Source organism: Excalfactoria chinensis, unplaced genomic scaffold, assembly GCF_039878825.1.
Source record: "Excalfactoria chinensis isolate bCotChi1 unplaced genomic scaffold, bCotChi1.hap2 Scaffold_372, whole genome shotgun sequence".
Taxonomy (NCBI): domain Eukaryota; kingdom Metazoa; phylum Chordata; class Aves; order Galliformes; family Phasianidae; genus Excalfactoria; species Excalfactoria chinensis.
This window is the reverse complement of record NW_027315660.1, coordinates 1-54,211: the sequence shown is the minus strand read 5'-3', so window position 1 is coordinate 54,211 and position 54,211 is coordinate 1. Positions and strand designations below refer to the sequence as shown.

Sequence of the window (54,211 nt, the reverse complement as noted above, 5' to 3'; positions counted from 1 at the left end):
TCAACCCCATATCCAACCCCATATCACAACCCATATCACAACCCCATATCATCCCATCCAACCCCACATCATCCCATCCAACCCCATATCACAACCCCATATCACAACCCCATATCACAACCCCATATCATCCCATCCAACCCATATCACAACCCAAATCATCCCATCCATCCCATCCCATAACATCCCAACCCCACATCTTCCCATCCCATCCCATCCATCCTCATCCCATAATATCCCAACCCCACATCATCCCATCTCATCCCATCCATCCCATCCCAACCCTATATCCCAACCCCACATCATCCCATCCAACCCTGTATCACAACCCCATATCATCATCCCATCCAACCCCATATCCCAACCCACATCATCCCATCCCATCCCATAACATCCCAACCCCATTTAATCCCATCCATCCCATCCCAACCCAATCCACCCCATCCATCTCATCCCATAACATCCCAAACCCATCCATCCCATCCATCCTAACCCTATATCCCAACCCCACATCATCCCATCCATCCCATCCCGTCCCATCCATCCCATCCATCCCATCCCATCCAACCCCATATCCCAACCCCACATCATCCCATCCAACCCCATATCCTAACCCAATCCGATCCATCCCATCCATCCCATCCAACCCTATATCCCAACCCCACATCAACCCATCCCACCCCATCCATCCCATCCCCATTCTATCCATCCATCTCCATCCCATCCCAACCCCATATCCCAACCCCATCCCATCCATCCCATCCCTTCTCCATCCCATCCATCCCATTCCAACCCCATATCCTAACCCCATCCCATCCCATCCATCCCATCCCAACCCCATATCTTCTCATCCCATCCCATCCATCCTCATCCCATAACATCCCAACCCCACATCATCCCATCTCATCCCATCCAACTCCATATCCCAACCCCACATCATCCCATCCCATCCATCCCATCCCAGCCCTATATCCCAACCCACATCATCCCATCCAACCCCATCCATCCCATCCCCATCTCCATCCCATCCCTTCCCCATCCCATCTATAACATCCCAACCCCACATCATCCCATAACATCCCAACCCCACATCATCCCATCCAACCCCACATCATCCCACCCCATCCATCCCATCCCCACCCCATCCCATCCCACCCCCATCCTTATCCGCATCCCATCCATCCCATCCATCCATCCCATCTCCCATATATCCCATCCATCCCATAATATCCCATCCATCTCATCCCATCCCATATATCCCATTTATCCATCTCATCCATCCATCCATCCATCCATCCATCCATCCATCCCATCCCATCCCATTCACATCCATCCATATCCCATCCATCCCATATATCCCATCCATCCCATAATATCCCATCCATCCATCCCATCCATCCATCCCAACCCATATATCCCATCCATCCCATCCCATTCACATCCATCCATATCCCATCCCATCCATCCCATAATATCCCATCCATCCCATATATCCCATTCCATATATCCCATCCCATCCCATATATCCCATCCCATCCATCCCATCCCATCCCATATATCCCATCCCATATATCCCATCCCATATATCCCATCCCATCCATCCCATCCCATATATCCCACCCATCCCATCCCATTCACATCCATCCATATCCCATCCCATCCATCCCATAATATCCCATCCATCCCATCCATCCCATCCCATATATCCCATCCATCCCATCCCATCCATCCCATATATCCCATCCATCCCATCCCATTCGCATCCATCCATCCCATCCATCCATCCATCCCATCCCATATATCCCATCCATCCCATCCCATCCATCCCATATATCCCCCCCACCCCCATCTCCTTTCACCCCAATGAATCACACTGGAGCCGTTCAATTGCAGCACGTTGTTTTGTGGCTTTTTCCATGTTTTTTTATGGGCCTTTTGGGGTATTTTTTGTTTCCAACCCCATTTCTCTCCCCTATTATTTCCCCTATTTCTCCCCCCTATTCCTTCCCCTCCTCTCTGCTCACAGACCATTTCAGACCCCCCCCCAGCACTAACCCCACTTGCTCTCCATCCCTTCCTGCACTTTGGGCTCCACGTGGGTTTGGGGTTTTTATTCCCTTTAAACTGAGCTAAAAAACGAAATCAAAGCAAGAAACGGATCCAATGGGACACCAAAGGGGGCTCCAACCAATGGGGGGGGAAAGGGGCTGCTCTGCAATGAGACCCCCCACCCCCCACCCCAATATGGTGCTGCCCCCCCTCCCCATCATCACATGCACCTCTGCTGCAACATGCAGACACGTGGGGGGCAGCACCTCGTGCTACCATGGATGGGGGAGGGGGGTTGGGGGGGGGATATGGGGCTGGGGGGTGGGGTAGGGGGATATGGGGCTGAAGGGGGGATATGGGGATGAGGGGGGGATATGAGGTGAGGGGATATGGGGCTGGGGGTTGGGGTAGGGGGATATGGGGATGGGGGGGAAGTTGGGGTGAGGGGATATGGGCTGAAGGGGGGATATGGGGCTAAAGGGGGGATATGGGGCTAAAGGGGGGATATGGGGCTGAAGGGGGGGATGTGGGGCTGAATGGGAGGGATATGGGGCTGAGGGGGGGATATGGGGATGGGGGGGGGGATATGGGGCTGAAGGGGGGATATGGGGAGGAGGGGGGGATATGGGGCTGAAGGGGGGGGGGATATGGGGCTGAAGGGGGGATATGGGGCTGAAGAGAAGGGATATGGGGATGGGGGGGGATATGGGGCTAAAGGGGGGATATGGGGCTGAAGGGGGAATATGGGGCTGAAGGGGGGGATATGGGGCTGAAGGGGGGGATATGGGGCTGAAGGGGGGATATGGGGATGAGGGGGGGGGATATGGGGATGGGGGGGGGATATGGGGATGAGGGGGGGATATGGGGCTGAAGGGGGGGGATATGGGGCTGGGGGGAAGTTGGGGTGAGGGGATATGGGCTAAAGGGGGGATATGGGGCTGAAGGGGGGGGATATGGGGATGGGGGGGGATATGGGGATGGGGGGGGATATGGGGATGGGGGGGGGATATGGGGATGGGGGGAAGTTGGGGTGAGGGGATATGGGGCTGAATGGGGATATGGGGATGAGGGGGGGGGGATATGGGGCTGGGGGAGCGTCCTATGGGCTCCTCCACACACAGATCCCATTCGCCCCCCCCCCCAGTGAGTGCTGCAGCCCCAAACTGTGTTGGCAGCAATGGGGGAGCCCCCCCCCCCCCCCCAAATAAAAACAAGGATAAATGGGGGGTGGGTAGGAAGGAATCCCAAAAAGATGCAGCTGGAGCAGGGGGGGGTGAGGGGAGAGGGGGGGGATCCAAAAGGAACCCCATAAAATGAAGGTGCCCATAAAGATGGAGATGGGATCGGGGGGGTCCAAAATGAAGGACCCCATGAAGGATAGATGTAGGGTGGGGGACCCAAAGGGAAGGACCCCAATAGGATGGAGTGGGGGGGGATCCTAAATGAAGGACCCCAAAGAGATGGAGATGGGATGGGGGGGGGATCCAAAGGGAAGGACCCCAATGGGATGCAGGTGGGATGGGGGGGTCCAAAGGGAAGGACCCCAATAGGATGGAGTGGGGGGGGGATCCAAAGGGAAGGACCCTAATAGGATGGAGAGGATCCAAAGGGAAGGACCCCAATGGGATGCAGATGGGATGGGGGGGGATCCAAGGGGAAGGACCCCAATGGGATTGGATGGAGTGGGGGGGGGGATCCGAAGGGAAGGACCCCAATAGGATGGAGATGGGATGGGGGAGGTCCAAAGGGAAGGACCCCAATGGGATGAAGATGGGAGGGGGGAATCCAAAGGGAAGGACCCTAATAGGATGGAGAGGATCCAAAGGGAAGGACCCCAATGGGATGGAGATGGGATGGGAGGGATCCAAAGAGAAGGACCCCAATGGGATGGAAAGGATCCAAAGGGAAGGACCCTAATAGGATGCAGATGGGATGGAGATGGGATGGGGGCATCCAAAGGGAAGGACCCCAATGGGATGGAGTGGGGGAGGGATCCAAAGGGAAGGACCCCAATGGGATGGAGATGGGATGGGGATGCAGGTGGTTCGGGGGGATGGGAGCACTGCCCCCCCTGCTCCCATTTGGGATCCCAGGGCTGCACTGCAGGGGCTGCACCGCCTGGGGGGGGGGGGGGGAGGGGGGGAAAAAGGGGGGGGGTCCGTGCAGCAGAACGTGCTGCAGACACACACTGTGCATGGGGCAGAATGCACTGCAGACACACACTGTGCATGGGGCAGAATGCACTGCAGACACACACTGTGCATGGGGCAGAATGCACTGCAGACACACACTGTGCATGGGGCAGAACGTGCTGCAGACACACACTGTGCATGGGGCAGAATGCACTGCAGACACACACTGTGCATGGGGCAGAATGCACTGCAGACACACACTGTGCATGGGGCAGAATGAGCTGCAGACACACACTGTGCATGGGGCAGAACGTGCTGCAGACACACACTGTGCATGGGGCAGAATGCACTGCAGACACACACTGTGCATGGGGCAGAATGCACTGCAGACACACACTGTGCATGGGGCAGAATGCACTGCAGACACACACTGTGCATGGGGCAGAACGTGCTGCAGACACACACTGTGCATGGGGCAGAATGCACTGCAGACACACACTGTGCATGGGGCAGAATGCACTGCAGACACACACTGTGCATGGGGCAGAATGAGCTGCAGACACACACTGTGCATGGGGCAGAACGTGCTGCAGACACACACTGTGCATGGGGCAGAATGCACTGCAGACACACACTGTGCATGGGGCAGAATGCACTGCAGACACACACTGTGCATGGGGCAGAACGCACTGCAGACACACACTGTGCATGGGGCAGAACGTGCTGCAGACACACACTGTGCATGGGGCAGAATGCACTGCAGACACACACTGTGCATGGGGCAGAATGCACTGCAGACACACACTGTGCATGGGGCAGAATGAGCTGCAGACACACACTGTGCATGGGGCAGAACGCGCTGCAGACACACACTGTGCATGGGGCAGAATGCACTGCAGACACACACTGTGCATGGGGCAGAATGCACTGCAGACACACACTGTGCATGGGGCAGAACACGCTGCAGACACACACTGTGCATGGGGCAGAACGTGCTGCAGACACACACTGTGCATGGTGCAGAATGCACTGCAGACACACACTGTGCATGGGGCTGAATGCGCTGCAGACACACACTGTGCATGGGGCAGAACACACTGCAGACACACACTGTGCATGGGGCAGAACGTGCTGCAGACACACACTGTGCATGGGGCAGGATGCACTGCAGACACACACTGTGCATGGGGCAGAATGCGCTGCAGACACACACTGTGCATGGGGCAGAACGTGCTGCAGACACACACTGTGCATGGGGCAGAACACACTGCAGACACACACTGTGCATGGGGCAGAACGTGCTGCAGACACACACTGTGCATGGGGCAGAATGAGCTGCAGACACACACTGTGCATGGGGCAGAATGCACTGCAGACACACACTGTGCATGGGGCAGAATGTGCTGCAGACACACACTGTGCATGGGGCAGAATGCACTGCAGACACACACTGTGCATGGGGCAGAATGCACTGCAGACACACACTGTGCATGGGGCAGAACGTGCTGCAGACACACACTGTGCATGGGGCAGAATGAGCTGCAGACACACACTGTGCATGGGGCAGAATGCACTGCAGACACACACTGTGCATGGGGCAGAATGTGCTGCAGACACACACTGTGCATGGGGCAGAATGCACTGCAGACACACACTGTGCATGGGGCAGAATGCACTGCAGACACACACTGTGCATGGGGCAGAACGTGCTGCAGACACACGACTGTGCATGGGGCAGAACACTCTGCAGACACACACTGTGCATGGGGCAGAACGTGCTGCAGACACACACTGTGCATGGGGCAGAACGTGCTGCAGACACACACTGTGCATGGGGCAGAATGCACTGCAGACACACACTGTGCATGGGGCAGAATGCACTGCAGACACACACTGTGCATGGGGCAGAACGAGCTGCAGACACACACTGTGCATGGGGCAGAACGCACTGCAGACACACACTGTGCATGGGGCAGAACGTGCTGCAGACACACACTGTGCATGGGGCAGAACGTGCTGCAGACACACACTGTGCATGGGGCAGAATGTGCTGCAGACACACTGTGCATGGGGCAGAATGCACTGCAGACACACACTGTGCATGGGGCAGAATGCACTGCAGACACACACTGTGCATGGGGCAGAACGTGCTGCAGACACACACTGTGCATGGGGCAGAACGTGCTGCAGACACACACTGTGCATGGGGCAGAATGCACTGCAGACACACACTGTGCATGGGGCAGAACGTGCTGCAGACACACACTGTGCATGGGGCAGAATGCACTGCAGACACACACTGTGCATGGGGCAGAACGAGCTGCAGACACACACTGTGCATGGGGCAGAATGCACTGCAGACACACACTGTGCATGGGGCAGACGTGCTGCAGACACACACTGTGCATGGGGCAGAATGCACTGCAGACACACACTGTGCATGGGGCAGAACACACTGCAGACACACACTGTGCATGGGGCTGAATGCACTGCAGACACACACTGTGCATGGGGCAGAATGCACTGCAGACACACACTGTGCATGGGGCAGAACACACTGCAGACACACACTGTGCATGGGGCTGAATGCACTGCAGACACACACTGTGCATGGGGCAGAATGCGCTGCAGACACACACTGTGCATGGGGACACTCGGGGCTGCTCCAACTTCACAACGACAAAATAAAGGGGGGGGGGGAGGAGGGTCTGAAGGGGGGGGGGTCTGTTTGCTATTATCTCTATGTATATATATATATATATATATGTGCAGGTGTGTATATACATATATATATATAGGAACCATAAATTAAAAGAGCCAAGAAGACCAAAGTTGGCGCCTGGCGGACATGCGAGCGGCGCCGCCTCCGGCTGAAAGCTGATCCCTCCCACCCCCCCCAAATCCCACCCCCATCCCCCCCCATATCACCCCACCCCCCCCACATCCCCCCCTCCCCCCCCCCCATCTCCCCAATGATCAATAAATAAATAAATGGGGCCGTCCTGTCGCCGTTAGAGGCTCTTTTTGCGTTGTTCTTGTCCCCCGGGTGCAGGTGCATCGTCCCGTCCGCGTGCAGCGAGTCCCGGCGAGGCGGCATCCGCTCGTTGATGCGATCCAGGCCTCGAGCCTCCTCGAAGCTGCGGATCTTGTGCTGGGGGGAGAAGCCCCGGATGGCTGCGGGGGAAACGGGGGGGGTCAGAGAACCGGGCTGCAAAGGAGCACGAGGTGATCGGGGGGATGCAACACTGTGCTAAGGGATGGGGCAACCTGCAGCACTACGGGCTGCATGGAGGAACCATGGGGGGCTATAGGGATCCATGGGGTGCTATAGGGATCCATGGGGTGCTATAGGGATCCAATAGGGATCCATGGGGTGCTATAGGGACCCATAGGGTGCCTTAAGGATCCATGGGGTGCTATACAGATCCAATAGGGATCCATGGGTGCCTTAAGGATCCATGGGGTGCTATAGGGATCCATGGGGTGCTATAGGGATCCAATAGGGATCCATGGGGTGCAATAGGGATCCAATAGGGATCCATGGGGTGCCACAGGGATCCATGGGGTGCTATAAGGATCCATAGGGTGCCTTAAGGATCCATGGGGTGCTATAGTGACCCATGGGGTGCTACAAGGATCCATAGGGTGCTATAGGGATCCATAGGGTGCCTTAAGGATCCATGGGGTGCTATAGAGATCCATGGGGTGCTACAGGGACCCATAGGGTGCTATAGGGACCCATGGGGTGCTATAGGGATCCATAGGGTGCTACAGGGATCCATGGGGTGCTATAGGGATCCAATAGGGATCCATGGGGTGCTACAGGGATCCATGGGGTGCTACAGGGATCCAACAGGGATCCATGGGGTGCTACAGGGATCCATGGGGTGCTATAGGGATCCAATAGGGATCCATGGGGTGCTATAGGGACCCATGGGGTGCCTTAAGGATCCATAGGGTGCTATAGGAACCCATAGGGTGCTATAGGGATCCATGGGGTGCTATAGGGATCCAATAGGGATCCATGGGGTGCTATAGGGATCCATAGGGTGCCTTAATGATCCATGAGGTGCTATAGGGACCCATAGGGTGCCCTAAGGATCTATAGGGTGTTGTAAGGATCCATAGGGTGCTACAGGGATCCATAGGGTGCTATAGGAACCCATAGGATGCTATAGGGATCCAATAGGGATCCATAGGGTGCTATAGGGACCCATGGGGTGCTATAGGGATCCATGGGGTGCCATAGGAACCCATAGGGTGCTATAGGGATCCATAGGGTGCCTTAAGGATCCATGGGGTGCTATAGTGACCCATGGGGTGCTACAAGGATCCATAGGGTGCTATAGGGATCCATAGGGTGCCTTAAGGATCCATGGGGTGCTATAGAGATCCATGGGGTGCTACAGGGATCCATGGGGTGCTATAGGGATCCAATAGGGATCCATGGGGTGCTACAGGGATCCATGGGGTGCTACAGGGATCCAATAGGGATCCATGGGGTGCTACAGGGATCCATGGGGTGCTATAGGGATCCAATAGGGATCCATGGGGTGCTATAGGGATCCATAGGGTGCTATAGGAACCCATAGGGTGCTATAGGGATCCATGGGGTGCTATAGGGACCCATGGGGTGCTATAGGGATCCAATAGGGATCCATGGGGGTGCTATAGGGATCCATAGGGTGCTATAGGAACCCATAGGGTGCTATAGGGATCCATGGGGTGCTATAGGGACCCATGGGGTGCTATAGGGATCCAATAGGGATCCATGGGGTGCTATAGGGATCCATAGGGTGCCTTAAGGATCCATGAGGTGCTATAGGGACCCATAGGGTGCCCTAAGGATCTATAGGGTGTTGTAAGGATCCATAGGGTGCTACAGGGATCCATAGGGTGCTATAGGAACCCATAGGATGCCTATAGGGATCCAATAGGGATCCATAGGGTGCTATAGGGACCCATGGGGTGCTATAGGGATCCATGGGGTGCCATAGGAACCCATAGGGTGCTATAGGGATCCATAGGGTGCTATAGGGATCCATGGGGTGCCTTAAGGATCCATAGGGAGCTATAGGGACCCACAGGGTGCCTTAAGGATCCATAGGGTGCTACAGGGATCCATAGGGTGTTTTAAGGATCCACAGGGTGCCATAGGGACCCATAGGGTGTCGTAAGCTCCCCCAGCCTTTCCCCATAGCAGAGCTGCTATCTCAGTGCCCATCTCAGTGCCCTCCACAACAGCTCCACATCTTTGCTGTGCTGGGAGCCCCAGGCCTGGGCTCAGCCCTGCAGATGGGACCCCACAGAGCTGCACAGAGGGGGACAATCCCCTCCCTGTCCCTGCTGGTCCCTATTAAGGACCCCCCAAGTCCTTCCCCACAGGGCTGCTCTCAAGACCTTCCCCTTCCTATGAACAGCTGGGATCATCCCGACCCAAAAGCAGCACTTGGCCTCACTGAGCCCCATTGGGTTCCTATAGACCCATTTCTGCAGCCCGGATTTGCTCAGGGCCATCCAGCAGCGTGGATGGAGATGCTGGATGTGTGTGTGGGGCTGGGGGGGGGATGCAGGCAGGGATGGGCTCCGCTGTGCTGTATGGATGGGAGGAGGAACCCAAAGGTCTGTGGGCAGCAGGGGGGGATCCATGCAGCCCCACAGCTGCTCCCCATGGCTGCAGCAGGTCACATCCCCGCAGCTTTTGGTGCTGACAAAACCCCACGGCAACAAAGCAGCACTGAGAGCAACAAAGCAGCATTGAAGAGGCAATAAAGCAGCATTGAGAGCAATAAAGCAGCATTGAGAGCAACAAAGCAGCACTGAGAGCAACAAAGCAGCACTGAGAGCAACAAAGCAGCATTGAGAGCAATAAAGCAGCATTGAGAGCAATAAAGCAGCATTGAGAGCAATAAAGCAGCAATGAGAGCAATAAAGCAGCATCGAGAGCAACAAAGCAGCATTGAGAGCAACAAAGCAGCATTGAGAGCAACAAAGCAGCATTGAGAGCAACAAAGCAGCACTGAGAGCAATAAAGCAGCACTGAGAGCAATAAAGCAGCATTGAGAGCAACAAAGCAGCATTGAGAGCAACAAAGCAGCACTGAGAGCAACAAAGCAGCACTGAGAGCAACAAAGCAGCACTGAGAGCAACAAAGCAGCATTGAGAGCAATAAAGCAGCACTGAGGGCAATAAAGCAGCATTGAGGGCAACAAAGCAGCATTGAGAGCAATAAAGCAGCATTGAGAGCAACAAAGCAGCACTGAGAGCAATAAAGCAGCATTGAGAGCAATAAAGCAGCACTGAGAGCAACAAAGCAGCATTGAGAGCAATAAAGCAGCATTGAGAGCAACAAAGCAGCATTGAGAGCAATAAAGCAGCACTGAGAGCAACAAAGCAGCATTGAGAGCAATAAAGCAGCACTGAGAGCAACAAAGCAGCACTGAGAGCAACAAAGCAGCATTGAGAGCAATAAAGCAGCACTGAGAGCAACAAAGCAGCACTGAGAGCAACAAAGCAGCATTGAGAGCAATAAAGCAGCAATGAGAGCAACAAAGCAGCAATGAGAGCAATAAAGCAGCATTGAGAGCAACAAAGCAGCACTGAGAGCAACAAAGCAGCATTGAGAGCAACAAAGCAGCATTGAGAGCAACAAAGCAGCATTGAGAGCAACAAAGCAGCACTGAGAGCAACAAAGCAGCAATGAGAGCAACAAAGCAGCATTGAGAGCAACAAAGCAGCATTGAGAGCAACAAAGCAGCATTGAGAGCAACAAAGCAGCATTGAGAGCAACAAAGCAGCATTGAGAGCAATAAAGCAGCATTGAGAGCAATAAAGCAGCATTGAGAGCAATAAAGCAGCATTGAGAGCAACAAAGCAGCATTGAGAGCAATAAAGCAGCATTGAGAGCAACAAAGCAGCATTGAGAGCAATAAGCAGCATTGAGAGCAATAAAGCAGCATTGAGAGCAATAAAGCAGCATTGAGAGCAACAAAGCAGCAATGAGAGCAATAAAGCAGCATTGAGAGCAACAAAGCAGCACTGAGAGCAACAAAGCAGCACTGAGAGCAACAAAGCAGCATTGAGAGCAACAAAGCAGCACTGAGAGCAACAAAGCAGCACTGAGAGCAATAAAGCAGCAATGAGAGCAATAAAGCAGCATTGAGAGCAACAAAGCAGCATTGAGAGCAACAAAGCAGCACTGAGAGCAACAAAGCAGCATTGAGAGCAACAAAGCAGCACTGAGAGCAATAAAGCAGCATTGAGAGCAATAAAGCAGCACTGAGAGCAATAAAGCAGCACTGAGAGCAACAAAGCAGCATTGAGAGCAATAAAGCAGCACTGAGAGCAACAAAGCAGCATTGAGAGCAACAAAGCAGCATTGAGAGCAATAAAGCAGCATTGAGAGCAACAAAGCAGCACTGAGAGCAATAAAGCAGCAATGAGAGCAACAGCAGCAACAGCAGCACACGGACACACACTGCACTTCTGCACCAGCAGGAGCTGCAGCCTGCAGGGAAAGCCCAGCTGGCAGCAAACCCTCATGGAGCAAAAGCTTCCCCAGTGCATGAATGGGGGGGAAGGAGGAGAACAAAGAAGGGTTGTACCCCAATATTGCTGCAAGGATTGGGCTGCTTTGCAAAGCAGCTGCCAGCAGCCTGCATGGAAACGGCCTCTGTGTGCTGGGAGCTGCTCTCCTGTGTCAATGTTGATTCCAAGGGGGGAAAATGGAGCTACTCTAAGCTGGGAGCACCCGGCCTGCTGCAGGGAGATGCTGAGGGCAATGCACAGCCTGCTCTGCATTGCAGCCTTGGGGCTGCATGGATGGGCTCTGCAATGGACGGGCTCTGCAATGGACGGGCTCTGCAATGGACGGGCTCTGCAGTGGATGGGATCTGCAGTGGACGGGATCTGCAATGGACGGGATCTGCAATGGACGGGCTCTGCAATGGACGGGATCTGCATGGATGGGCTCTGCAATGGACGGGCTCTGCAATGGATGGGCTCTGCAGTGGATGGGCTCTGCAGTGGATGGGCTCTGCATGGATGGGCTCTGCAGTGGATGGGCAATGCAATGGACGGGCTCTGCAATGGACGGGCAATGCAATGGACGGGCTCTGCAATGGACGGGCTCTGCAATGGACGGGCTCTGCAATGGATGCGCTCTGCAATGGACGGGCTCTGCAATGGATGGGCTCTGCAGTGGACGGGCTCTGCAGTGGACGGGCTATGCAATGGACGGGCTCTGCAGTGGACGGGCTCTGCAATGGACGGGATCTGCAATGGACGGGCTCTGCAATGGATGGGCTCTGCAATGGATGGGCTCTGCAGTGGACGGGCTCTGCAATGGATGGGCAATGCAATGGACGGGCTCTGCAATGGATGGGCTCTGCAACGGACGGGCTCTGCAGTGGACGGGCTCTGCATGGACGGGATCTGCAGTGGGTTTGGGGCTGGTAGCATTGAGCTGTGATGCACAGAGTGCATTGCAGAGCCAAACCCTGGGGCTTGGACACCTCCTGGTGATGCCAGAGCAAAGGGAAGCTCTTTAGGATGCACACAAACACACACAGTTGGGGGCTGTGGGGCCATACCTTCCCGTGCCTCTACAGCTTCTACTGTGGCTGCAATACAGAAGAAGAGTGGCATGCAGAAATGGAGACAGAAAAACAAGAGCAGCAGTGAGTGACCCAACATCAGCCCACAGGGAGGAGGGGACAGAGCAGAGAGGGACCCCCCAGACCCCAAAAGGGCAGCAGGGAGCAGAGAACTGAATCTGAACCCCAAAGAACTGGATCCGAACCCCAAAGAACTGAACCCGAACCCCAATGAACTGGATCTGAACCCCAAAGAATTGAATCCAAACCCCAAAGAACTGAATCCAAACCCCAAAGAACTGAATCCCAACCCCAAAGAACTGGATCCGAACCCCATAGAACTGAATCCTAACCCCAAAAGAACTGGATCCTAACCCCAAAGAACTGGATCCGAACCGCAAAGAACTGAATCCAAACCCCAAAGAACTGAATTCTAACCCCAAAGAACTGGATCCGAACCCCAAAGAACTGGATCCGAACCCCAAAGAACTGAATCCTAACCCCAAAAGAACTGAATCCGAACCCCAAAGAACTGAATCCGAACCCCAAAGAACTGAATCCGAACCCCAATGAACTGGATCCGAACCCCATAGAACTGAATCCAAACCCCAAAGAACTGAATCCAAACCCCAAAGAACTGGATCCGAACCCCAAAGAACTGAATTCTAACCCCAAAGAACTGAATCTGAACCCCAAAAGAACTGAATCCGAACCCCAAAGAACTGAATCCGAACCCCAAAGAACTGAATCCAAACCCCAAAGAACTGGATCCGAACCCCAAAGAACGGGGCTGGTGCTTCCACTACCCTCAGCTCCACCTATGGGAGAGCAGCTGAGCTCCAGCAGGGCGCTGCCTCCCTGACCCCATTCCCAGCCCCGAATGAGGCACGTTTTGCTTTGGATGCAATGCAGAGGAGCCGTGTGGGGTGGAGCATCGTGGCTCTGCAATTGGGGGCTCAGTGTGGGCCCCCAACCCCCAGGGCTGAGCTCCCCCCCCCCGACCCCCAGCACCCGACTGCAGCCGTGTGGGGCAGAGCCAGAGCTGCCATTGGGGCACAGCACTCACCCGTCTGCAGGGTCTGCCTCCCCCCGGAGAGCACCCCCAGGGGCAGGGTGCCCGTTGGGGTCAGGCCCTTCAATGTCAGCACGCTCTCGCTCTCCTCTCTGCAAAGGAAGGTGGAGCAGCATTAGCAGGAGACGCGCACAGCACAGCAATGGGGATGCACGGAGCCTGCACTGAGCACGGGGCTGATGTCTGGGCTCCCAGCACAGCCTGCACCCCCAAAAATGCACCCCAGTGTGGGAGGGCAGCCCAGCCAGAGCAGGGAAGCAGCACTGCAGAACTGCAGCACCCCACACTGCATGCAGAGCTGCAGCACCCCACACTGCATGCAGAGCTGCAGCACCCCACACTGCATGCAGAGCTGCAGCACCCCACACTGCATGCAGAGCTGCAACGCCCCACACTGCATGCAGCCCCAACAATGCAGAGCTGCAGCACCCCACACTGCATGCAGAGCTGCAACACCCCACACTGCATGCAGCCCCAACAATGAAGAGCTGCAGCACCCCGCACTGCATGCAGCCCCAACAATGCAGAGCTGCAGCACCCCACTGCATGCAGAGCTGCATCACCCCACACTGCATGCAGCCCCAACACTGCAGAGCTGCGGCACCCCGCACTGCATGCAGCCCCAACATAGCAGAGCTGCATCACCCCGCACTGCATGCAGCTCCAACACTGCAGAGCTGCAGCACCCCACACTGCATGCAGCCCCAACACCGCAGAGCTGCAACACCCCACACTGCATGCAGAGCTGCATCACCCTGCACTGCATGCAGCCCCAACACCTCAGAGCTGCAACACCCCACACTGCATGCAGAGCTGCATCACCCCGCCCTGCATGCAGCCCCAGCACCGCAGAGCTGCCCAGCAACTGAGAGCAATGAGGCAGCGCCGTGCTGCGTGCTCACCGCAGGACGGAGAAGACGCGCGCCATCTTGCCAATGGCCCGGATCTTGTTCCTGATGATCTCCTTGCGGACGGTGGTCCCACCTTACGGAGAGAAGCACACAAACGTTGCATGTCTCACCGCCCCGCAGGGCGCAGCACCGAGCTCCCATCCGCCTCCAGCAGGAGAACTCGTGGATCACGGTCCAGATCGGCACCGAAGGGGGGACACGGAGGGGATGGGGGCACACAGACCCAGAGCTGTGCGGAGCTGGGGGGGCGGCTGGGCAGGGAGCAGCTCGGGGTGCTGGTGTGAAGCTGGATGGCAGCACACGGATGGGAATGCACGGCCACGTGGACACAGCGAGGCACACAGCGCGCTGCAGCAATGCACCGCCATGGAGGGGCTGCGGCAATGCACCGCCATGGAGGGGCCGCAGCAATGCACCGCCATGGAGGGGCTGCAGCAATGCACCGCCGCAGCAATGCACCGCCATGGAGGGGCCGCAGCAGTGCACCGCCATGGAGGGGCTGCAGCAATGCACCGCCATGGAGGGGCCGCAGCAATGCACCGCCATGGAGGGGCTGCAGCAATGCACCGCCATGGAGGGACCGCAGCAACGCACCGCCATGGAGGGGCTGCAGCAACGCACCGCCATGGAAGGGCTGCAGCAATGCACCGCCATGGAGGGGCCGCAGTAATGCACCGTCATGGAGGGGCCGCAGCAATGCACCGCCATGGAGGGGCCGCAGCAATGCACCGCCATGGAGGGGCCGCGGCAGTGCACCGCCATGGAGGGGCCGCAGCAATGCACCGCCATGGAGGGGCCGCAGCAATGCACCCCCATGGAGGGGCTGCACTGCCCTTCTGCTACAGCCCCGACAAAGGAAAAGGGAAAGCATGGAGGGGGAGCTGCAAACAAACAGAAACCAGAGTCAGAGGGGGAACAAATACATCTCCTCTCAGCTGAGATTCTCCACGTGGCCCCAAGTAACACACCAGGACAGGACAAGGCGACCCGCAGCTCTGACATGCACCGATGCTCAGCCATGCACTACGTGGCTGCATTCAGAAGTCAGAACCGTGGCCCCGGCCCTCGGGTTCCTGGAGGAACGTGGGAGGGTTAAGAAAGGACAGACGGAGCCGTGTTAGAACTGAAAGGGGACGGACGGGCTGCATCACTACGGGCAGCTCGTCAGGTCCAGCTGGTGGCGCAGGCAGTGAGAATTAAAGCCGGCAGCGAGTTCTAGCTGGGTACCTTTCTGATAGCTGGAAATGTAGTGATCTTCAGGGAGAGGAGACACCAAGAAACAGGGAGATGGAGACAGAGATAGAAGAAACAAATTTAATCCTCGTGGCGAAGGGGGGGGAAAGGAAACCCAAATAAAGCAAAACACACACGCAGCAAATCACAACCAACCAGCAGCGCAGCAACAAGGGGAATGCGACGGGAGCAGCGGGGTGCAATGCAGGGCAATGCAGCGGCTGAGCATGGAGCTGAGCCACCCCAGCTGCACCCAGAACTGCAGAGGAGCTGCAGCGGATGGGGGTGGGCTGGGGGCTCTGCTGTGCAGGGCTTTGGATTGGGATAAAGGGGGGGAAAACAGGAGGGGATGAGGAGCGGGAGGTGACCCCACAGCTGCTGGGGAGCGTGGAGCGGAACTCGGCCCCATAGCGATTCATTGCAAAGGTGTGGGGGGGGGATAATAATGATGATCATAAAAACAAAGGCGTCCTACCCACGGCTGCACACAAAGGGCTGGGATGGCTGCACAGCACGGAGCCCCACAGCCCCGGCTCGGAGCCGCAGCTCTCACCTTCCAACGTCTCGTCGCCGTCCGAAATGAGCTCGTCGTCGGAGCAGATGTTGAGGATGTTGACCAGCATCTCGGTGACTGCAACAAGCACACGTGGGGTCAGGGGGCTGCAGGGGAGCTGGGGGGGGGGGGGTTGAGTGGGCTGGTCTGCATGGGGACACAGCAATGCATGGCAGTGCCAGCAGAAATGAGCAGCATGGGGGACCGGCTGGAAAAGCTTTGTGCAGTTATCGCTGTGAGCTGCAGCACCCCACAATGCATGCAGCACCAACACTACAGAGCTGCATCACCCCACACTGCATGCAGAGCTGCACCACCCCACACCGCATGCAGAGCTGCACCACCCCACACTGCATGCAGAGCTGCACCACCCCACACCGCATGCAGCCCCAACACCGCAGCCCTCCCCACGTCCCCCCCTGCCCTGTGGGATGGGCTCCCAATGGCCGCCCGGCTCCTCTTACCCTTCTCCCCCACGAAAGGCAGCGACCACGTGAAGACGTCCATGAAGTTGGGGAGCCAATAGGGGTGTGGGGAGCAGTTGAACTGCCGGATGTTCATGACGTTGTTCTCATACTTGAGGACAGCGGCTGGGAGAGAGCGAGGACACAACGTGCGCTCAGGGGCTGCATCCGCGCTAACAACCCCCCATATCATCATTAGGGTGAGCAGAGCTGAGCTGTGGGGTTTATCAGCTCATCTATCCATGTTGGGTCAGAAAAGCCACGATTGGGGGAACCACGGCAGGTCCCGCCATGCTCAGCACACTCAGCACCCAAGGAGGGATCCCCCCCCAGCCTTACCCTTGTTGTTATAGACGTCGAGGTAATTGGGTGCTGAGAAGATGGTGATTAAGGAGGGAAAGCCCGTGGTCTGGCTCTTCCTGTACATTCGGTACCTGGGGGAGAGTGAGGGCTGAGCACTGCTGGGTTGGGATGGCACAGCATGGAGGCGATGCTGAGCACCCAAATGGACACCCAAATGGACACCAAATGGACACCAAATGTAAACCCAAATGGACACCCAAATGGACACCCAAATGGACACCCAAATGGACACCCAAATGGGCACCCAATTGGACACCCAATTGGACACCCAATTGGACACCCAAATGGACACCCAAATGGACACCCAAATGGGCACCCAAATGGACACCCAATTGGACACCCAAATGGACACCCAATCGGACACCCAAATGGGCATCCAAATGTAAATCCAAATGGACACCCAAATGTGCACCCAAATGGACACCCAAGTGGACACCCAAGTGGACATCCAAATGGGCACCCAAGTGGACACCAAATGTAAACCCAAATGGACACCAAATGGACACCCAAATGGACACCAAATGGGCACCCAAATGGACACCCAAATGGACACCAAATGGACACCCAAATGGACACCAAATGGACACCAAATGGACACCCAAATGGACACCCAAATGGACACCCAAATGGACACCCAAATGGACACCAAATGGACACCAAATGGACACCAAATGGACACCCAAATGGACACCAAGTGGACACCCAAATGGACACCAAATGGACACCCAAGTGGACACCCAAATGGACACCCAAGTGGACACCCAAATGGACACCCAAATGTGCACCCAAGTGGACACCAAAGTGGACATCCAAATGGGCACCCAAGTGGACACCAAATGTAAACCCAAATGGACACCAAATGGACACCCAAATGGACACCAAATGGACACCCAAATGGACACCCAAATGGACACCAAATGGACACCAAATGGACACCAAATGGACACCCAAATGGACACCAAGTGGACACCCAAACACCAAGTGGACACCCAAATGGACACCAAATGGACACCCAAGTGGACACCCAAATGGACACCCAAATGTGCACCCAAGTGGACACCAAAGTGGACATCCAAATGGGCACCCAAGTGGACACCAAATGTAAACCCAAATGGACACCAAATGGACACCCAAATGGACACCCAAGTGAAAACCCAAGTGTAAACCCAAATGTGCACCCAAGTGGACACCCAAGTGGACACCCAAATGGACACCCAAGTGGACACCCAAGTGGACACCAAAGTGGACACCAAAGTGGATATCCAAATGGGCACCCAAGTGGACAACAAATGTAAACCCAAATGGACACCCAAGTGGACACCCAAACAGACACCCAAATGGGCATCCAAATGTAAACCCAAATGGACACAAAATGGACACCCAAATGGACATCCAAGTGGACACCCAAGTGGACATCCAAATGTAAACCCAAATGGACACCCAAATGGGCACTAAGTGGACACCCAAACGTACCCTGCGTCCTGTGCTTCGTGAGCTCGGATTACTGAGAGCAAGCTGTTGTTCTGCAAAAAATCACAAACTGCAGGATAACTGCAAAACAAAACCACACCTGGGTTAGCACGGAGCACGGCAGCTCGCAGCGCAGCACGGCGCAGCACAGCAACGTGGACAAGCCCAGGGCCACGTTCCCCCCCCATAAGCTGGCACAGCTGCTTCCCTTATAGGGAGGATTTTGGGGCCCCACAAACGCTTGGGAACAAGGAGAGAGGAACATCCAGGATGGGAGGGAACGGCCCCACGTGCACAGGGGGGCTCAGGTTGGATGTGGGGAAAAGCATCTCAGAAAGGGAGGGCAGGTGTGGGGTGGGATGGGGGGTCACCATCCCAGAGCTGTGGGGCTGGTGACCTGAGATGACCCCCCCGAGCTCAACCTGAGGGTTGAGTTGTGCTCCCGACCCCCAGCACTCACCTATAGAAATAGGAGCAGCCCCGAACGGTGTTGTGGGCAAAGTGCTCCACCGACTTCTCGTTGCCGTAATCCTCGGACGGGTCGGACCACAGCAGGTCACACATGGGCCCGAAGGCGGGGGGCTCCTTGAACCTGTCTAACTGAAGGAGGCACAGCACCTCAGGGCAGCGCCGGCCCAGCCAGCCCCACCGCCACCCACAGGCATTGCTTCTCAATAAGGATCCATCACACACAAAGCAGGGCCAGCTGCAGGGATGGCTGCAGAGATGGCTGCAGGGCTGGCTGCAGGGCAGGCTGCAGGGATGGCTGCAGGGATGGCTGCAGGGAAGGCTGCAGGGATGGCTGCAGGGAAGGCTGCAGGGATGGCTGCAGGGATGGCTGCAGGGAAGGCTGCAGGGAAGGCTGCAGGGAAGGCTGCAGGGCTGCACCCCACGACTTACTTTCCTAATGTCGTCTAGGCAGGTGATTTCTGGAGACAGCCCCCCGTGGACGCACAGGAACTGCTGGTTGAGGAGGGCGGCGAGAGGAAGACAGTCGAAGGTGTCCATGCAGGCGTCGTACACCCGCTCCGAGTACTTGATCCGACCTGGGGGGCACACAGGCAGCCTGTGGGGCCGAGGCTGCAAGCAGAGCTCGCCTGCTGCTCCTCATGGCCACCCGTGCAGCCCGGCCTGCACGGAGCGAGGAGCACCGAGCACAGCTCTGATCCAACCCTACACTAACCCTACTGCAGCCGCTACCCCAGGCTCAACCCCAACCCTACACAACGGCAACCCCACCTTAAACCCAACATCAACCCCAACCTCACCTCAAACCCAACCCCAAACCCAATGCCAACCCCACCTGAACCCCAACATCAACAACAACCCCAATGTAAACACCACCTGAACCCCAACATCAACCCCCAACCCCAACCTCACCTCAAACCCAGCCCCAAACCCAATGCCAACCCCACACTAGCCCCATGTCAACAACAACCCCAATACCAACCCCATCCTAACCCCTATGTCAACAATCCCAACGTCAACCCATAACCCAAATGTCAACCCCCAACCCCAACGTCAACCCCCAACGCCAAAGCCCAACCCATAACCCCAATGTCAACCCCCAACACCAATGTCAACCCATCACCCCAACATCAACCCCCAACCCCAACGTCAGCCCATAACCCCAACGTCAGCCCATAACCTCAACGTCAGCCCATAATCCCAACATCAACCCCCAACGCCAAAGCCCAACCTCACCTCAAACCCAACCCCAAAATCAACCCCACCTTAACCTCAACATCAACCCATAACCCCAATGTCAACCCCCAACCCCAACGTCAACCCCCAACCCCAACGTCAACCCCCAACCCCAACGTCAACCCATAACCCCAACGTCAACCCCCAACACCAAATCCCAACCTCACCTCAAACCCAACCCCAAAATCAACCCCACCTTAATCCCACCATCAACCTCAACCCCAACCCCCCATCAACCCTATCCCACAACCCAACCCAACCCCAGCCCCATCCCCCCCCCCACAGACCCCCGTCCCACGCTGCCCACCCTGCGACTCACACTCCTGCTTGAAGGTGAAGTACTCTGTCAGGTGCCTGCACTCGTGGTTCCCTCGCAGCAGGAAGAGCGTTTTGGGATGGTTTATCTTCAAGCTCCATAAATACAGCACGCACTGCAGGAAAGGGGGGGAAGGGGTGAGGGGACGTCACCAACCCCCACCAGAGGGGATCACGGCTGCACCACATGCTGCCTGGAGAAGAGCCCTGACTGCAGCCCAGCCCCACATGCAGCTGCAGATCTCGGGGCTGCAGCCCCACGGAGCAACTCCTGCCCTAAAGAGGAGCACAAATGGGGTCAGATGCTGCAGCAGGTGGGTTACAGGGCCAGATGCAACCTGAGGGGAAAACACAGCTTAAGGGGGTCTGCATGGAATGCAACCTAACGGAGGTCAGTGCAAAATGCAACCTAGGAGAGGTCTGCATGGAATGCAACCTAAGGGAGGTCAGTGTGACAGCAGCCTGAGGGGAGTCTGCATGACACGCAACCTAAGGGGGATGTCAGTGTAAAATGCACCCTAAGGGGGGTCTGCATGGAATGCAACCTAAGGGAGGTCAGTGCAAAATGCAACCTAAAGGAGGTCTGCATGGAATGCAGCCTAAGGGAGGTCAGTGCAAAATGCAACCTAAGAGAGGTCTGCATGGAATGCAACCTAAAGGAGGTCAGTGCAAAATGCAACCTAAGAGAGGTCTGCATGGAATGCAACCTAAAGGAGGTCAGTGCAAAATGCAACCTAAGGGGGGTCTGCATGGAATGCAACCTAAGGGAGGTCAGTGCAAAATGCAAACTAAAGGAGGTCAGTGCAAAATGCAACCTAAGAGAGGTCAGTGCAAAATGCAACCTAAGAGAGGTCTGCATGGAATGCAATCTAAAGGAGGTCAGTGCAAAATACAACCTAAGAGGGATCTGCAAGGGATGCAGCCTAAGGGAGGTCAGTGCAAAATGCAACCTAAGAGAGGTCTGCAAGGGATGCAACCTAAAGGAGGTCAGTGCAAAATGCAACCTAAGAGAAATCTGCATGGAATGCAACCTAAGGGAGGTCAGTGCAAAATGCAAACTAAAGGAGGTCTGCATGTAATGCAACCTAAGGGAGGTCAGTGCAAAATGCAACCTAAGGGGGGTCTGCATGGAATGCAACCTAAGGGAGGTCAGTGCAAAATGCAACCTAAAGGAGGTCAGTGCAAAATGCAACCTAAGGGGGGGTCTGCATGGAATGCAGCCTAAGGGAGGTCAGTGCAAAATGCATCCAGAGGGACACGACGTCTGCCACGCGTGCCAGCTCCGGGCTCATTCTCCCGGCTCACCTCTATACTGAAGTAGCCCCGGTCCACGTAGTCCCCCAGGAAGAGGTAGCGGGTGTTGTTGGGTGATCCTCCCACCTCAAACAGCTTCATCAGGTCAAAGAACTGCCCGTGGATGTCACCGCACACTGCGGACCAAGAGGAGCACAAAGGACGGAGTCAATGAGGGCGGCCGTGGCAATCAATGCAGGGATGCACCCCCAGCCCAGCCAGCCCTGCAGGGACGGATGCATCCACAGCAGCTCAAGGGAACCCCCAGCATGGAGGGTCCTGCATTGCTCTGACCTGTGATGGGAGCCTCCACCTCGATCATGGTCTTCTCGTGCCGCAGGATGGCTGCGCCGTCGTTGATGATCTTCAGGGCTGCGTCCTCCTCCAGGCGACCCTCCTTCACCAGGTGGCTCTTGAGGACGTCCAGCCGTGGTTTGCCATCCTCAAACACCTCCTTCAGCGACAGCCGCTGCGTGGGGGGGAACGGCACGGCTGGGGGGGGGAGATACGTGTCAGCAGTGCTGCCCAGCAATGCATCCGGAGCATTGCAGCGCATTGCATGTAGTGCTGGAATGGAAGTGCAGGGAACTGTGTTAGATGGGAGCCCATCTCTGCCCCACGGCTGGGAGGAGGAGGAGCAGCCCCAGCAGGATCAGTGCTGGGCAGTGGGCTGATGGCATCCACACAGCACAGGGACCCCCAGCCCAGCCATGGGGACACCCTGCTGCATCCCTGACTGTGCTCAGCGAGGGAAGCAGCACAGCAAAGCCATCCCAGCCCAGCAAAGCCATCCCAGCACAGCAAAGCCATCCCAGCACAGCAAAGCCATCCCAGCACACCAAAGCCAACCCAGCACAGCAAAGCCATCCCAGCACAGCAAAGCCAGCCCAGCCCAGCAAAGCCAGCCCAGCCCAGCAAAGCCATCCCAGCACACCAAAGCCATCCCAGCACAGCAAAGCCATCCCAGCACAGCAAAGCCATCCCAGCACAGCAAAGCCATCCCAGCACAGCAAAGCCATCCCAGCACAGCAAAGCCATCCCAGCACACCAAAGCCAACCCAGCCCAGCAAAGCCATCCCAGCACAGCAAAGCCATCCCAGCACACCAAAGCCAACCCAGCACAGCAAAGCCATCCCAGCACAGCAAAGCCATCCCAGCACAGCAAAGCCATCCCAGCACAGCAAAGCCATCCCAGCACAGCAAAGCCATCCCAGCACAGCAAAGCCATCCCAGCACAGCAAAGCCATCCCAGCACACCAAAGCCATCCCAGCACAGCAAAGCCATCCCAGCACAGCAAAGCCAGCCCAGCACAGCAAAGCCATCCCAGCCCAGCAAAGCCAACCCAGCCCAGCAAAGCCACCCCAGCACACCAAAGCCAGCCCAGCACACCAAAGCCATCCCAGCCCAGAGCCCAATGAGGCCACCTCACAGCCCACCCCCTCCGAGTGCCACCAGAGCAGCTCTCCTCCTGCAGACCCCAACCCAAGAGCTGCAGATTGGGGTCCGTGCAGCAGCGGGGCAGGGGAGGAGTGGGGGTGGGGATGGTGCTCAGGGGCTGCAGCACACAGTGCTGGGGGCAGAGCAGGGAACCCCCCTGGCTCCATAGGGACTGCACCCAGCCCCATTGCCCACCCAGCCCCATTGCCCACCCAGCCCCCCCCCGGGCTGAGGGCACGGCTTAAGTCATTAGTGCTGTCAATGTGAGTAATCCCGTTAGCCAGCAGAACTGGTGCTAAGGGCTTTAGGCTGCATGCACAAGGAGCTGACACCGCTGCCTGCTGCGCTGTGTGCTCCTCTGCAAGGTGCCCGTCTCCTCCTCGGGGCAATGCAGGCAGTGGTGCAGCAGAGCAATGCAACGGGGCCCAAATGCAGCCACAAGGCCCCCCCGGCTCCCACCTGCATTGCAGCCACTCTGCTTTGCTCTGCACCAAACCTGCTGCTCAGCTCCATGGCCATGCAATGGATCCGAGGGTCGGCTGCGCCCAAAGGAGCGCAGGGTGAGGAAGGGAACGGCGCAGCTCTGCTGCAAACAGGCCCCAATGCAGCCCCACATGGGTTGCATTTGCTGCTCCGGGAGCACAGAGGCAGCTCCCATTGCTGTGTGAACCCCTGTGCATGGGGAGCAGGGCTGGTTTATGCATTGCATGGCTGCTGGGATGACTGCGCCCAGCAGCACGGCTGCATGAACAAGGAGCTGGGATGGCTGCTGCAAGGTGCCCGTCCTGCACTGCACCAAACAGCACGGCGCTCAGCTCACACGCAGCCCATCCTGCACACACACAGCCAAGGCAGCACGCTGCTACGGGGGGGATTTGGGGATCCAAGAGGCCCTTTGTGGTGCTGGGGGGCACTTTGGAGCCTCAGGATGGTCCCATCAGCTCACCTGCAGGATGGGCACATGGGGGGCTCAGCAGGAGCAGTGATGGGGGCAGAGGGAACACGTGGAGCTGCACATCACATTGCTGAGAGCAGAAGGGCACCGATGCTTATGGATGGCTATGGATGGCTATGGATGGCTATGGATGGCTATGGATGGCTATGGATGGCTATGGATGGCTATGGATGCCTATGGATGCCTATGGATGCCTATGGATGCTCATGGTGGCCTATGGATGCCTATAGATGCTTATGGATGCCTATAGATGCTCACAGATGCCTATGGATGCTTATGGATGCTTATGGATGATCATGGATGCCTATGGATGGATGTTCATGGATGCTTATAGATGCTTATGGATGGCTATGGATGCTCATGGATGCCTATGGATGCTCATGGATGCCTATGGATGCCTATGGATGCTTATAGATGCCTATGGATGCCTATGGATGCTCATAGATGCCTATGGATGCTCACAGATGCCTATGGATGCCTATGGATGCTTATGGATGCCTATGGATGATCATGGATGCTTATAGATGCCTATGGGTGCTTATAGATGCCTAGGGATGCTCACAGATGCCTATGGGTGCCCATGGATGCCTACGGATGCCTATGGATGTTCATGGATGCTTATGGATGCCTACAGATGCCTATGGATGCTTATGGATGCCTATGGATGCTTATAGATGCTTATGGATGCCTATGGATTCCTATGGATGCCTATGGATGCATATGGATGCATATGGATGCATATGGATGCATATGGATGCATATGGATGCATATGGATGCTTATGGATGCTTATAGATGCCTATGGATGCTCATGGATTCCTATGGATACCTATGGATGCTTATAGATGCCTATGGATTCCTATGGATGCCTATGGATGCTTATAGATGCCTATGGATTCCTATGGATGCCTATGGATGCTTATAGATGCCTATGGATTCCTATGGATGCCTATGGATGCTCATGGATGCCTATGGATTCCTATGGATGCCTATGGATGCCTATGGATTCCTATGGATGCCTATAGATGCTTATGGATGTCTATGGATGCCTATGGATGCTTATAGATGCCCATGGATGCTCACCACCAGCACCCTCAGCTCCACTAATTGCACTAATTAACTGCACCCCCCCTCGCTGGCTGCAGGACTGGATGCAGCACACAAAGCACTGCAGACGACCCCCGAGCTGCAGCCGGATCTCCATTATACAGCATTGCTAATTGCACTCTGCAACCAGCGTGCAGCCCGCACTTGGGGCACCGCTGTGCCCCGAACGGGGCACAGCGGTGCCCCAAGTGCAGGCTGCACGCTGCACGCTGCATGCAAGCATGCATGCAACCCCTGCAAGCAACACCTGCAGCAAACTGAGACTAGATTAGCTTTGCCCCCAGCAGGACCCCGGGATTTACCTAAATAGCTTTTGCAGCTCGCTGCTGCGCGGGGCTATTTTAAGGCAGCACCCTGCCCTACTTCGCTAAGCAATGCAGAGCTGCATGGCACGGAGCAGAGGAAACACGGGGCTATGGGGCCCAATCGGAACCATGGGGCCCAATCGGAACCACTGGGCTCTATCAGAACCATGGGGCTCTATGGGGCCCTATTGGAACTATGGGGCTCTATTGGAACCACAGGGCTCTATGGGGCCCTATTGGAACCATGGGGCTCTATGGGGCCCAATCGGAACCATGGGGCCCAATCGGAACCACTGGGCTCTATCAGAACCATGGGGCTTTATTGGAACCATGGGGCCCTATGAGAACCACAGGGCCCAATCGGAACCATGGGGCTCTATGGGGCCCTATCAGAACCATGGGGCCCTATCAGAACCATGGGGTCCAATCGGAACCATGGGGCTCTGTGGGGCCCTACTGGAACCATGGGGCTTTATGGGGCCCTATTGGTACCATGGGGCTCTATCGGAACCACAGGGCTCTATGGGGCCCAATCAGAACCACGGGGCTCTATGGGGCCCTGTTGGAACCATGGGGCTCTATTGGAACTACAGGGCTCTATGGGGCCCTATTGGAACCATGGGGCTCTATGGGGCCTTATCAGAACCATGGGGCCCAATCGGAACCACGGGGCCCAATCAGAACCATGGGGCTCTATGGGGCCCTATTGGAACTATGGGGCTCTATGAGAACCTGTGGCCCTGTGGCCCTATCGGAACCACGGGGCTCTATGGGGCCCTATTGGAACCATGGGGCCCAATCAGAACCATGGAGTCCAATCGGAACCATGGGGCTCTATAAGAACCATGGGGCTCTATGGGGCCCTATTGGAACCATGGGGCCCAATCGGAACCACGGGGCTCTATGGGGCCCTATTGGAACCACGGGGCTCTATCAGAACCATGGGGTCCAATTGGAACCACAGGGCCCAATCCGAACCATGGGGCCCAATCGGAACCACTGGGCCCTATCAGAACCATGGGGCTTTATTGGAACCATGGGGCCCTATGAGAACCACAGGGCTTTATTGGAACCATGGGGCTCTATGGGGCCCTATTGGAACCATGGGGCTCTATCAGAACCATGGGATCCAATTGGAACCACTGGGCCCTATCAGAACCATGGGGTTCTATGGGGCTCCATCAGAACCATGGGGTCCAATTGGAACCACTGGGCCCTATCAGAACCATGGGGTTCTATGGAGCCCTACTGGAACCATGGGGCTCTATGGGGCCCTATTGGAACCACAGGGCTCTATCAGAACCATGGGGTCCAATTGGAACCACTGGGCCCTATCAGAACCATGGGGTTCTATGGGGCTCCATCAAAACCATGGGATCCAATTGGAACCACTGGGCCCTATCAGAACCATGGGGTTCTATGGAGCCCTACTGGAACCATGGGGCTCTATGGGGCCCTATTGGAACCACAGGGCTCTATCAGAACCATGGGGTCCAATCGGAACCACAGGGCCCAATCCGAACCATGGGGCTCTATGGAGCCCTACTGGAACCATGGGGCTCTATGGGGCCCTACTGGAACCATGGGGCCCAATCGGAACCATGGGCTCTATCGGAACCATGGGGCCCAATCAGAACCATGAGGTTCTATTGGGCCCTATTGGAACCATGGGGATCTATCAGAACCATGGGGCTCTATGGGGCCCTATTGGAACCATGGGGCTCTATGGGGCCCTATTGGAACCACAGGGCTCTATGGGGCCCTATTGGAACCATGGGGCCCAATCGGAACCACTGGGCCCTATCAGAACCATGGGGTTCTATGGGGCCCTACTGGAACCATGGGGCTCTATCAGAACCACGGGGCTCTATGGGGCCCTATTGGAACCACGGGGCCCAATCGGAACCATGGGGTTCTATGTGGCCCCATTGGAACCATGGGTCTCTATGAGAACCTGTGGCCCTATCAGAACCACAGGGCCCTATGGGGCCCTATCGGAACCATGGGGTCCAATAGGAACCATGGGGTCCAATCGGAACCATGGGGCTCTATGGGGCCCTATTGGAACCATGGGGCCCAATCGGAACCACGGGGCTCTATGGGGCCCTATTGGAACCATGGGGCTCTATGGGGCCCTATTGGAACCACGGGGCTCTATCAGAACCATGGGGTCCAATCGGAACCACAGGGCCCTATCAGAACCATGGGGCTCTATGGGGCCCCATTGGAACCATGGGTCTCTATGAGAACCTGTGGCCCTATCAGAACCACAGGGCCCTATGGGGCCCTATCGGAACCATGGGGTCCAATCGGAACCATGGGGCCCAATCAGAACCACGGGGCTCTATGGGGCCCTATTGGAACCATGGGGCTCTATTGGAACCATGGGGCTCTATGGGGCCCTATTGGAACCACGGGGCTCTATCAGAACCATGGGGTCCAATCGAAACCACAGGGCCCAATCCGAACCATGGGGCTCTATGGGGCCCTATTGGAACCATGGGGCTCTATCAGAACCATGGGGTTCTATGGGGCCCTATCAGAACCATGGGGCCCAATCGGAACCACGGGGCCCAATCGGAACCACTGGGCTGTATTGAAACCATGAGGCTCCATAGGAACCATGGGGCTCTATCGGCCCTATCAGAACCATGAGGCTCTATGGGGCCCTATTGGAACCACAGGGCTCTAAGGGGCCCTATCGGAACCACTGGGCCCAATCGGAACCACGGGGCTCTATCAGAAACATGGGGCTGTATGGGGCTCTATCGGAACCATGGGGCTCTATCAGAACCACAGGGCCCAATCAGAACCACAGGGTCCAATCGGAACCACAGGGTCCAATCGGAACCACAGGGTCCAATCGGAACCACAGGGCCCTATTAGAACCATGGGGCTCTGTCAGAACCATGGGGCTCTGTCAGAACCATGGGGCTCTGTCGGCCCTATCAGAACCATGGGGCTCTATCAGAACCACGGGGCTCTATGAGGCCCTATTGGAACCATGGGCTCTATCGGAACCATGGGGCCCTATTGGAACCACGGGGCTCTATGGGGCCCTATTGGAACCACGGGGCCCTATCAGAACCATGGAGCCCAATTGGAACCACTGGGCTCTATTAGAACCATGGGGCCCTGTCAGAACCACAGGGCCCAATCGGAACCACGGGGCTATATGGAGTCCTATCGGAACCACTGGGCTCTATTGGAACCACGGGGATCTATTAGAACCACTGGGCCCTATTGGAACCACGGGGCCCTATCCGAACCATGGGGCTCTATGAGAACCTGTGGCCCTGTGGCCTTATCAGAACCATGGAGCATTATTGGAACCATGAGGCCCTATTGGAACCACAGGGCTCTATCGGAACCACAGTGCCCTATCAGAACCTGTGGCCCTGTGGCCCTATCACAACCACGGGGCCCTATAAGAACCACAGGGCTCTATCAGAACCATGGGGCCCTATCGGAACCACGGGGCCCTATCGGAACCACAGCAGGGCTGGCCTGGAAGGCCCTCAAGGATCACGAAGCTCCAACACCCCCAGAGTGCAGGCAGGGCCAGCAGCCTCCACATTGAACCCCAGCCCAGGCTGCCCATCCAAGCTGGCCTGGAACACTCCATTGCTGGAGGAGCATCCACAGCCCTTGGGCAGCAATTCCAGCACCTCAACGCTCTCTTTGTCACCAGCCCCCCCTGACACCAACCCCCATCCGCCCTCTATACCTCCACCCCATTCCCCCTGGTCCTGCTGTTCACTCCCCCCTGTCAGTCTGACCCTGCAGGTCCTGCCAGGCTGCACTGAGCTCAACCCCACAAGCCCAGCTCCCTCAGCCCGTCATCGCATTGGAGCTGCTCCGGATCCTCCCCAACAGCTCCTTGCCTTTATTGGGGGCTCCATACCTGGATGCAGCGCATTACTGCCCCATGCAGGCGCACTGCTGCCCCATGCAGGCGCATTGCTGCCCCATGCAGGCGCATTGCTGCCCCATGCAGGCGCATTGCTGCCCCATGCAGGCGCACTGCTGCCCCATGCAGGCGCACTGCTGCCCCATGCAGGCGCACTGCTGCCCCATGCAGGTGCATTGCTGCCCCATGCAGGTGCATTGCTGCCCCATGCAGGTGCACTGCTGCCCCATGCAGGCGCATTGTTGCCCCATGCAGGCGCATTGCTGCCCCATGCAGGCGCATTGCTGCCCCATGCAGGCGCACTGCTGCCCAGGTGCCAAACAGGGTGCAGCAATTGCATCCCAAACAAGAACCCGCTGCATCCAACGCAAGAGCCGGCTGCATCCAAAGCAAGAACCCGCTGCATCCAAAGCAAGAGCCGGCTGCATCCAAAGCAAGAACCCGCTGCATCCAAAGCAAGAGCCGGCTGCATCCAAAGCAAGAGCCGGCTGCATCCAAAGCAAGAGCCGGCTGCATCCAACGCAACAACCGGCTGCATCCAACGCAAGAACCGGCTGCATCCAACGCAACAACCGGCTGCACCCAACGCAACAACCGGCTGCATCCAACGCAACAAACGGCTGCACCCAACGCAACAACCGGCTGCATCCAAAGCAACAACCGGCTGCATCCAATGCAACAACCGGCTGCATCCAATGCAACAACCCGCTGCACCCAACGCAACAACCGGCTGCATCCAATGCATAGAACCTGCTGCACCCAACGCAATGCAGACCCTGTGTGTTCCCTCAGCAGGGATGATGCCCCGTTCCTGCTGCCCCTTGCACACCCGCTGCACTACAATGCACCTCCTGCCTGCAGCCAGCTGCAGCTCAGGGGTGCAATGCATGCACAGCCAGGTGTGCTGCCTTGCCCAGCTGCACGCACAAAGCAGCCCTGCGGCCCACAGCTCCACTTGCAACCATTGCAGCACAGCAGCCCCACGTCCAGCTGCAGGAGGGGGTTCAGCACAGCCGGGCTGGGGGGGGGGGCACAGCGCTGCAAAAGGACCCAGTGCTGCAGCTCTGTGTGCACCCCAACAGGCTCCGAGCCCCGTTCTGCGTGCAGGACCAAAGCAAAGAGCAGCATCGCTTCTCCAGCCTTAATTACAGCTGCCGTCCCCGCGGGGCTCCCGAGGTGTGTGTGTGTGTATGTAGGTTAGCTTCAAACTCCTCAGCACCAACCCCTGCAGCCTTTTATCTCCAGCCTTCATTCATCCACAGCCCCAAAAGATGCTGGAGGTGCTCAGAGATGAGGAGGGGAACCCCCCATACCCCCCCCATCCCCCCCCCCATAACCCCAAGGGAACAGCAGCCCACCCTGAGGGGTCTCTGATGGGCCCCCACTGCGCTCTGCCTTCGTTAGAGGCCACGTTTAATGAACAGGCCAGGTTTAATTAACACGCCAGGTTTAATTAACACGCCACGTTGTGAGCGAGCACAGGAAGGGCCGAGAGACCCGCAGGGAGGAGATGAGATGTGGGGTGGCAGCCCTGGGCCCACCTATAGGGCTGTGTCCACCTATAGGGCTGTGTCCACCTATAGGGCTGTGTCCACCTATGGGGTCCCAGCCCAGAGCCTTGGGCCTTAATGAGCTCCTCATTAACCTCTCCTCGTTAATTGCTCCTTCCCAGAGCAGCCGATGGGGGTTGGGGGGGGGGCCGATACCCCCAACACACGGCGGGTCCCATTCGCTCCCAGCCCCCCCCCAACAGAGCAGGGATGCTGCCCACCGCCCCATTGCCACCATAGGGTTGGGGGGCGCCCATTCTACACCCCTCACCCCCCCATATTGCCCAGCACTCACCCCACACCAGGGCTCAGATCGGCCCCGTCCCCTTCAGATGCCTTCAGTATGGAAACTCCCCCCCTTCCTCCGCTATGGGTCCTGCCTTACGACCCCCACAACCCTACAGACCCCCCCAACCCTACAGAGCCCCCCAACCCAACCCAAGGCTGCCCCTATAAGCCAGGAATCCCCCCCATAGCCATTCCTATCCCCACAGCATCACAAGGGAACCCCCCATACCAACATCACCCCCCGGCAGCACGGCGGGCACCCCCAACCCAGGCCTGTCCCCCCCCAAACCCAGGCCTGTCCCCCCCCCAACCCAGGCCTGTGTCCCCCCCAAACCCAGCCCTGTGTCCCCCCCCAAACCCAGGCCTGTGTCCCCCCCCAAACCCAGGCCTGACCCCCCCCCAAACCCAGCCCTGTGTCCCCCCCCAAACCCAGGCCTGACTCCCCCCCAAACCCAGCCCTGTGTCCCCCCCAACCCAGGCCTGACCCCCCCCAAACCCAGGCCTGTGTCCCCCCCCAAACCCAGGCCTGTGTCCCCCCCAACCCAGGCCTGTGTCCCCCCCCAAACCCAGGCCTGTGTCCCCCCCCAAACCCAGGCCTGTGTCCCCCCCAACCCAGGCCTGTGTCCCCCCACAACCCAGGCCTGTGTCCCCCCCCCAACCCAGCCCTGTGTCCCCCCCCCAAACCCAGGCCTGACCCCCCCCCCAAACCCAGGCCTGTGTCCCCCCCAAACCCAGCCCTGTGTCCCCCCCCCAACCCAGGCCTGTGTCCCCCCCAACCCAGCCCTGTGTCCCCCCCCAAACCCAGGCCTGACCCCCCCCCAAACCCAGGCCTGTGTCCCCCCCCCAACCCAGGCCTGTGTCCCCCCCCAACCCAGCCCTGTGTCCCCCCCAACCCAGGCCTGACCCCCCCAAACCCAGGCCTGTGTCCCCCCAAACTCAGGTCTGTCCCCCCCCCAACCCAGACCTGTGTCCCCCCCAACCCAGACCTGTGTCCCCCCCAACCCAGGCCTGTGTCCCCCCAGCCCAGGCCTGTGTCCCCCCCCAAACCCAGACCTGTTTCCCCCCCAACCCAGCCCTGTCCCCCCCAAACCCAGACCTGTGTCCCCCCAAACCCAGGCCTGTGTCCCCCCCCAAACCCAGGCCTGTCCCCCCCCAAACCCAGCCCTGTGACCCCCCAACCCAGCCCTGTGTCCCCCCCGACCCAGGCCTGTGTGTCCCCCCCCCGACCCAGGCCTGTCCCCCCCCGACCCAGGCCTGTCCCCCCCCGACCCAGGCCTGTGTGTCCCCCCCCGACCCAGGCCTGTCCCCCCCCCAACCCAGCCCTGTGTCCCCCCAAACCCAGCCCTGTCCCCCCCAACCCAGCCCTGTCCCCCCCCCCATAACCGAGTGTCCCCCCCCGCTCCCCCCGTGCCCCCCACGCCGGCAGGGGGCGCCCTCCCCGCGCTGCCCCTCACCCTTGACGATGCGTTCTGTGGTCGGCAGCTTGTGGTGCCCGCGTCCTGACATGGCGCTACCGCCGGCCTCCTCCCCGCCTCCCGTGGCCGTGGCAAGGAAGAGGCCGCGGTTGCTGCCGGCGGCGTCGCGGCCTTCGGGCTCCGCTCGGTGCCTCCGGCGGCGGCTCCCCACCCCCTCCCCCCCCCTTTCCTCCTCCGCCTACTGCGCACGCGCCGCCCCTCCGCCGCCCCGCCCCGCGGCGCCGCGCGTGCGCGCCGGGTCACGTGTGCGTCTTCCCTCCCCCTCCCCCCCTCGGTCTCTTCCGGCCGCCATCTTGGAGGGGTAGGGGCCGTTGCTAGGCGACGCGCGGCCTAGTTGGAGGCTCCGGACTGGGCCCGGCTCGGCCCACAGCTCATTGCCCGCTGGGAGAGGGACGGATCAAAGCGAGAGCGCGCAGTGCTCCAAAATAACACCAAATCACACCATCCTGGCTGCAAAGATGGGAGGAGAAGCAGATGGGAGCCGCACAGCGTGTGTGGGAACGGAGGGGGAGGGGGGGCGGCTGAGGGCAGAGCGAGGGGTCGGAAGCAAAAAGAGGAGGGGGCCTCAAGGCAGAGAGAGCCAACACCCCCCATAGGGTCAGAGGGCAGAACTGGATCCACATGGCGGCCCTGTTTCTGTTCTTGAAGGGCCAGCTTTGTAATGGGGGCTTTAAGTACAAGGCAGGGGGTTCAGGGGATCCTGGTGTGAAAAGGAGCAAAATGTGGAAAAAAGGAGGAAAAAAGTGGAAAAAAGGAGGAAAAACGTGGTAAAGGGGAGCAAAAAGTGGAAAAAAGGAGCAAAAAGTGGAAAAAAGGAGCAAAAAGTGGGAAAAAAGGAGCCAAAAGTGGAAAAAAAAGGAGCAAAAAGTGGAAAAAAGGAGGAAAAAGTGGAAAAAAAGGAGGAAAAAGTGGAAAAAAGGAGCAAAAAGTGGAAAAAAGGAGCAAAAAGTGGGAAAAAAGGAGCAAAAGGTGGAAAAAAGGAGCAAAAAGTGGAAAAAAGGAGCAAAAAGTGGGAAAAAAGGAGCAGAAAGTGGAAAAAAAAGGAGCAAAAAGTGGGAAAAAAAAAGGAGCAAAAAGTGGGAAAAAAGGAGCAAAAAGTGGAAAAAAAGGAGCAAAAAGTGGAAAAAAGGAGCAAAAAGTGGAAAAAAAGGAGGAAAAAAGTGGAAAAAAGGAGGAAAAAGTGGAAAAAAGGAGGAAAAAAGTGGAAAAAAGGAGCAAAAAGTGGAAAAAAGGAGCAAAAAGTGGAAAAAAAAGGAGGAAAAAAGTGGAAAAAAGGAGCAAAAAAGTGGAAAAAAGGAGCAAAAAGTGGGAAAAAGGAGCAAAAAGTGGAAAAAAAAGGAGCAAAAAGGGGAAAAAAGGAGGAAAAAGTGGAAAAAAAGGAGGAAAAAGTGGAAAAAAAGGAGGAAAAAGTGGAAAAAAGGAGCAAAAAGTGGAAGAAAAGGAGCAAAAAGTGGAAAAAATGAGCAAAAAGTGGAAAAAAAGTGGAAAAAGTGGAAAAAAAGGAGGAAAAAAGTGGAAAAAAGGAGCAAAAAGTGGAAAAAAAGGAGCAAAAAGTGGAAAAAAGGAGGAAAAAATGGAAAAAAAAGGAGCAAAAAGTGGGAAAAAGGAGCAAAAAGTGGAAAAAGGAGGAAAAAAATGGAAAAAAAGGAGGAAAAAAGTGGAAAAAAGGAGCAAAAAGTGGAAAAAAAAGGAGCAAAAAGTGGAAAAAAGGAGAAAAAAGTGGAAAAAAAGGAGGAAAAAAGTGGAAAAAAGGAGCAAAAAGTGGAAAAAAAAGGAGGAAAAAAGTGGAAAAAAAGGAGGAAAAAAGTGGAAAAAAGGAGCAAAAAGTGGAAAAAAAGGAGCAAAAAGTGGAAAAAAGGAGGAAAAAAGTGGAATAAAGGAGGAAAAAAGTGGAAAAAAGGAGCAAAAAGTGGAACAAAAAGGAGAAAAAAGTGGAAAAAAGGAGGAAAAAAGTGGAAAAAAAGGAGCCAAAAGTGGAAAAAAAAGGAGCAAAAGGTGGAAAAAAGGAGCAAAAAGTGGAAAAAATAGAGCAAAAAGTGGAAAAAAAAGGAGCAAAATGTGGGAACAAGGAGCAAAAAGTGGAAAAAAAAGGAGCCAAAAGTGGAAAAAAGGAGCAAATAGTGGAAAAAAAGGAGCAAAAAGTGGAAAAAAGGAGGAAAAAGTGGAAAAAAGGAGGAAAAAAGTGGAAAAAAAAGGAGCCAAAAGTGGAAAAAAGGAGCAAAGAGTGGGAAAAAGGAGGAAAAAAGTGGAAAAAAAGGAGCAAAAAGTGGGAAAAAAAAGGAGCAAAAAGTGGAAAAAAAGGAGCAAAAAGTGGAAAAAAAGGAGCAAAAAGTGGAAAAAAAAGAAGCAAAAAGTGGAAAAAAAAGGAGCAAAAAGTGGGAAAAAAGGAGGAAAAAGTGGAAAAAAGGAGCAAAAAGTGGAAAAAAAGGAGCAAAAAGTGGAAAAAAGGAGCAAAAAGTGGAAAAAAAAGAGCAAAAAGTGGAAAAAAGGAGGAAAAAAGTGGAAAAATGGAGCAAAAAGTGGAAAAAAAGGAGGAAAAAGTGGAAAAAAGGAGAAAAAAGTGGAAAAAAAGGAGGAAAAAAGTGGAAAAAAGGAGCAAAAAGTGGGAAAAAGGAGCAAAAAGTGGAAAAAAAAGGAGCAAAAAGGGGAAAAAAGGAGCAAAAGGTGGAAAAAAAAGGAGCAAAAAGTGGAAAAAAGGAGCAAAACGTGGAAAAAAAAGGAGCAAAAAGTGGAAAAAACGGCGCAATCTGGTTGTTTTCGTCCCCTTTTCCCTCTCGGTGCAGGGGAAGTGAGGACACGCGTGGATGCAGCTCCCCCGTGTGAGCAGATGGACGCAGCGCAGCTCGGAGCAGCCGGACCCCAAAGGAAACACAACGAAATGGGAGTAAAAAGGAGCTTGTTGGGTTTAAGGCAACGTGGGGACACGGCGCTGGGCTGCAGCTCCGTAACATGGGGAGAACTGGAGCTCAAACCCCCCCCAGGGCGCACCATCCCCATCTCTATGGGCACCATCCCCACCTCTATGGGCACCATCCCCATCTCTATGGGCACCATCCCCATCTCTATGGGCTCCATCCCCATCTCTATGGGCACCATCCCCATCTCTATGGGCTCCATCCCCATCTCTATGGGCACCATCCCCATCTCTATGGGCACCATGCCCACCTCTATGGGCACCATCCCCACCTCTATGGGCACCATCCCCATCTCTATGGGCACCATCCCCACCTCTATGGGCTCCATCCCCACCTCTATGGGCTCCATCCCCACCTCTATGGGCACCATCCCCACCTCTATGGGCACCATCCCCATCTCTATGGGCACCATCCCCATCTCTATGGGCACCATCCCCATCTCTATGGGCTCCATCCCCACCTCTATGGGCACCATCCCCATCTCTATGGGCACCATCCCCACCTCTATGGGCACCATCCCCATCTCTATGGGCACCATCCCCATCTCTATGGGCACCATCCCATCTCTATGGGCACCATCCCCATCTCTATGGGCTCCATCCCCATCTCTATGGGCACCATCCCCATCTCTATGGGCTCCATCCCCATCTCTATGGGCACCATCCCCACCTCTATGGGCACCATCCCCATCTCTATGGGCACCATCCCCACCTCTATGGGCACCATCCCCATCTCTATGGGCTCCATCCCCATCTCTATGGGCACCATCCCCACCTCTATGGGCACCATCCCCATCTCTATGGGCTCCATCCCCATCTCTATGGGCACCATCCCCACCTCTATGGGCACCATCCCCACCTCTATGGGCACCATCCCCATCTCTATGGGCACCATCCCCATCTCTATGGGCACCATCCCCACCTCTATGGGCACCATCCCCATCTCTATGGGCTCCATCCCCATCTCTATGGGCACCATCCCCATCTCTATGGGCTCCATCCCCACCTCTATGGGCTCCATCCCCATCTCTATGGGCACCATCCCCACCTCTATGGGCACCATCCCCATCTCTATGGGCACCATCCCCACCTCTATGGGCACCATCCCCATCTCTATGGGCACCATCCCCATCTCTATGGGCTCCATCCCCATCTCTATGGGCACCATCCCCATCTCTATGGGCACCATCTCCATCTCTATGGGCACCATCCCCATCTCTATGGGCACCATCCCCATCTCTATGGGCACCATCCCCACCTCTATGGGCTCCATCCCCACCTCTATGGGCACCATCCCCACCTCTATGGGCACCATCCCCATCTCTATGGGCACCATCCCCATCTCTATGGGCTCCATCCCCATCTCTATGGGACAGCCTTTATTGATGGGGTCGTACAGAGCACTGGAAGCTCGCAGCACATCGGGTGACGCTCTGGGTTCTCCACGACACCGGAGTGATCCACGCACTGAGATGGGGCTGCACTGACTTGGGCATGGAAACAACGGCACCAACACAACGTCTGGGCTGGGCTCCATCCTGCCTTCATCCAGCCCTGCCCCACGGATGGAGCTCCACCAGTGCTTATATAAGGGAGGGTCTTCTTCCCCCCATAACACCCATCAACACATCCAGGATGGTGGGCTGCTCTCTGCGAGGAGCCTCGTCCCTGCATGGGGTGCACGGATGGGCTGCAGATGCCTCCAAAGGGCAACAAATGGGATTCAATGTGAATTGAGGATTGGGACACACGGACCCCATCGGAGGGGCTGGTGCAGCCCAGTGTTGGGTCTCAGCTCTGTGGGACACTGAGGAGCTCCCAGCACAGACAAAGGTTTGACCTGCTTATTCTCCAGCATGAAGGATGTTCCTTGGACCAGCTCTGGTCCTGCTCAGCTCTGGTCCTGCTCAGTTCTGATCCTGCTCAGTTCTGATCCTGCTCAGTTCTGATCCTGCTCAGTTCTGATCCTGCTCAGTTCTGGTCCTGCTCAGTTCTGATCCTGCTCAGCTCTGATCCTGCTCAGCTCTGGTCCTGCTCAGTTCTGGTCCTGCTCAGCTCTGGTCCTGCTCAGTTCTGGTCCTGCTCAGTTCTGGTCCTGCTCAGTTCTGATCCTGCTCAGTTCTGATCCTGCTCAGTTCTGGTCCTGCTCAGTTCTGATCCTGCTCAGCTCTGGTCCTGCTCAGTTCTGGTCCTGCTCAGCTCTGATCCTGCTCAGCTCTGGTCCTGCTCAGTTCTGGTCCTGCTCAGTTCTGGTCCTGCTCAGTTCTGATCCTGCTCAGCTCTGATCCTGCTCAGCTCTGGTCCTGCTCAGTTCTGGTCCTGCTCAGCTCTGATCCTGCTCAGCTCTGGTCCTGCTCAGTTCTGGTCCTGCTCAGTTCTGGTCCTGCTCAGTTCTGATCCTGCTCAGCTCTGATCCTGCTCAGCTCTGGTCCTGCTCAGTTCTGGTCCTGCTCAGTTCTGATCCTGCTCAGTTCTGATCCTGCTCAGTTCTGATCCTGCTCAGTTCTGGTCCTGCTCAGTTCTGATCCTGCTCAGCTCTGATCCTGCTCAGCTCTGGTCCTGCTCAGTTCTGGTCCTGCTCAGCTCTGGTCCTGCTCAGTTCTGGTCCTGCTCAGTTCTGATCCTGCTCAGCTCTGATCCTGCTCAGTTCTGGTCCTGCTCAGCTCTGGTCCTGCTCAGTGCTGCTCCCATTGCTGTACCCACTGCTGTGCCCATTGCTGTGCCCATTGCTGTACCCATTTCTGTACCCATTGCTGTGCCCATTGCTGTGCCCATTGCTGTGCCCATTGCTGTACCCATTGCTGCTCCCGTTGCTGTACCCATTGCTGTGCCCATTGCTGTGCCCATTGCTGTACCCACTGCTGTACCCATTGCTGTTCCCATTGCTGTACCCATTGCTGTACCCATTGCTGTTCCCATTGCTGTGCCCATTGCTGTACCCATTGCTGTACCCATTGCTGTGCCCATTGCTGTACCCATTGCTGTACCCATTGCTGTACCCATTGCTGTACCCATTGCTGTACCCATTGCTGTGCCCATTGCTGTACCCATTGCTGTACCCATTGCTGCTCCCGTTGCTGTACCCATTGCTGTACCCATTGCTGTACCCATTGCTGTACCCACTGCTGTACCCATTGCTGTTCCCATTGCTGTACCCATTGCTGTACCCATTGCTGTTCCCATTGCTGTACCCATTGCTGTACCCATTGCTGTGCCCATTGCTGTACCCATTGCTGTGCCCATTGCTGTACCCACAGCTGTACCCACTGCTGTACCCATTGCTGTGCCCACAGCTGTACCCATTGCTGTACCCATTTCTATACCCATTGCTGTACTCATTGCTGTGCCCATTGCTGTGCCCATTGCTGTACACATTGCTGTACCCATTTCTATACCCATTGCTGTGCCCATTGCTGTACCCATTGCTGTACCCATTGCTGTGCCCATTGCTGTACCCATTTCTATACCCACTGCTGTGCCCACTGCTGTGCCCATTGCTGTACCCATTGCTGTACCCATTGCTGTACCCACTGCTGTACCCATTGCTGTGCCCATTGCTGTACCCATTGCTGTACCCACTGCTGTACCCATTGCTGTACCCATTGCTGTACCCATTGCTGTGCCCACTGCTGTACCCATTGCTGTACCCATTGCTGTACCCATTGCTGCTCCCATTGCTGTGCCCATTGCTGTACCCATTGCTGTACCCATTGCTGTACCCATTGCTGTACCCACTGCTGTACCCACAGCTGTGCCCATTGCTGTACCTACTGCTGGTCCATTGCATGGACAGGCAGCAACAGGAGATGCCATAAAGCACCTCTCAAAGGGGGGAGGTCTGGGGGAGGAAGCAAGGAACCTCAAGCAATGCAGGTGGGGTGGTGGGCAGCGCTATCAATATGATAACAGGTCAATTCACGTAGTGAATCTAGGCAGCGTGGAGGCTGAGCTGTGCTGTGCCTCCAGCGCCATCCGGGCTGCTCCCAAAGGCAGCGCACAACCTGAAGAGGTTCACAGTCTGTTTGTTCTGTTTGCTTTGCTTTTTTTTTTTTTTAGAGAAAAAACAACAAAAAAACACCCAAAAAAAGCCCTGGGAGGCTCCCAAAGCTCTGCAGCTCCGTGTTTAAAAACAGGCGTCTGTTCCCTGCTGTCTGCATGGTCACAGTGAGGGCTGTGGCTGCCTGCAGCCAGGCTGGGGCTCACTGCCCTGCTCTACCCTGCCCTGCTCTACCCTGCCCTGCTCTACCCTGCCCTGCTCTGCTCTGCCTTGTTCTGCTCTGCCTTGTTCTGCTCTGCCTTGTTCTGCTCTGCCTTGTTCTGCTCTGCCTTGTTCTGCTCTGCCTTGTTCTGCTCTGCCTTGTTCTGCTCTGCCTTGTTCTGCTCTGTCTTGTTCTGCTCTGTCTTGTTCTGCTCTGCCTTGTTCTGCTCTGTCTTGTTCTGCTCTCTGCCCTTCTTGCTTCCAGAGCAGAGGGTTTGTTCTGCTTACAGCCGCAGGGAGCTTGCATCCCAATGCAGCTCCAAGGGCTTGCATCCCAACGCAGCTGCAAGGGCTTGCATCCCAATGCAGCTCCAAGGGCTTGCATCCCAATGCAGCTCCAAGGGCTTGCATCCTAATGCAGCTCCAAGGGCTTGCATCCCAATGCAGCTGCAAGGCCTTGCATCCCAATGCAGCTGCAAGGCCTTGCATCCCAATGCAGCTCCAAGGTCTTGCATCCCAATGCAGCTCCGAGGGCTTGCATCCCAATGCAGCTCCAAGGCCTTGCATCCTAATGCAGCTGCAAGGCCTTGCATCCCAATGCAGCTCCAAGGGCTGCGTGTGCCGTGCAGTTTGGTCTCTGCTCCGAGCACTGACCCCCACATTGTGCTTAATAAAACAACTCTCCTCCTCCTCCTCACCCCAGGCAGAACGGGAGCAGCTCCACGGGCTGGTTTCCGAGGGCAGCAGGGAAGAGGCTGAAGCTGCAAGCCGTGCTCACAGAGCCTCCATGGGCTCCTGCTGCTCTGCATCGCTCCCTTTGTGCTGGGGTTGCTCCGAGAAGAAGCTGAGAACTTCCTTGTGAGCCGTTCCCCTTCTCTGAGCATCCATTAGTTGTGTGTGAGCAGCAGCAGGCAGCTCGCGTCCAGCGCCAGCCCCGCATTGCCCACAAGGAGAGCACGGCGTCCCATAGCACGGCGTCCCATAGCATGGTGTCCCATTGCACGGCTCAGCAGCTCCCGCATCCCACCTCTGTCCTTCCCCGGAGTGATGCTGGGAGCAGATCTGGGGTCAGTTCGGTCCTATGGGGGGGAAGAATCCCCCCCCCAGCCTTGCAACAGTGTGGAGTCTGCAGACCAGCTTTGAAAGCAATGCCTCTTCTGTAGTGTTCATGACGTCAGCGCCTGCACGGCGACCGTCGGGTGCTCGCAGCAGGAAAAGGAAAAGAAAACAAATCCCCCCCCCAAAAAAAAACACAAAGAAAGATAAAGGGGAACCTGGCGCAGGGCTCTACCCGATCTGGATCTGCCCCGAGTACATGGTGAGCAGCACCATGATGGTGAAGCCCGTCAGCAGCCCCGCGTTCTGGATGGCGAAGGTGATGAGCGCGCTGCCGTTCTGCTCGTCCTCCCGGCTCACCTCGTTCATCTCTGGGAACTGAAGGAACAGAGCAGGGAGCCGTCAGAGGTTCGGCCCGACCCGCAGCTCCACTCCAGCTCCCAGCACCGGGCTCCGGTCCCGGCACCACGCACCATGTCAGCCAGTGCAATGTACAGGAACATCCCCCCGGCCAGAGCGAAGATCCAGTTGGCGGAGAAGTGGCTGCCGGCCACGATGCCGAAGGCCAACCCCACATAGCAGCAACAGGCCGAGATGAAGTTGAAGAAGAGCGCCTGGCGGATGGTCATGCCGGCGTTCAGCAGGATCACAAAGTCCCCTGTGCAGGATGAGGCCGAAGGGTGAGCAGGGGCTGCCCAGCAGCTTCAACATGAGGCCGAACTACCCCGAGCGTTCCCAGAGCCTTGGAATCATCCTTTGGGTGAGGATGGCTGCTGGGCTCTGCCCGCACTGCCCAACCAACCCCTTGTTTTCCTTCAGATGTCTCCATCTCAATTTAAATCATCATGTTACCTCGTTATTTTTAGCGCTGCCGTCGCTCGCTGTGGTTTACAGCCTCTCCTTCCCTCCCACCAGCGCTGGGTTTATTCCACCCCACCTTCCTCCTCCACCCGAGAAACAACGGGAAGAACAGGGAAGTGCTGGGGCATCCCAATGGACCAAGGGCATCCCAATGGACCAGGGGCATCCCAATGGACCAAGGGCATCCCAATGGACTGGGGAAGTGCTGGGGCATCCCAATGGACCAGGAGAATCCCAATGGACCAGGGGCATCCCAATGGATTGGGGAAGTGCTGGGGCATCCCAATGGACCAGGGACATCCCAGTGGACCAGGAGAATCCCAATGGACCAGGGGCTTCCCAATGGACTGGGAAAGTGATGGGGCATCCCAGTGAACCAGGGGCATCCCAATGGATTGGGGAAGTGTTGGGGTATCCCAATGGACCAGGAGAATCCCAATGGACCAGAGGCATCCCAATGGACCAGGGGCTTCCCAATGGACTGGGGAAGTGTTGGGGTATCCTGGAGGACCAGGGGCATCCCAATGGATTGGGGAAGTGCTGGGGTATCCCAATGGACCAGGGACATCCCAGTGAACCAGGGGCATCCCAATGGACTGGGGAAGTGTTGGGGTATCCTGGAGGACCAAGGGCATCCCGGAGGACCCAGGGGCATCCCAGTGGACCAGGGGAATCCTGGAGAACTGGGGGAATTGTGGAGGACCAGGAGCATCCCAATGGACTGGGGAAATGCTGGGGCATCCCGGAGGACCAAGGGCATCCAGGAGGACCAAGGGCATCCAGGAGGACCAAGGGCACCCCAGAGGACCAAGGGCATCCCAGGGGACCAAGGGCATCCCAGAGGACCAAGGGCATCCAGGAGGACCAAGGGCATCCAGGAGGACCAAGGGCATCCCAGAGGACCAAGGGCATCCAGGAGGACCAAGGGCATCCAGGAGGACCAAGGGCACCCCAGAGGACCAAGGGCATCCAGGAGGACCAAGGGCATCCCAGAGGACCAAGGGCATCCAGGAGGACCAAGGACATCCCAGAGGACCATGGGAGCAGCAGGGCATCCCTCTGGCCCATGGGAGCCTTGCAGAGGAGCAGCACTGAGGGCAGCTTTGCCATGTCCAACGTGCCCAACGTACCCAACTCATGAGGGAACTCCTCGCACAGGATGGCCACGGAGGTGCTGATGCCTTGGAAGACAGACACGGTGAAGGAGGCCCCGATGGCCAACCCGTCGATGAAGTTGTGCAGCCCGTCGCTCAGGGTGATCATCCAGGCCAGCGTGCCGATGTCGGAGTAGCGCACCTCCTTCAGCCAGTAGCACGCGCTCTGCGAGGCCTGAAGGTCCTGAAAGCACCAAAACACGGAGCTCAGCACCAGGGGATCCATCCAGCCGTGGGAGCACCCCCGAAGGTTGGATTGCCACCGGGACACAATGTCAATGGGCATCCAAAGCAGGCCCTGAGCCAGGCACGGCCGCGGAGACCCCAGACCCCAACCTGGACACTCAGCGATCCCACCACCACCTTCTCATCCCCGGGGGGGCTCTTGCACTCCATCTCATTGGCGACGTGTGGGATCATGTGGTCCAGGTCTCCATTCTGCAGCTTCTCGGTGACTCCTTCCTCCCGGTCCTTCCTGGAGGGCATTGGCTCCGTGCTGTAGTGGCTGTGCCCGTGGTGATGCTGCAGGACAGAGGCACCAACATCAGCTTCCTCGGCTCCCTGTGCCGTTCCCCACCCCAAAGCTTTGCTGAAACACCCCTCAGAGACCCCAGGAAACAGGGAGTGCAGCCAAGGCAACGCTATCAGCGTCCTCCATGTGAGCAGTGGGGCAGAGAGCTGCGGCCTCACCGGGTCCTTCTGCTTCAGCAGCATCTTCAGGATCTTCTCCGTGAAGAAGAACAGGTAGAAGCCACCGAACACCACGGCGGATTTGGAGACGTAATAATCTTCTTGGGGGTTGAAGCCGAACGCCTGAGAGCAGGAAACAAATGAGAGCACGGAGGGGATGCGTGTCCCCCTGCCCTCACCCCCCACCCCCAGGGTCCTCCTGCTGCTTTCTGAGCTCCCCCTGGCTGCCCCACGGCTCTTCTTGCACCCCACCTGCCCTGGGCTGTGATGCTGCCTGCATGCGGTGCTGCCTGCAGGGTGATGCTGCCTGCAGGGTGATGCTGCCTATAGGGTGATGCTGCCTGCATGCGATGCTGCCACCACCGAGTGATGACTTGTGGCTCATGGCTGGATGAGAGCATCCCGTGTGCCACCACCTGTGTGAAGGGACCCCCGGGTGCCGCCTGGAGCAGCCCCACACCCCAGGATTGCGGGTGGGCTCAGCTCCTACCACCAACCCACCGCCGCAGCCGTCCCCATACCTCGGGAATGAGCTGGAAGAGGGCGTTGGAGTAGAGAGTTCCAATCGCCAGAGCTATGAAGTAGAGGAGCAGCCGCTTGTAAAAGGTCTTCTTCATGAAGGGCACCACGCTGGCTCCCACCAGCGAGCACAGGGAGATGACGGTGACGCAGAGGAACCCGTAACCCCAGACTGCGGCGAGCCAACCCCACCCCGGGGAGATGGGAAAGGAGATGGACGGGGAGGGAAGGAGGAAGGGGGCAGAAAGGAATCCACACCGACAGGACAGAGACAGGAGAGGGAGAGAAGAAGACATTCATTAGTGATTGCTTCCATTGGCTCGGAGGGGCGGCCCGGGGCTGAGCGGGGATGGAGGAGGCTCTGCAGGGAGGAAGCAAGAGGGGGGAGCAGCGAGCAGCCGGGCAGCAAAACACGATGCTGGGCAGCAAAACACGATGCCCAGCAGCAAAACACGATGCTGGGCAGCAAAACACGATGCCCAGCAGCAAAACACGATGCTGGGCAGCAAAACACGATGCTGGGCAGCAAAACACGATGCTGGGCAGCAAAACAAACACAATGCTGGGCAGCAAAACACGATGCTGGGCAGCAAAACACGATGCTGGGCAGCAAAACACGATGCTGGGCAGCAAAACACGATGCCCGGCAGCAAAACACGATGCCCGGCAGCAAAACACGATGCCCGGCAGCAAAACACGATGCCCGGCGCTTCGGCCCCGATCCCTGCAGGGCGGTGTGGAGCTGCAATGCAATGCTGAGCCCCCCGCTCCATCCTCAGCCCCGCGCCGCCCCGCAGCACAGAGCGCAGCGCTCCGACACACGGTCGGTTGTGGAGCTGGAAAGCAGCGCTGAGAACCGCCTCGTTATGGGGCAGAGTGTGTGGGCTGTATGGGCTGATCCTCACTGCGCCGCTGTGCGGCTGCTGCTCCGGAACAGAGCTGGGATGGGGGGCGTCCTGACGGCATACAGCACTGATGGAACGGCACGGCAATGAGGGCTGTGCCATAAGGTGTGCTATAAGGCTATAAGGTGTGCTATAAGGTCTGCTATAAGGCTATAAGGCTTGCTTTGGGAGGGCTGTGCTATAAGGTGTGCCATAAGCTGTGCCATAAGCTGTGCTATAAGGTGTGCCATAAGGTGTGCTATAAGGTGTGCTATAAGGTGTGCCATAAGGTGTGCCATAAGGTGTGCTATAAGGTGTGCTATAAGGTGTGCTATAAGGTGTGCTATAAGGTGTGCTATAAGGTGTGCCATAAGGTGTGCCATAAGGTGTGCCATAAGGTGTGCTATAAGGTGTGCTATAAGGTGTGCTATAAGGTGTGCTATAAGGTGTGCTATAAGGTGTGCTATAAGGTGTGCTTATAAGGCTATAAGGTTTGCTTTGGAAGGGCTGTGCTATAAGGTGTGCTATAAGGTGTGCCATAAGGTGTGCCATAAGGTGTGCTATAAGGTGTGCCATAAGGTGTGCCATAAGGTGTGCTATAAGCTGTGCTATAAGGTGTGCTATAAGGTGTGCTATAAGGTGTGCTATAAGGTGTGCCATAAGGTGTGCTATAAGGTGTGCTATAAGGTGTGCTATAAGCTGTGCTATAAGCTGTGCTATAAGGTGTGCTAGGTGTGCTATAAGGTGTGCTATAAGGTGTACTATAAGGTGTACTATAAGGTGTGCTATAAAGTGTGCTATAAGGCTATAAGGTGTGCTATAAGGTGTGCCATAAGCTGTGCTATAAGGTGTACTATAAGGTGTGCTATAAAGTGTGCTATAAGGCTATAAGGTGTGCCATAAGGTGTGCTATAAGGTGTGCTATAAGGTGTGCCATAAGGTGTGCCATAAGGTGTGCTATAAGGTGTGCCATAAGGTGTGCCATAAGGTGTGCTATAAGGTGTGCTATAAAGTGTGCTATAAGGCTATAAGGTGTGCTATAAGGTGTGCTATAAGGCTATAAGGTGTGCCATAAGGTGTGCCATAAGGTGTGCTATAAGGTGTGCTATAAGGTGTGCCATAAGGTGTGCTATAAGGTGTGCTATAAGGTGTGCTTATAAGGCTATAAGGTGTGCTATAAGGTGTGCTATAAGGTGTGCTATAAGGCTATAAGGTTTGCTTTGGGAGGGCTGTGCCATAAGGTGTGCTATAAGGTGTGCCATAAGGTGTACTATAAGGTGTGCTATAAGGTGTGCTATAAGGTGTGCTATAAGGTGTGCCATAAGGTGTACTATAAGGTGTGCTATAAGGTGTGCTATAAGGTGTGCTATAAGGTGTGCTATAAGGTGTGCTATAAGGTTTGCTTTGGAGGGAGCCCGATGTGAGCGCTGCGTCCATCCAACTCCAGAACCGACCCACTGCAATTACAACTCAATTAACCCGGATCCATCCGAGCACCGGGAAGCCTCGTGTCAGCAACAAACCGCATTGAAGCAGCAGGAAAAAGGACGGGATGCAGCTCGGAAAGGCTGCAGGTGACGCTGCAGCTCCTGCTTCCACAGCCCCAAAGCTCCTCGTTGCAGCACCGAGTGCAACCAGAGCATCCCCGGTGCTCGGAGGGACCCCATGGAGCCCCAGTGTGCCATCAGGTGTGCAGGGACGGCTGGGATTGAAGGGGGCAGAGGGGGCACCCATAGAGGGGGCACCCATAGAGGGGGCACCCATAGAGGGGGCACCCATAAGAGGGGACACCCATAGAGGGGGCACCCATAAGAGGGGGCACCCATAGAGGGGGCACCCATAGAGCAGAGCCGCCCTGGGACAGGAGAGAGGCGGAGACGTTGGACCGCACCTCTGGGATGAGCTGGAAGAGCGCGTTAGAGAGCAGCGTGCCGATGGAGAGCGCGATGAAAAAGGTGAGGATGCGGCTGAAAAAGGCCTTCTGTGTGCAGGGGACGATGAGGAGGCCGAGCAGTGAGGCCACGTTTATCATCGACACACTGAGCAAACCAAAACCCCACGCTGCGGAACGAGAAGAAACGAGGGGCTGACATCACCGGGGCCGTGGAGAAGGGGGGCAACGCTTCCATGGCAGCTCCGTCCTCTTGGGGTGAACCCACCCGGCACAGCTCGGAGCCAGCAGGGTGGGAATGTGGCTCCATAGGGATGTGTGTGTATGTGGGAGCTGCAGGGGGCTGCTGCGGATGGGGGCTGATCCCAGCATCACCCCGGAGCCCCCCGCATCCATCCGGCTCCCAGCAATGCAGCCCCAGCAATGCAGGCCGGCTCCGAGCAGCAGATGAGCAGCTGACCCCCCCCCCCTCTCCCCCCAAAGGGGTCCCTCTGTTGGCACCTTCAGCAGAGCTGGGCCGGCTCTCCTCCGTCTGCTGCTCCTGCTGCTCCTGCAGGCTGCCCACGTTGCACGCTGACGACTCGAGCTGCTGCAGCACGGCGGGGCAGAACGCGCTCAGCTCCGCGGCGCCCAGCACCGAGCTCTGGGTCAGGTTGTGAGCGGCGAACAGCTCGGCTGAACTGAAGCACTGCAGGACGGGGAGAAGAGGCATTGGATGCAATACAGAGGCATTGGATGCAATACAGAGGCATTGGAGGCAATACAGAGGCATTGGATGCAATAGAGAGGTACTGGATGCAATACAGAGGCATTGGATGCAATACAGAGGCACTGGATGCAATACAGAGGCATTGGATGCAATACAGAGGCAATGGATGCAATACAGAGGCATTGGATGCAATAAGGCAGGACAGGGAGAAGAGGCAGAGGATGCAATAAAGAGGCATTGGATGCAATGAAGAGGCATTGGATGCAATAGAGAGGCATTGGATGCAATGAAGAGGCATTGGATGCAATGAAGAGGCATTGGATGCAATACAGAGGCACTGGATGCAATACAGAGGCATTGGATGCAATAGAGAGGCATTGGATGCAATAAGGTAGGAGGGGGGAGAAGAGGCAGAGGATGCAATACAGAAGCATTGGATGCAATGAAGAGGCATTGGATGCAATAAAGAGGCACTGGATGCAATAGAGAGGCATTGGATGCAATAAGGCAGGACAGGGAGAAGAGGCAGAGGATGCAATAGAGAGGCATTGGATGCAATAGAGAGGCACTGGATGCAATAGAGAAGCATTGGATGCAATACAGAGGCACTGGATGCAATAGAGAGGCACTGGATGCAATAGAGAGGCATTGGATGCAATAGAGAGGCACTGGATGCAATAGAGAGGCATTGGATGCAATAGAGAGGCATTGGATGCAATAAGGCTGCGCTGCAGGGCAGCCCCGATCTCAGCTTACCCGGGACAGGTTGCTGTGCTGCTGGGAGCCGTTGCTGCTCCCCACTCCCACATGCAGGCGGGTCAGCAGCGCCTTCAGCTGCTCCAGGCCGAGCGGCCGGCCCTCCCCGTAGCGCTGCAGCAGGTCCTGCACGAACCACGTTGCATTCGGCGCAGCTTGCAGCTCGTCGCTCTCAGCCGGCACCCAGCACATGACCAGCAGCAGCAGCAGCAGCGGCAGCACGGACGGGTTGGCCATGGCCGGCAGCGCTGCGGGGGGAGCACAGAGCGGCCGTCAGCGGGATCCCGGCTGCACCCACCGGCACAGCAGGGAGAGACGGAACCGGGACACAACGGGGGGCGGGTGGAGCGACCGAGGGACCGCGGACACCGGATGGACACGGATGGACACGGACACACGGACGGACACGGACAGCAGCACCGCAGCGCGACCTGGACGTGGATGGGATGAGGAGGGGGATGCGGCTCCGGGGGGTCCCGAGGGAGAGGAGCCATGGAGAGCTGGGAGCAACAAGGGACGCTGAAGGATCGGCAGGAACCGCATCGGGATCGGTACGGGATGGGGTGGGTGTGGGATGGATACAGGGTGGGTGTGGGATGGGATGGATGCAAGATGGGATAGGTGCAGGATAGGCACAGGATGGGATAGATGCAGGATGGGATAGATGCAGAATAGGTGCAGGCTGGGATAGATGTAGGCTGGGATGGGCACAGGCTGGTATGGATGCAGGATAGGTGCAGGATAGATGCAGGATAGATGCAGACTGTTATGGATGCAGGACAGCTGCAGGATGGGATAGAAGCAGGATAACTGCATGTTGGGATAGATGCTGGGATAGATGCAGACTGTTATGGATGCAGGACAGCTGCAGGCTGGGATGGATGCAGGACAGCTGCAGGCTGTGCACAGGCTGGGATAGGTGCAGGAGAGCTGCAGGTTGGGATAGGTGCCGGATAGCTGCAGGCTGTTATGGATGCAGGATAGATGCAGGCTGGGATAGATGCTGGGATAGTTGCAGGATAGATGCATGCTGTGCACAGGCTGGTATGGATGCAGGACAGCTGCAGGCTGGGATAGGTGCAGGACAGTGGCAGGTTGGGATAGGTGCTGGATAGCTGCATGCTGTGCACAGGCTGGTATGGGTGCAGGACAGCTGCAGGTTGGGATAGGTACAGGACAGCTGCATGCTGTTATGGATGCAGAACAGCTGCAGGCTGGGATAGATGCAGGATAGCTGCATGCTGTTATGGGTGCAGGATAGCTGCAGGTTTGGATAGATGCTGGGATAGGTGCAGGACAGCTGCATGCTGTGCACAGGCTGTTATGGATGCAGGACAGCTGCAGGTTGGGATAGGTGCAGGACAGCTGCATGCTGTTATGGGTGCAGTTCAGCTGCAGGCTGGGATAGATGCAGGCTGTGCACAGGTTGGGATAGGTGCAGGATGGCTGCATGCAGTTACGGGTGCAGTTCAGCTGCACGCAATGCGCAGCCCCCCATCCCGCCCCTCACTCCCACCGTCGCTCTCCCTGTTTCCATCCCCGGTCTCATTTCCCGTCCCGCCGCCCATCGCCGCCCGCCCCGCCCTCACTCCGCTCCATCCTTTGCCCTCTCGGCTCCTCCCGACCCGCCGCTCATCGATCGGAGCTCCACGTAACGCCCGGCCCAGCGCTTCGGGGCTGCCCCTATGGCCCTATATACAGCACTGCTATGGCCCTATATACAGTGCTCCTATGGCCCTATATAGAGCGTTCCTATGGCCCTATATACAGAGCTCCCTATGGCCCTATATACAGCGCTCCTATGGCCCTATATACAGAGCTCCTATGGCCCTATATACAGCACTGCTATGGCCCTATATACAGTGCTCTATGGCCCTATATACAGAGCTCCTATGGCCCTATATACAGTGCTCCTATGGCCCTATATACAGAGCTCCTATGGCCCTATATACAGTGCTCTATGGCCCTATATACAGTGCTCTATGGCCCTATATACAGTGCTCCTATGGCCCTATATACAGTGCTCTATGGCCCTATATACAGTGCTCTATGGCCCTATATAGAGCGTTCCTATGGCCCTATATACAGAGCTCCTATGGCCCTATATACAGAGCTCCTATGGCCCTATATACAGAGCTCTATGGCCCTACATACAGAGCTCCTATGGCCCTATATACAGTGCTCTATGGCCCTATATACAGTGCTCCTATGGCCCTATATACAGCACTGCTATGGCCCTATATACAGAGCTCTATGGCCCTATATACAGTGCTCCTATGGCCCTATATACAGTGCTCTATGGCCCTATATACAGTGCTCTATGGCCCTATATACAGTGCTCTATGGCCCTATATACAGTGCTCCTATGGCCCTATATACAGAGCTCCTATGGCCCTATATACAGAGCTCTATGGCCCTATATACAGTGCTCCTATGGCCCTATATACAGTGCTCTATGGCCCTATATACAGTGCTCCTATGGCCCTATATACAGTGCTCTATGGCCCTGTATACAGTGCTCCTATGGCCCTACATACAGTGCTCCTATGGCCCTATATACAGCACTGCTATGGCCCTATATACAGTGCTCCTATGGCCCTATATACAGCAATGCCACATACAGCGTTCTTATGGCCCTATATACAGAGCTCCTATGACCCTATATACAGAGCTCTATGGCCCTATATACAGCACTCCTATGGCCCTACATACAGCAATGCCAAATACAGCGTTCCTATGGCCCTACATACAGCGTTCCTATGGCCCTACATACAGCGTTCCTATGGCCCTATATACAGTGTTCCTACGGCCCTATATACAGCACGGCACTCCCTGCCCCACACCCATCTGTTGTCGCTGCCCCCATTGCCCGCAGGTGAAGCTGAGGGGCGCCCAGCAGCCCCCAGACCCCGCAGCGCAGCCCCCCACCGGCTCTTATAGGGCGTTATAGGCTGTTATGGGGCATTATGGGCTGTTATGGGGCATTATGGGCTGTTATGGGGCATTATGGGGCATTATGGGCTTTATGGGCTTTATGGGCTTTATGGGCTTTATGGGCTTAGTGCCGCTGTGCAGCGCTTTGTTCCCCGGCAGGAGCCGGTCCGGAGGGTTCAGCCAACTGAGCTCCGCTATTAACCCTTACGCTGCCAAACCGGGGGCCCCAACAGCCCCCATCCCCACCCGGGGCCGCTCCGTGGGGTCCCGTGGGGTCCCGTGGGGTCCCTGAGCCCCTCAGCCCTGGGGGGGGGTCCTCCCTGCACCCCGCGCCCCCCCCCCCCCATCCCGCAGCTCCGCTGACCTTCACGGCCGTCCCCGCACCCAGCGCTGCTCTGCGCCTCAACCGGAGCGGCTCCCAGCGGGGCCGGGATGGAACCGAACCGAACCGAACCGAACCGCCCCCATATCCATCCCCATGTCCATCATCCTGCCACGGGATGGCACAGCGCTGCCACGCAGCCCCCCACAACCCCCCCCCAGTTCCCTTAAGCTCATCGATCCCCATTGCAAAACCACCCAGCGGGGACGCGGATCGGGAGCGCGACCCTACAGCGCGACCCCATACAGCCCATATAGACCGCGACCCTACAGCGCGACCCTATACAGCCCATATAGACCGCGACCCTACAGCGCGACCCTATGCAGCCCATATAGACCGCGACCCTACAGCGCGACCCTATACAGCCCGTATAGACCGCGACCCTACAGCGCGACCCTATACAGCCCATATAGACCGCGACCCTATACAGCCCGTATAGACCGCGACCCTACAGCGCGACCCTAAAGCCTGCATAGATCGCGACCCTACAGCGCGACCCTATACAGCCCATATAGACCGCGACCCTACAGCGCGATCCTATAGCCCGTATGGAGCGGGACCCTACAGCCTGTATGGAGTGGGACCCTACGCAGCCCGTATAGACCGCGACCCTACAGCCTGTATGGAGCGCGACCCTACATCCCACTGACGGCCACCCCACACCCGTGGGCGGCTCTGGGGGGTCCCAAGGGGGTCCCACCCCCCCCCAATCCCCCCCCCGCTCCCCATCCTTATCCCCATCCCCCCCCCATCCCTACACCCCAATTCCCATCCCGACCCCAAAATCCCCCCCTCCCCATCCTAACCCAACCCCCCCCAACCCCCCCCCATCCCATTTCCCCCCCTCCCCCCCCCCTTAAGCCCCCCATCCCCCCCCCCCCCCCCGTACCTCCTCCCGCAGCCCCTCTCGCTCCCTCCACGTCCCGCGCTGCGCACGCTCGACCCGAGGCACGGGGAGGGCTCCCATTGGCCGACGTCACCGATCGTCCCGCCCACAGGACCCCTCCCACCAATCATCGCCTCGCACCCCTCGCACCCCGCCCCTCAAAGGGCCGGAGCGCCCCGTTAGCCCTTAGTGGGGGGGGGGGGCGATGAGGGACCACACAGCCCCCCCCCCCCCCAACCCCAGACCCACCGAGCCGCGATGCCCCATTGATCCCCACAGGAGGAGGCGGCACCCCTATGGACCCCTATGGACCCCTATAGATCCCTATGGACCCCTATGGACCCATAGACACCCCATAGAAGAGATGGAGCGACCCCCCCCATGGGAAAGTGGCACCCCCCCATCGCCCCCCCCCATCTCATATGGGGCAGCGAGGCGAGACCCCCCCCCCCCATCGAGGACAAGAGAGCCCTTGAGCAGCGCTTGAGCAGCAGCCCGTGGGACGGGAGGGGCGGGTTGTATTGGGGGGGGGGGCTGCATTCCATGGGTGCCCATAAGGGGGGGGGGGGGGGGTCAGGGGGTCCCGTTTCCCCCCTCCCTGCTCTGCCTTCACCCCGCAGCAGCCGCAGCCAAAGTCCGCGGTGGGGCAGTGAATGATTAACCCCATTAAGAAACATGGGGGAGGGGGGGGATCGAACCCTTTGCGGATGGGGGCAGCAATACGGGACCACCCCCCCCCCCCCCATTATAAATACGGCCCTGCTGGAAGGAACGGCTTTAATTGAAGGGGATGGGAAAGCAGCAGCCACAGAAACGGGCAGGAAAAGGCAAAGGAAGCAGCAAACAAACCCCCCCCCCAACCCCCCACCTCCTTATCGCCTCCCTGTTATCAGAGCAAAGGGATGGAAAATAGGGGGAGGGGGGCTGGGAGGAGCAGCAGGAAAAGCAGCAACCTCAATGCGGCCCCCAAAGCAACACTAAAAGGGAAAGCCCTAAAGGAACCAGAAGGACGTGGGAAGAAAGCAAGGGGGCTGCAAGGGGGCTGCAAGGGGGCTGCAAGGGGGCTGCAAGGGGGCTGCAAGGGGGCTGCAAGGGGGCTGCAAGGGGGCTGCAAGGGGCTGCAAGGGGGCTGCAAGGGGGCTGCAAGGGGGCTGCAAGGGGGCTGCAAGGGGGCTGCAAGGGGGCTGCAAGGGGGCA

At 56.9% G+C, this 54,211-nt stretch overlaps 2 protein-coding genes across 5 annotated transcripts; both read right to left on the bottom strand.

Moving 5' to 3' along the window:
* Window positions 1-7,123: 7,123 nt before the first annotated feature.
* Window positions 7,124-33,341, bottom strand: PPP3CC (protein phosphatase 3 catalytic subunit gamma; the record flags this gene model as incomplete). Its single annotated transcript, XM_072360864.1, has 14 exons — window positions 33,160-33,341; window positions 22,448-22,645; window positions 22,166-22,290; window positions 20,865-20,976; window positions 19,742-19,887; window positions 19,302-19,441; window positions 18,845-18,922; window positions 17,348-17,442; window positions 17,009-17,134; window positions 16,545-16,622; window positions 14,750-14,831; window positions 13,842-13,939; window positions 12,773-12,802; window positions 7,124-7,355 (listed from the first exon to the last, which is right to left on the bottom strand). Coding segments are annotated over exons 1-14 (1,592 nt in total), but the record flags the coding sequence as incomplete, so codon positions are not given.
* A 4,117-nt stretch (window positions 33,342-37,458) lies between these two features.
* On the bottom strand, window positions 37,459-53,113 carry SLC39A14 (solute carrier family 39 member 14). 4 transcript variants are annotated; one of them, XR_011906187.1, is made up of 10 exons: window positions 53,018-53,113; window positions 48,813-49,060; window positions 47,849-48,035; window positions 44,575-44,744; window positions 44,054-44,176; window positions 43,700-43,885; window positions 43,340-43,547; window positions 41,822-42,006; window positions 40,775-41,726; window positions 40,149-40,722 (listed from the first exon to the last, which is right to left on the bottom strand). XR_011906187.1 is itself a non-coding variant. In XM_072360865.1 (9 exons), exons 2-9 carry the CDS (start codon window positions 49,047-49,049, stop codon window positions 41,580-41,582), a joined length of 1,443 nt encoding a protein of 480 aa, XP_072216966.1. In that variant the 5' UTR covers window positions 49,050-49,060; window positions 53,018-53,113; the 3' UTR covers window positions 37,459-41,579. The 4 variants fall into 4 exon arrangements, 2 of the variants coding, with proteins under 2 accessions (XP_072216966.1, XP_072216967.1); XR_011906188.1 differs by having other exon boundaries at window positions 43,727-43,885; XM_072360865.1 differs by having other exon boundaries at window positions 37,459-41,726.
* Window positions 53,114-54,211: the final 1,098 nt, after the last annotated feature.

What these genes read in the sequence shown, in the direction of transcription:
- SLC39A14 (XM_072360865.1), bottom strand. Translation starts at nt 49,049, where the DNA reads ATGGCCAACCCGTCCGTGCTGCCGCTGCTGCTGCTGCTGCTGGTCATG. An exon ending in TGGGATCGCTGAGTGTCCAG is followed by an intron (nt 43,548 to 43,699) that starts GTTGGGGTCTGG and finishes TGGTGCTTTCAG; the next exon opens with GACCTTCAGGCCTCGCAGAG. An exon ending in ACATTGCACTGGCTGACATG is followed by an intron (nt 41,727 to 41,821) that starts GTGCGTGGTGCC and finishes CTGTTCCTTCAG; the next exon opens with TTCCCAGAGATGAACGAGGT.